Source organism: Rhipicephalus sanguineus, chromosome 10, assembly GCF_013339695.2.
Source record: "Rhipicephalus sanguineus isolate Rsan-2018 chromosome 10, BIME_Rsan_1.4, whole genome shotgun sequence".
NCBI classification, from domain to species: Eukaryota; Metazoa; Arthropoda; class Arachnida; order Ixodida; family Ixodidae; genus Rhipicephalus; species Rhipicephalus sanguineus.
The window spans coordinates 3,697,133-3,768,911 of NC_051185.1; the positions used below are offsets into that span (position 1 = coordinate 3,697,133).

The following is a 71,779-nucleotide window of genomic DNA, read 5'->3' on the forward strand; positions in this document are numbered from 1 at the left end:
TCCCCCTCTTGTATCTCCCTATTTTCGAGGTCCTTAGGTTGGCAGGTAAGCCTACAGACAGCTTTTGCTTCTCCAGCCTATAGAAGGCCGTTATCTGGAATCCTTTAAAGCTTTGTGGCACTGTCAAATCATGCCTGGAGGCCTCAGAACGGCCGTAACGAAAGCACTTGTCAAAGCATGCTGAATTGGGCTGCAGTATCTGGCTTTGAATGTCAGCATGCTTGACACATCACCAGGCAAGGGTTGCTGGCTCCCACCAATCTGTCTCAAGGAGCTTGCCGATGGAAATATCACAAATCGTTTGTACACTTTATTTTCAGGAGTGTTCAACATTGTGTTCGCTATGTACAAGCCGAGCGCACGAGTACTGCATCGATGCGCATTGTGGTATAGTATAAATAAAAGGCGTATATAACTAATTCAAAAGTCTGCGTCCAGAGTGAACACTTGGTCTTCCTTGTTGGCCATGACACCAGCCTTCTGGTATTCGCCCACCTTCTTTTCAAAGAAGTTGGTCTTGCCTTCCAGAGATATGTGCTCCATGAAGTCAAATGGGTTTTCAGAGTTGTACACCTGCGAAAGAAATCATCAATTCAGCCTGGTGCATTGCACAGAACACTTGTCAGTTGAAGTTTACTGCATTCTTTGGTAAGACAAAATGCATTGTACACTTTTAGGGATCCAACAAAATGGTTACAGGGGTCCATAACGACATTAGTACCATGAGAAACGCTGCAAACGGCAACAATGTCGAATAATGATATTTCAAAATGACGAGTACACAGATTATAAAATCACAAGCGCAGACAGATAAATATGTGATATGGTAAGACATCAAATGGTCACTGCTATATAACAATATAAAGAGATGGTGCAACAAGATTATGAAATTAATGAAGCAGTTCATCATATATATTGAAAATAACAGAAGAAATGTATAACTGTGGGCTGCAAATTATTAATGAATGACTTTATATGCAGTGAATTCTTTATATGTGCCAGGAAACACTGCACCTGGAACAGTGGCATAAATCCAGTTAAATCACAAGGGGGGGCCACACATCTTGCCATGGCAGCCATATTTTTTTTTATTTATATAAAAATTCAAATAGTGCTTTGAAATAAAATTAAAAAAAAAAAAGAAAACGAGCATGGATTCACAGCTCATGTAATTGCATTGTTCCGGTGAGTTCTCCGAAGGCAGTCAAGCGGCAGTTGCGATTTCAATAGTCTCGCACAGCTGAAGTGTATTGAACACAGGCCTACACACACTACAAAACGAACAGGCATTAACAAAAAAAGTTGACTGTACTATACTTAACTCTCAAGCAATTCAAATATATGGCGTTTGAAAGATAAATCTCAAGGGTGGACAATGCAAGGCTACCCGAAACTATAGTTCCTCCGAATTCCAATGCCTGACAACTAGGCTTGTGCGAATATTCGAGCACTTCGAATATTCGAACGAATAATACAGTATTCGAATTCGCTTCGGTTCGAATTTAAATTATTGAAAACTTCGAAGTATTCGAAAGGAACGAATAGGTGTATATTAATCCGCTTGTAACCCCCTGTAAAGGTGGTTTCACTGCAACGCAGGGGAGCTATACCGTGAATACACCTTTCAAAAAAAAAAAAAGAAAATCCGCACTGCCCGTTTGTAACCTCCTGTAAAGGTGGTTTCACTGCAGTGGACGAGTGCTATACCATGAATACACCTTTCCAGGGAAAATCCGCACTGCCGGGAAGCCCCACTTCAAGGTTAAATGAACATATTACCCTCACATCGATTCATCATTTTTTAAGTTTAAAAACTTGTTGTACCAGCTTATATGCTCCAAGTGTAGTAAATTTTAAAACGTAACATACTTTACAGGTTATCACTTGCATTCTACCAAAAGCCAAATCCTCCTACTATTCAAAGTTGCTTCCACTTCCTTTGAACCCAAAAGAATGACATTTGCACATGCCCTGTTACAATATATATATAAAAAAAAAAAAAATGTGCAGGTTGGTTGGGTCATGACAAATATGCTCGTTTTTCTTTATAATGGGTGATATATACTATTCGAATTCGATTCGAAATTATTCGACCAAAATCACTATTCGCTCCGAACCTAAAATTTACTATTTGCACAAGCCTACTGACCACTCATTAGTATCCAGACATCACTACATTTGAAATGAGTATTACAGACTAAATTGTTGTTGACTTTGTTGACATTTGAAATGAGTATTACAGACTACATTTTTGTTGACTTTGTTGACATCTACATGTAACTGCATGTACATGTAACTGCAATCTCTTGTAGCATGGATCAAACCTCAAGACCCAATGGGCTCTGTACAGTATGCACAAAGTGGCCAATCACAATAATGAAATGCATTGCAATTCAAGCTGCAAATGAAAGTGCCCATGTGACAGCACAGTTGCTTACTGGTGATAATTCCTTTCAATTGTGCTCTTGTTCAATCTAGATCAAGACAATGGCAATTGGGCTACCCCATAGCAACCTTGCCAGCTCCAGCTTAGCATGCTAGAAAACACTAAAACAAAGGTGTTACACAGCTTAAAAAAAAAAAAAAAAGCAAACGTGAAAAATATTTTCATGAGAAAGAACACCCCACCGACTGTAAAATTGAACTACACAAATAACAAACACAGATAACGAATTATCGGTTATAACGAAGCAAATGAAGAATAGTCTTGTCATAGATACAGTGTTATAAATTTTCCGATATAACAAAGTTATTTTCAACGCAGACGTGATTTTGTTATAACGAGGTTTGAGTATTACTGTATTGAAACTTCAGCATATTTTGCCAATTTATGTTTGTAACCACAACACCATCTGATTTTGTTGCAATCTACAAATAACTGCTTTGTCTCCTATCACAATCAAAAGAGACCACGTGACACAGGTAAGGAAATTCGCAGCTTTTGACAGAATAACAATATTTTCCATTTAGTTGCAGGAGGCTGTCTCCACTAAGCTCACCATGCCAGTTGAGAAATACTAGCTTAGAACACTCCAAATTTTCTAGCCGCGTTCCGCACAAGTATAACGTACCAGAGTGGCATTCACATTCTTGACACTGTGTACAGCAACGGGTGGCACATTTCACTGCAGCTCTCCACTATTGGTGTACCTCACTGCTCTACACGAAACGACTGTATTGCACTGAAGCTTATTACCGGAAGTCTATTACAAACAAGTTCAAATCCATGCTGCATGAGCTATCCTTATATGGAGATACGCACATTGCACTTCCATCCACGTAAGCATCTACCAAGAAAATGTCAATTTGTAGGCATTTCAGGTGATGTAATTGCATGCTACTTATTAGCACACTTGCAGACGGGCAACACGGCACATACTGCATGTGGCAGGGCACGATCAAGTGTCATTACAAGCAACATGCACAGCGATGTTACAGACCTTTTCGCATCCCAGCTCCACCAGCAGCCGGTCGGCCACGAACTCAATGTAGCGCTTCATGAGCTCGCAGTTCATGCCAATGAGGGCCACTGGCAGGGCTTCGGTCAGAAATTCCTGCTCAATGACGACGGCGTCGCACACGATCTGCTTCACTCTGGTGGCCGACGGTTTGTGCACCAAGTGGCTGAACATGAGGCACGCAAAGTCCGTGTGCAGCCCCTGTGGAATTGACAGCTTCAAGTCATCAATGGAGCCTGTACCAACACTGCAGAATAGGGCTACCGAACCATAATACGAAAGAACGAGGCCATTCCAATACATGGTGCCTACATATTCTGAAACGGGTGGCTATATTTTGGGAGGATTGCGAGTACACAATGGCCATGACGTCATGTGTGCCGTTGGTAGCAGGCAGCCGGGGCTTGCCTCATGCCTGCCACTTTGATCGCCGGCACACCAGTGGCGCGACGTCACCCGTTTCCTGTGCTGCGATTGGCTGTGGCTATGCGACGGTGTTCTTCAGAAACGCAGCCAGCACACCGGATTCGAGCAAACACAATGCCACTTCTAGTCCATGGAGTGGCTGCTAGGCAGGGCAGTTAGTGAAAAACACATTAAATTCGCCATTTTCCGCTAGTTTTTGCCCGATTTCAGCATCCGAGCTTTCATTTTGGCTAAAAATCTCGGCGACAAAAGCTCTGTTCAGTATCCCTTTAAGCCTTGTACTCGGTGTGCCCATGTGCTCGACTCCTGCAATCACATAATGGGGAACATGATTTTTACCAACTTATGGAGATGGCTGGGATGCACTGCTTAAACCCTCGATGACTTGGCGAGGTCGGAAAAAGCGGGACATACCTCATCCCGGCTGATGAGCTCATTGCTAAAGGTGAGACCTGGCATGAGGCCTCGCTTCTTGAGCCAGAAGATGGACGCAAACGAGCCCGAGAAGAAGATGCCCTCGACAGCAGCAAAGGCAACCACACGCTCCCCAAAGCTGGCATTCCGGTCACCAATCCACTTGAGCGCCCAGTCTGCTTTCCGCTTGATGCACGGCATCGTCTCGATTGCATTGAATAGCCGCTCTCTGCCAGAGTCGGGGAAAAAAAATAATAAAAAATGCCATTTCTTACGGCTGTCTGTGATGGCCTTTTGCTAACTCGGGCAAGAAAAAAGATATTGCACAAAATGTTGCCACTAACAAACACCAAAGAAACATGTGCAATGAACTATACCGCATTTTGTCGCATCTAGCTCACATAAAATACATATTACACGGAAAATTCGGAGAGCTAGTCAGGTTGCAGATTATTCTGTTGCACAAGTTGGCTTCATGGCATCGTTTTACAGTAATGCAAGGAAGGTGGCTTCACGCCAATACACGGGGATTTTTTAATTAATCTTTTTTCCCCACCAATTTATAGTCGAGGATTATATGCAGTGGTGGGTTATACGGGAGAAAGTACAGCACACACGTACATAACTTCTAACTTCATGCTGACAGCTAATTATCATTAAAGGGACACTAAAGGCAAATAAATGATTCAGGCCACACTGATCAATAGTCAAGAACCCCTCAAACATTATCGACATTATCGAGGGACACCACATGAGGCACCAATGGGACTTCCTAGCACTAGCCCAATGACATAGACTACCTTTGGTATAGTCCCGTCACATGTATCTATAATTAAAATATTGCAGCACATTGCAAGACTACATAAAATGCTAGCCGTGCGTTTCTTGGAGAGGACATATTTTTTCGTTGGTCAAGTTTGAGCACAGACCATACCAGCAATTATTTCCTCCCAGTAACAGCCGCAAATCTCAATGGCTATGCATTTAGGCGTACTGCAAGCGTCAAATTAAATAGCATGCGGGAGCCAGAAACAAGTCGTGGCCGTCATCTGTCCATTGGTAACAATGTGGGCAGTCAAAATGTTCCAAGTAAGAAAAGTGATCCATGCAATGGCCTCAGCTGCTCACTTTCTGGCTGCTGCTTTGGGGTTTAAGCAAGAAACCAGCCAGTAAGACGCAATGGCACATCCAACATCCACACAGCAGTTATGGGTACGCACACACTCTCTCTCTCTCCTAAGTTAAGCGTTGTCTCTTGGCAAAAAGAGAAAGGAGACCACAAACTTTCTGGAATAGTATTTTAATTAACAATGCGCACCCACTTAAGCTTTTCTTTGGTGCTCCTCTAACACAAACCAAAAGCACAGTGTCTCGGTAAATGGGATTGATGCCTAAATGGAACAAATTCCTGCAATACGATTTGTTTAATATGTGAATTCTGCACCCCTGAACAGAACAAATTATCCTAGTTCCTGCAGCTTCCGTTTAATGAGTACACATAAATTCTGAATAACAGTCATATCTTGTCCAATCAATTAGTGATCAACTGTCTATGTTTAGGAGACCGAGGGTTCAAAGAGGAGCCACCACATCAAACAAACAGTTTGGAATAGACAAATGATATTACCTCTCCGACGCGTCCTTGATGTAGGTGTCGATGAGCAGGCTGTACATTTCAGAGTGCACATTCTCGATGGCCATCTGGAAGCCATAGAAGCACCGTGCCTCGGTCACCTGCACTTCTTGGCTAAAGCGCTCCACCTGCAAACAAGGAGCACTTGACATCAGAGCAAAACATAACTGGAAGCTTGGCAAGACTACACACAGCAAGAGGAATTATTTTGCGTGAAATGCATTGGAGGCTGTGTGGCAATACCGTTCTGTAGGTATGGAAGAACCCACAGTGACACCTAAATGTTTGTATCGATGCTGTGCAGTGAAGGTCACTGCAAGAAATTCGTTCCTTCAGTTGACTTGTTATGGCAAAATCACCGCCAGTTGGCTTACTAACGCGGCACCGTAAGCTACAGGCCAACTGTACCGAGAAGAAGGTGGCGTACCAGGTTCTCGTTGACGATGCCATCGCTGGCGGCGAAGAAGGCGAGGATGTGCGAGATGAAGTGCCGCTCCTCGGGCTTGAGCGCTTCCCAGTGCGGCAGGTCTTTGGCCAGATCCACCTCCTCGACGGTCCAGAAAGAGGCCTCGGCTTTCTTGTACATGCGCCAGATGTCCTCGTACTCGATGGGGAACATCACGAACCGACGAGGGTTCTCGCGCAGCAGAGGCTCGTCTTCCACGCCGGTCGTCGACCGCCGCGCAACCGGCGCCTGCTGCAGGCCCGAGAAGTACACATCATCCACATTTGCTGGGTTGGCAGAAACTGCGCTACATCGTACCATGCACTCACCTTCTTTTCAACTTTTCCGGTGTCGTCGGGCACCTGCAGGCAAAGAAAACGAGTGTGACCGTGAAATGGCGGAAACATTAGGACGCAGCTCGCCGACTATTATTGCGTAACATTCAGGCGTCAAAACATTTCCATGGCAGGAACGTGCTGCGATGAGCCGCACTTTTCGTAGCCATTCCTTTCGCTGACGAAAGGATTGTAGGCAAGTTCAACGGAGACGGGCGATGCCGCGGCGTAAGTACAACTACGGCGATGACTTTTAAGCAAAGTTTGGGATTGGGCTAGTTGGTAATCCATCAACAACCAGCGCAGGACGGACAAATAAAGGAACAACGCTTGCCTGTTCCCTTTCTTGTTCCTTGTCCGTTCTGCGCTGGTTGTTGAAGCTGACTTTAAGTCGGTAAATTAAGAGCGCAGCCCAAAACGCGAGGTCCGAGTTGTAAAGTACAATCGAGTGCGCACCTCGGGTCTATGCAGGCACTAGGCACCCGCCTCTTTTTTTGGCGGGAGAGTGGCGGATGAACATCTGGCGCCCCGCTTCATGTGCCTCGTTCGCTCTTTAGAAATACTAGTAATACAAGTAACACGCCACCAGCAACGGGTGCGTACGTGTAGCTGAGCAAATATGCGTTCACCATTCGCCTAATAACGTTCCAAAGACGACTAGCGCAGAAAGCTCAGTGGCAGAGCACCGGACGAACGAACGAAAGGGTTGGAACTGCGATAACCTGCGAAAGGGTGGTATTCAGTGAACAATACAACTGCTACCAGAACAAACACAAGTCACACGCTTCGCGTTGGCTCATCACTTGAGAAAACGGCTCGAATAAGACTGTTGTGGCTGCACTTTCGAGGTCACACATCCATGTCACATATTGGCCCGGCGCCAATGTTGTAATCAACCTCCAAATTCGCCGTATCGCCCTAGAGAGACGCAATTGACACTCACCTGGTTTTCTTTATCCCGGATTGAGATCTTCAGGTTGTTGATCACATTCATGTCCCGCGTCGAAAGAGACATTTTCCCTGGAGCAGTCCTGCAAGCCCAACCGTACGAAAGCAGAAAACGCGCGCAACTGCGTCTTGGCGCCAAGGGAACCAGCTTTTCTCTCCACTGGAAAAACTGGCCAATCAAAAACGATGCGATGATTCCTACGTCAATTACGAAACTAGTGGCAATCAATGTTCTTGCTTTTTCCTACGCATTTATTTCCGCAGGACTGAGCACGTTATGTATCATTTGATTTAGACAAATATTCTTGCGGCCTTTGAAAGCATAAATTGTAGAAAGGAACCAAATCTACCTGCCGCCAACGAATTTTGTAGCTAAAAAGAGGTCGCGCGGAGCGCTTGCCCTCTTCCCCCCCTCCCCCCCCGAACCACAAACAACAACATCAAGATGGTAGGCGGAGCTTGCAGCGGACATGCCTTGGACATGCCATGACTTGAATGTGAGTAACGGACGGTTCATTAAAGGAAAACAAAATAAACTAGAACGGCCCTTGTCGCTTCATTTTTAGCTCGCTCTACGCGCTAGTGCACGCCCCGAAGGGCCTTGAGCCCGATTGCAGCGAGTCCTCTCTCGTGAGCACACGAGCCTGAGCGCGACAATCCACGAGCTAGCTGTTCACGCTGTCTAAAATGAGCGGCGTAGGCAATCATTTAAAATCGAGCGTGACGATGCCAAAGTGTACTAGCTTCTTCGGACTCGGATTGTTTCGTTTCCTGAAAACAATATTTTTATGCAGCTAGGCATACTTTTACTGCTTGCTGTGATAAACTGGCAAGGCGAGCCCTACTTTATCAGTAAATTGGCTGAAACGAGCCAATGCCGCTGTCGAGTTTTTCTTTGGTGGCTGCACTGCAGCTGCCAGCATTCCGCAAGGCAGTTTTCGCGCGCCGTTTTTATGCTCGGCATCCTACAGTCGTTTCAGGAAAGGGGTGCCCCCACTACACTGTACCCCCACCCCTTCGTCGAAACGTGCGAAGACGGACTCGAAAGCCATCTTTTTCCCAGCCTTCTGGAGTAAAAGGTATTCAAATAAATATTTCTTTGGCGTGCACATTTGTGTGGGTTTCTTTTTGTACGAGCTACAATAAAGGAAGCGAAAAAACAACCTAAAAAAAAGGGGGGGGGGGGCTTTTCATGGCATGACATTGGACCCAACCAGGTTCACTTTTTCCGTCGCTTATATATATATATATATATATATATATATATATATATATATATATATATATATATATATATATATATATATATATATATACACCGTACATATTGTCGCTGTTAAAAAAATGTTGCAGTGGCTTAGCTCGGCTATGCCAGGATAACGTAGCGTTAGCAAAGGTTCAGCTGATTATTCTGAGCTTTCCTGATTGTTAGGATTAGCTTGATTATCACGCTTATTTTGCCAGGCAACTACTTCGGAATCCGATGAGTCGAGCTTCTCCGCTCTTCTGCGCCGTTGAGCAGCATTTGCGCCAGTCAGAGGCGCTATCATGCGGCTCCAGCGCAGTGTCAGACGGCGACTGCACAGCGAAAGCGAATAGCTGCGCGCGCGCCGGCGCCAATACGTCTGCCACGGCTATGACGTCACTCCTCTGGAAAGCGCAGACCGGCGGCGGAGTGCGCGGGAAGTGCCGGCTCCGGTGCGTGACATCACTGATCCTCGCGCATGCGCAGCACGGCTGAGGAGGCACGCGAAATTGGCTCGGCTAGGCCCAGGGGCGTAGCCAGAAATTTTTTTCGGGGGGGGGGGGGGGGGGTTCAACCATACTTTATGTATGTTCGTGCGTGCGTTTGTATGTGCGCGTGTATATATACGCAAGCAAAACTGAAAAATTTCGGGGGGAGGTTTGAACCCCCCCAACCCCCCCCCCCTGGCTACGCCCCTGGCTAGGCCAGTGTAGCTAACGCTACAATAATGGTCTTACATCAGCATTATGACTTAAGGGGCCATAACATTCGAACAGAATCGTGTTGACGTCAGTAACAGGTAAGCTAGCAGGTCCTCCACCGATGACTCTGGCATTTGTTCCACTGGCAAAATGGAGAAAAGGCACACCATGAAGCGCCACCCAGTGACATGGGCTGACCACTGGCACTAAAAACTGTGAAGCCAAAGTACCCATTAGTAATTTTACAGCTATCAATTTTTTTCCCTTTTTCTTTTTAGATTTTACTGCGTATCGAAAATTTCCATATTTTATTTTTTTTTTTTAAATCACGTTTCCTTTTACCCTGCATAGGCCTTATTTTTCATATTTCATAGCCGGCGGTTATTTTACAATAACCGCCGGCTTCTTGGCCAATCCCCCATAGTGGGTAAGAGCCAGAACAGAGGTACAAGCAAGCAAGCAAGTAAACCAATCGCAAGTGGGGATGCCACACACTGGAAACGTCAATAAGTGACGGCTACGAGAACAGCTCTTCTAAGATTAAAGCACACTCGTCTACCAGCTTTTCTTTTTGTGAATTTTCTAGTTTAACAGCACTCTTTTCATGGAAAGGGTGGTGTTCTTGATACTGCTGAAGGGTAATATACTACCCATACTTATCAGAACGCAACAGCGTTAAAAAAGCCGTGCTGCAGAAATTCCAGTGTGAGCATTGGCATCGTTGGTTGCAAGTGAAAAATTGGCATTGTTCATGAGCGAAAAATTGCGATGGATGCAAATAATAAAAATCATGGATCTGAGCAGGAGCCGAACCCAGGTCTTTCGTGCGGGTGTCAAGTGTTATGCCACAAAGCCACACCAGTGCTTGAAACTGCTGCTGGAAAAAAAAAAGCCCACACAGGCTCCATGCAATGTGAGGAGTGCCATTAACACCTGTAATATTGCCTGGTAGAAGTGTACAATCGCACCACGTGAAGTGCACAATGCAAGGGTAGTTCACAGAGTGCTGAAACATCAGCAACAGCCTCAACAAAGCGCGCATGTTGCTTTACAGATGCGCACTTCATTAATTCGCAAAACGATTAATGATGGCTTAGCGGGCACTTTGCAACTGTACTGGTAGGCGTGCATTATAGGAGAGTTTAGAGCGGCCAATGTAACGTGCACAGACGTTCCTTTTTTGCATCATGGTTGAGGTGTCCATTGAGAAGCAAAGCTAGGTTAGTAAACGAGTAGACTGTGCAAATGGGGCACGGTCCGCGCTCTACTCCTGAAGGCAAAGCTCAAGATTTCTTCATTTTTTGTGCCCGCTGAAGCTTCTCCGACGAATAATATAACGAAGGCATGGGGGACATTATTTGTATGATGTCACTGTAGTGAAGTATTATGACATAAGTGGGAAGGAATTAAAGTGGATGACAAAATAACTTGCCATCAGTAAGGGCTCAGATAACGCATTGGATGCATTATGCGAAGGTTGTAACTTCAATACCTACCAAGAGCAAGTTGTTTTTTCATCCACTTTAATTCGTTCCCACTTATGTCATACAGTCACACCCACTTATAAGAATACTCAAGAATACAAAAATTTCATTGTTATAACCAGTAATGGCTATAAACGGGTTGCACGAAAAAAAGCAATATAGGGGAACGGCAGGCTGCTGTGAGAAAACTATAATATCGGTTGGGGTATGCCAACAGACACGAGTGATAAGGACAACAAAGCTGCCGATTTTTCGGACGTGCTTGAAAATTCGGACGCTTTTACGGGACCGCCACAAGACTCAATGTATGACAACATCTGAAGTTTCAGACGCTTAAACTCTTCCAAGCCTCAACGTTTTACTCAAATTGCATGTCCCAAAGTGCATTAACAGAAGCGACCGCCGCTTCTGTGCCGTAGCGGATTTTAGAAGTCAGCTTTACCGCAATGCCACAACGCTATATGCGGTGAAGCATACCGTAAATCCGAAGGGGGACGTTGGGGTTGTGGCCGATGGGTTCGGCAGCTTGAATTTTTCATTTTCTTTTCAAGGATTTCGCGTTCAATTACCTTTGAGAACGGTCAACTAACAGACAGAATTCATTTTTATAACCGATAATGTGGCACACAGGTATTGCTGTAAGCGGGTTATTTCACCACAAAAAACATACAAAAGTTGACAGTGCAGTAGCTTTTTCATTGTTAAAACCGGTATTGTTATAAGTTGGTTTGCCTGCACTAATGAGTCGGCTATAGTTAAAAACCACAAATAATGTCCTCTACATGCTTTCCTTGTCTGTTGGCTTCATCAGGTTATGTCCAACACAGAAACGAGCCCTTAATCCATTCCAATTTCTTTCATTCAGACAAACATTGCCATAATGAGCAAGGCGCACGACCATCGTGGAGAAGTTTTTGCTATGCCGACAGACTCGAGGGGCCCAGGTCACACAAAGTACTTCGTGTACCCTCCGCCACTTCTTTACGCTTGCCAGTTATAAACAAATTTGCTAGCCAGCTTTCCCAAATCCTGCCGAGTTTGTCTTTTATTCGGCGACCAAGAGCGACGTGAGCTTGCCCTTGAGCCCTGCCCTGGCGGCCAGTTGCAGAAGGTTGGCGTGCGTCGCCTGCTCGGGTTCCTGCTCGAGCCAGACGAGCAGTGCCTGGTAGGCCTGCTTTGCCGCGTCGCCTTCGTGCTCGGAGGCAATGTACAGAATCTCGTCTTCACCGAAGCTCAGCAACGGGGCCAGCTTCTTCCAGTCGGCACCGAGTGCCCCAGCCAGCGCCGCCAGTTCGTCCTTGTTGAGCGTATCCTTCGGCTCACTGCTGCCACAGTCTGCAGCTGCACCGGCACCCGATAATGCTGCAATGTACACATCACAGATATCTTACGAAAAATTTTTTCCCGTCATAGTCACAAAGAGAAGCTCCGAGACCACAGGTATCTTGAGCCGAGTAGTTGTGCAGCAGGTAACTGAAACATGTACTGTGCCATATGACCATGCACAACGACAACTCAACCTTCAAGGGACACTAAGGTGAAACATTAATTCAGATAAGTTATTCTTTCAGAACTATATTGTCAGTATGTTAGGCTAATTACGAGAAGGTCCAAGTTTCATTTGTTAATTTCATGCCAAAATTTCATCCTGCTAATGTCAGTGTGACACCCCAAATTTCAATGTCTTTTTGCGTGTTTGGGCTACATTGGTTTAATTAAACATTCTGAAGCTTGCCATGCTAACAGTTTGTGTCATTCCGAGCACAGCTTAAATCATTTCTTAGTGGCGAATAATTGTGTGGGCCCTCATAGACACTGTCAAAATCTATGACGCCACAGCGAGCTAGTACGGACACTTCCAAGCAGTGGCGTCACACCCTGTATTTTCCAGTCAAGAGAAATCGTTGTTCTCTTCGTGTCCCTTTAAGCTGCGTGTCCTTAAAGGGGCCCTGCAGCACTTTTCCAAGTTGTCATCGAATCTGAGTTTATTGCCTCACGAATCAACTATCACAAAAATTTTTAGTAGGCTTCTGCGAATAGTAAACTTTAGGTTCAAAGCGAATTCGAATAGTATATGTATATCACATATTATAAAGAAAGATGAGCATATTTGTCATGACCCAACTAAACTGCACAATATACTTCAGAATTGAAACAAGGCATGTGCAAATGTCGTTCTTTTTGGTTCAAAGGGAAGTGGAAGCAACTCTGAATATAGCAGGATTTTACTTTTGGTAGAATTCAAGTGATAACCTGTAAAATACGTTACCTTTTAAAATTGACTATACTTAGAGCATATAAGCCGGTATAACAAGCTTCTAAAGCTAAAAAATGATGAATTGATGTGAGGGTAATGCGTTCATTTAACCTTGAAGTCGGGCTTTGCGGCAGTGTGGATTTCCCCTGGATAGGTGTATTCACAGTATAGCACCCCTCCACTGCAGTGTGTGGTAAAGAGGACGAGGATAGCAGCGAGAAATGCGACACGTCGTGGACAAAAATGGAGCGCGTGGTGGTCGCGGCGAAGAAAAAAGAGAAGGAAGAAGCCAGGAACTGGCAGTAGTGGCCACGGAAGCACAGCGTTCGAGATGCCACGTTCGTGAGGGCTACCCGGGAAAACCGCTGGGGAGCCTCCCGACGGGTCGCGCTCCTGCGGGTGCCGATGACCAAGGTGTCCGAGTCCTGCCCGGTACCCGGCCAGTTCCTGCACCGTTTGGTTCTTGCCCAAACGTTTGTCCCACCACCACTAGCCCTGCTGCTCGTCAAGCCGTACCACTACATGCCGTCCATCTGCCGAGACGACCGACCGTCGGCCTGCTGCGCTGCAGACGCTTGCGAGAACGTGAGCAAGACGTGAAGGAACATGGGCGCATCGCTTTAGGACATTGCATGTCCATTGAACCTTTAGTTTAAAGTGTATCTTGTTAAACTCTTGTCTTGAAAGATTGTTTAAGCGTGAGAATATATGTTGTTTACCAGCCTCACCGTGCACGGCTCCTTCCTTCACCGCACCGCACACGAATAAAAATGACGGTCCCCACATCACACATTACACAGTGAAAGCACCTTTACAGGGGGTTACATGCCGTTTATATATGTCCAGTCGTTCATTTCGAATACTTTGAAATTTCAGATAATTTAAATCTGTGTCGACGCGAATTCGAATATTCGAAGTGCTCGAATATTTGCACAAGCCTAATGTTTAGCATCCGTCAAGTACGACCAGAGTTACAGGGATTTGTTGCGTACTCTGAGCGCTTTCTCTCTCCCTCCGTGCCAGCGAGTGCACTGAAGGCTGCGCAGGGGGGGGGGGGAGAAGGTACGCCATGGCCCCGAGCACTTTCTTTTTCTTTCTTTGGACACGTGGCTCGCTTTGAGTGTTATCAGAGTGTGTAATTCTAGCACAATAAAATGAACGAAAGAGGGGGGCTCATTTCTTTTGTTAGAGACCACCTAACAAAGCCAACCGACAGTGATGCTAAGGATGGTGCGGGGGACATTACTTGCACGATTCAACTGTAGCACAGTAGTTATGACAGAAATGGGAAGGAATTAAAGTGGATGAAAAATCAGCTTAGGTTTGGTCCTTACCTGTGGCCAGCTGATTTTTCATCCCTTCCCATTTATGTCACAATTACTACAGTACTACAGTTCAGAGTTCCCTACACCTTAGCTTCACCGCCTGTTGGCTTCGTCAGGTAGCACTGCAGAATGCGGTGCTGGCACATTGCCACCGTAACTATGCAATGCTAAAATCAGCCAATGGCCTTGCCCACGTGCTTATGACGCTGTCAAAATTGGGCTTATGGCATCGTCCGCCGAGGGAAGAGTGAGCGATTCCTAGCCGACTTTGAAATTTAATTGTAAATTCCATGCCCCATGCTGTGCTATAACATTTGGCTCACGTGTTCACAGATCGGCAGCATTTCCTGACCACGTTCAAAAAAGTGTTGCACGGCCCCCTTAAATATGCATATTTTGCATTTCAAATGATCGATATGTCAAACTACTTGACGATTTCCTTCGAGTTTGGTATACTTGGGACTGACTGTAGGCATTTCCCAAGGCATTTCCAAAACGGGACGATATTCACTTACTGCCAGTCTCCCTGCTTTCCTCGTGGTTTTTGAGCAGCTCGTCCTCGCTGTCTCCATAGTCGGCCATGTCCGTCTTCTCGTCAGCTGCCTGGGATGGGGCCACATTCTGGAATGCAGTTTATTTCAATGAATCAATAAAGAGGAGCACCCCAATGTCACCCAGTTAGAGATCTTGACTTTTCATAGGCACGTCCACTATACCCAGACCGTGACAGCTCAAACAAAGATGCCGAGACAGATAAGCACTGCCCGCTAGTTTAGCCAGACACATGCATAAGCAAGAAAAGCAAACTATGAGTGGCAGACATAGCCATGGTCATCATTAAGCTTGTGCAAATATTCGAGCACTTTGAACAAATATTACAGTATTTGAGTTTACTTTGACACGAATTTAAATTTTAGGAAATTTCCAAGTATTCGAAATGAACGAATAGACATATATAAACCGCATGTAACCCCATGTAAAGGTGGTTTCACTGCAGTGGAGGGGTGCTACACCGTGAATACACCTATCCAGGGGAAATCCGCACTGCCGCAAAGCCACACTTCAAGGTTAAATGAAGAGACAGTAAAACCTCGTTAATTCAAAGTCACTGGGACTACGAAAAATCTTCTAATTAAGCGGGTTTTTTAATTAACCAAACGAAAAAACCGGCATGAAGGAACTTTGAATTATTGAAAGTAATCGAAGGTAGTCGTTTGCTGTGCCTGCTAGTTTGCGGCTCCAAGGGTTATGTTTTCCAGCAATACCCAGTCCCAATTTTGCCGCTAAACCGGGGGGAATGGCGGGCCTCGCTGCTGCCAGCACAAGAAAAAAAAAAAGGAAAATGAAAACGAACTCGTGGCCAACTGAAATGCGCGCCTGCGGAAAAGAAGACGTGCTTCACTGCAACACAATGGTGACACGCAGGCAGCATGTCATCTGCTCCTCGCAGTGTCAGCACGTCATGATGCGACCATACGCTCATTCTTTCTAGTAAAATAAAGAATTTAATAATGACCAGTGTGACGGAATTCGCGATGTGTTCTGGGTGGAAAAGATTATCAAATTAAGGGTGTGCGAATATTCGAAATTTCGAATATTTTTCGAATAGTGTTTGTTATTCGATTCGATTTGCACTGGAATTTTACTATTCAAACTATTCGAACTTCCCAAAAACAAATACAATCAACGTCCAATTGAAAGTGACCCCTTCAGATTTTTAATAAGCTTCACGTCATTACACACTCGTATTGCAGCAAAGCTACCTTTCAAGCTCCATTACGGTCGAACTTTGCCAAAAGACAGTCAACGTTTGATTGGAAGTGCTCCCTAGATTTTCAATATGCTTCACCTCATCACACGCCCGTATTGCGGCAAAGCTGCCTTTCAAGCTTCGCTATGGTCGCAAATGTATTAACTCAAGAAAACGCGGGTTCCAACATGGAGATGAAAGATGTGGCAGAGGTGGGGGCTCAATTAATGCTGTTTTGGACCTGAAATTTGGGCAGGAAGTCCAAAAAATCAGACCCCGAAGCTTTTTAGCATCCAAAATTTCAGATGTTCTTAAATATCGATGTCTACGAGGCAGATTTGGAACTCCGGACTTGAAGGGAGCACACCCTTGTCCGCCACATTAGCTGGGCTTCCATAGAAGTTGAAAGAGGAGGAGAGGCTGAGGAAATGGCACCTTTGCCTATCACGTGTAAAGTGTTGTCGGCAACACTTTGGTTGCACCAAATCATGTACATAAATACAATTCGGCCTCTACATTGCCTCATTCTTGATAAGAGAACTATAAAACACCACCCTGCCAGTGCTTCACCAACCTAGCGAAAAGAAACACTTTCACGTTGCTATCTCATAAGATTATGCTTAGGAATCCTCTCTAACTTTTTTTTCTGCAATTTCACTTCGAAGTATTTGAAAAATATTCTAGAAATATTTGAGAAATATTCGAAAAATCTTCCGATTCGATTCGCACTCACACTTCAATATTCGAATTCGCTTCGCACCCAAAATTTTGCTATTCGCACAGCTCTAATTATCATTGAAGTTTTCGAACGGAGTTTTCGAAGTAGGCGTTGCAGGCAAGTACTCCGCTAACAGTGCAAGTGCGCAAATTGCCGGAAATTGGAGGTTCGCATGCGTCGTGAATTCCGCCAGACCGCCCTTTAGTAATTCCTTTATTTTCCCAGAAAGAATGGGTAAATCACGACGCCCTGTCTTGCAGTGAAGCACGCCTTTTCTGCAGGCGCACATTTCAGCTGACCATGAAACCGTTTTTTTTTTTTTCTTGCGCTGGCAGCAGCGAGGCCAGGGTGTTCAACTTGTCACTCATTAGTATCGCTACATTGTACTGCCTTGTGGCTCCTAAGGGCCATTGTTTCTGCGGATTTGCGACTAAATCGGGATCAAGAATTGGCACATGGCACTTAAAGTTTTCGAATTAACAGCGCTGGTACTGACCGCCGCTTCAAATTATCCACTCAAATTAACATCGCAGTGACTATTCTGTGGTCCAGACCACAGAATAGAATGCAGCTTTATTCTGTGGACCAGACCACAGAATAGAGTGCAGCTTTATTCTGTGGTCCACACAATAAACTTGCGCGCTATGGGCTGTGCGGAAATGTTCTGTAGCCCAAGCAGCCCACCTCTCTTGACGACGGTTTTCTGTCACAAATTGCAAGGGTTCATTCTGTGGTCTGGTCCACACAACAGGCGCTGTTAATGCCCTCAGAAGGAACTGAACCCACCCCATGAAGACTTCGATTTGCCAACGCTCGAGCTCCCTTGACGACAGCTTCTCTCGCGAATCTCAATATGTGCTCGCCGTTTTGTGAATCGCTATTGAAGACGCGTATGCGTGAAAGATTCCAATGTTTTGACATATGCCAGTATTGATATCAGCCGCAGATAAACTTGTTATTGTGAACGGAAGCAGCAAAACGAAGGCGTATAATGATAACAAATGACAACGGTTCTAAAATTTCGTGAACCTGATCTATCGCGTGCGGAACACTAAAGTCACTTTCACCACAGTACGTTTGTGTCATGTGAAAAAGTGCACAAACATTTGCACGGGAGACTCGAACTTTGAGCAATCCTTCTGAATGGGCGCGGCCATAAATCACCCGTAAAAGAACGCTAATGCCACCGCGAAAAGAAAACAAAATAACAAATGACAGCGTGTATAAAATTTTCTGGCCTTGATCCATCGAGTACGCAACGCTTAAGCCACTTTCGCCGCAGTACACCTGTGTCAAGCAAAAAAAAAAAGCGCAGCAAGATTGGCGAGAACCTACTAGTTGTCACTGGACACAGCACACTTTGTCACTTAATTAGATACACTTGCACGCGCCGTATAATTACGAGTACTTGTATGATCGTCAACGTCTGAAAACTTTACAGAAACAGCTAAAATAGCCCCTTGCCAATCTCAGTGCACTTTTTTGCACGACATTAATGCACTGCGGTGAAAGTGACTAAAGTGTGTCCTGACGCGAGAGATCAGGGCCAGACTATTTTAGTAGTGTCGCTCTTTGTCGTTATGATTCCCTTCTCGCGGTGGCGTTGACGCTGTTCTTAAGGAGATCTGTGGCTGTGTTCGCACAATCGGGGGGATCGCTCAAAATTTGAGACTCCCGTGCAGATCTTAGTGCACATTTTCTTTTTGCATGACACATATGTACTGTGGTGAAAGTGACTTAAGTGTTCCGCTCTCGATAGATCAGGTCCAGAAATTTTTAGAACCGCTGTCATTTGTTATTATACGCCTTCTTTTTGCTGCTTCAATTCACGACAAGTTTACCTGCTTTGGCATGTCAGACCAGCAAGCATGCCAAAGGTGGGCTTCGCCTTCGTATTTCGAAGCTTTCACGCATAAGCGTCTTCCATCTCGCGTACTATGCCCGGAAATGGCCTCCTTGGTCCGGACTTATTCACAAAGCTGTGAGCGAATATTGCGATTCGCGAGAGAAGCTGTCGTCAAGAGAGGAGGGCGCAGTGCTTATTCTGTGAATTAGACCACAGAATAAACCCTACCAATTTGTGAGAGAAACCCGTCGTCAAGGGAGGTGGGCTGTTTGGGCTACAGCGATGTCTGGTGCGCACGGCTCAAACAAGTCTCTTTGGTGTGGTCCACAAAATAAAGCTGCCCTTTATTTAGTGGTCTAGTTCACAGAACAAAGCTGCAGTTAATTCTAGCCACCCTACTGCAGTTTACCCCGTGGTCTGGTCCACAGAATAGATTGGGACTCTATTATGTGGTCTGGTGCGCAAAAACCATCGTCAAGAGAGGTGGGCTGCTTGGGCTACAGAACATTTCAGCACAGCGCGCAAGTTTATTGTGTGGTCCACAGAATAAAGCTGCACTCTATTCTGTGGTCTGGTCCGCAGAATAAAGCTGCACTCTATTCTGTCGTCTGGACCACAGAATAGTCACTGCGAATTAACATTGCAAAATACGGACCGCAGAAATCCATCGAATTTTACGGTATTTTGAAATAACCAAGTTAGAATTAATGAGGTTTTACTGTATTACCCTCACATTGATTCATCATTTTTAAGTTTAAAAGCTTGTTATACCAGCTTATATGCTCTACATTTAGTAAACTTTAAAACGTAACATATTTTACAGGTTATCACTTGCACTGTACCGAAAGTCAAATCCTGTTACTACTCAAAGTTGCTTCCACTTCCCTTTGAACCAAAAAGAATGACATATGCACATGCCTTCTTTCAATTTTGAAGTATATTGTGCAGGTTAGTTGGGTCGTGACAAATATGATCATTTTTCTTAATGATATGTGACATATACTACGTATAGGAACTATTCGCTTCGAACCTAAAACTTACGATTAGCACAAGCCTCGTCGTCATCTGTCTTTTTTGTCCATCTACACCGACAGTGCCAGTGGTGTTGGAAGCATTTACATTATTGGCAAATATGCAGAATAATTTTTTAATTCATTCCCAATGTGAAAAAATAAACTATGGCCTCACATTTTACAACCATTTCTAAGTTTTCTAAAGAAAAATAGTGCACAAAGAAAACGAGGACAGCAAAGAGAGGGAAGACACAGCGCTGTGTGTCTACACACCAACTAGCTCAACTCGCCATTTTCTTGAAAACTGCGCAACACCACTTGGCACGCCAACGGCCACTTCGTGGAACCTGTTAAACCCATAGCAGCGGCATCATGGCCTCCAGGATCAGGGGCTGTGGGATCCTCACCAAGTGGCTAAGCAGACCTCCACTAGAGCCACACTTCTATCGGTGCCATGTACGACATCACGGGAAGGTAAAATATGGCATTATAATTGCAAAAACTGAAGCCCTGAATTAATTCGATCCTGATGGGACCAACAGAATTAGTCAAATTATGTAAAATGGAAAGAAAAAATGCATCAAAACGAACAAGTGATTTGTTTGGCAGTGTTTGTCCACGACTTTAACATGACCCTTAATTGAACCCGCCTTTTATTGCTTCAAGATTGAAAACAAACATAAGAAAATGTCCTTTTACATGCGGAGTAGAGCTCAAGCAAAAATAGCCCACCTGGGTGGGAAATTCCTTGGCCAGGCGCATCACCATAGACTCGAGGTAGAGTGGCAGGCTCTTGATTGGCTGATTGCTGCTGGTGAAGAAGTGAGGCGACTTCTGCGACAGCAGCCGTAAGGCCCGCCAGCCTGAATTGCTCTGGTATATGCTCCTGGAACAGATTACAGCACACACTTTGCGGCAGCACTCTTTCCTCGGGTCCTTTAAGCAAGGGACAGGTTACTTCATCGTGATCCTTCCCAGCATATGCAGGACAGAGGCCTCACCCAATTAGCTCCAATCTAGCGATTCCATTTTATCCCTTCTGGATTCCATTGCTCCAGCTAACTCACTGCCGTCGTGGGCCTCTTTTCAAACCTTGCCCCGGTTGTCCGTACTACGGATTATATGGCTGGCCTAGGTCCAATTCTTTCGATAAATGATACCTAGAACATCCGTTACACCCGTCGTGTCATTCTTGTCCCTTTTGTCCTCGCCACTGTGTGCCGATTCATCTATGCGGTATGATGATCAGCTACACCTGTTTGTCGCCTGACGCATTCTACTGTCTTCTTAACTCTTAATGTAATGCCTATCATTTTCCCTTTTAGAAACTTTAGAAGCGTCGCTGGTCATGAAGAAGACGTATGTTTTTAAGATGTTTACAAAGACTGCCCACTGCACCCTTTTTTGGTTGGTCGCTGCAGAGCTCTGCCATATTTCAAGCCATTCTCTGTCAGACCAAGAGACAAAGTCCTTTGGCCGCTAGAGTGACTAAAACGGACTCTTGGACAACCTATGCAATTACATGGCTTTGCCACCATCCACGACTGACAACCAGAGAAAAACGATGACTTCTGATTTTGCTATTCAATGAATGGAAGTTGTGGGCACCACGAGATAGGAGCTCAGCAAGATCTCGGAACCACTCCTACATGTGTGTCAAAACATTTCCAAGAACTACAAACTGGATTTTCTGGCACTTGGTCTTAACCAGCCGAGTAGCATGCCGGAGTGCTCGCTAATGGCTTCACAATGACACCATTAGTTGTCTACTTAGCTGGCTCTTGGGAATGTATCCACAACTGCTATGCAAATGGACAAACAATTGCTCAGCATGCACAAAAATGACACAATCGCCTTACTTGGCTCGGCTCTTGGCCCCAGCGACGGGGTCACCTTGGTCCATTGCCATGTCAAAGAACTTTTCCAAGCTGGGAACAAAGTCCCGCTTGGGCGATGAGCACGCCTCCCAATTGTCTGGGCACAGGTTCCACAGCCGGTTCATCTCGGTGCTGTAAGTGCACAGCACATCACTTGTGGCTCTTATGAACACCAGTCCCCAACATTAATTGGCGTACCTTCCACACCCTTTCCATCTTTTGCTCAGAGTTGGTGTTAGCCCCGTAGTTGTATGCAGGCGACAACACCACTTTCTGACTGATGCAATCACTCAGCTTTGATAACACACTTTTGGGCAATTTCCCATCAGCAATTCTGTGACTGAGTGCCCTTAGGAGTGGAGATGTGTTGTTTCAGGCCTGTAGGCAATTTATATGCTGAATAATGTCATAGCATGAGTATTCCACAGGTGTGCAATACATGCGACCTCATTTTCAAGATGATTTCTCCTACTCAAAAACAACATAATGAAACTGTCAAAATGATTTCAGCACCCCTCAGTTACGTGCATCAAAGTGAGTAGTGCTGCACAAGGGCAATCTGCATTGATCCTGTGGACAGCTAGGTGGCAGTAAAAACATCCTCAGCTCAGCTGCTGTGACACGTGTCTTAATGCTGATCTCCTATCAGGGTCCATCTTCAAGCTCGATCATCTTTATGCCTCCTCTCTGCCAGCTGAAGGAACAATGACAAGAAATACACGTACTCGCCAAGGACCACTTTCTTGCTGGCCAGCGCTGCCTTCACCTCATCGCCAAGTTTCCTCTTGGGCCTGCGGAAAAGGGCCACCACACTCAACATCATCTGCAGACCCCACATTTCAATGCATGCAATAAGACGACAAATGCAGTGTACACCCGGAAATAGTCATTTAGGCAACTGCAAGAGTGGCCACACGATGTTTCAGACTCACAGACCTTGCACGCTCGCACTCAAAAGGAGAGAGGGAAGGATAACAGGCACAAGCACTTCTCACACGAAACCAACACATCGGTTCACGTGAGCGAGCTGGCTCGGGGAACTGGTTGCCTCGGCATTCGTTTTCACCATGGCCACGCAAAGTAAACAGAAACAGTTTGCAAAAAGCAGGGAATCGAATGCACCATCAACTGCAAATAGGACACCATATACTGTTCTTAATAGCAATAAAGCACTGCCCAAGCAGTGATGACAAGAGACATTAGGTGAATAAAGTTTCCCTCCGTGAAGTTCGCAGGTATGCATCTTCTTTTTGTTGCTGCAAGAAGTGCAGATTCTATTGTTTTCTTTCTAAGATATCCAGCATGCATTCAATTGCTATGTTTAGTCTCTCCGATGTCACATCAAGGTTAATTTTCGACACTGCACCCTTCAAATGTGCTTGTGCGTTCAATTCAGAGACAAGTGGGTCGTAGTACTGTCAAATGAGTTAGCAGCGTAATTTGCTGTTTTGACCCACTGGACAACTTGACCAATTTTATCGGTCCCTTTAAGGTACTAACAAAAGTCGACTGTACATAGAAACACTCTAGTCTGCCAAGTCGAGCAGAGGAATTTGCGCACATTTGTGCTCATGGGTGGAAGAGAGCTGCCCAAGGTGCCCACCTGACTTCTCGTGTCTGTTCCACAGGACGGGCCTCCTTGAAGTCTGGGCAGCCTTCATTTTTCCACGCATTCCACGACTCCTCTCTCTGAAGAATGTGCTGCACGGGGAATGCTGTCATGCTATTTTGCCCGCTGCAGATTACTATCACTCAAGTCAGCCTCAAAAGTTAGTACCTTGATGCGAGTGGCAAATCCAGCCCCATCGGGTGGCGTTTCCTCAAGCAGCTGCAAACAGGAAAAAGAAAATCCTATCCATCGCAGACAGCAAGCCCTCAAAACATAAAGGGGTTCAAAGTGAAAACCAAACTGTGCTACAACGAAACATGTTTCCATCTCATGTCATACTCGAATGAATACAACATGCACCTGAATATAACACTACACGACTTTAACGCGATGTCGTTAAAGAGTTCATTTTGCAAAAATTCCGGCGTCGGCGTTATTGACCGTGAGCGAAAAATCAGCGTTGTCTGTGAGTGAAAATTCGAAATAGATGCAAATGAATAAATAATTTTAAAAAACTTCAGTTCCAGTGGGAGTCGAACCCGGGACTTCTGCGTGGCAAACAGATGTTCTACCACAGAGCCAAGCCGGTGCTTGAAACTCCTTCAAAAAGAAACCGTATACGAATGTGATGTAATGCGAGTACACTACAAGAAAAAATTGAGTATTTCGGGAGTATTTCTGTCACACAACAATAATAGTCATCCACCTCACGTGCTTTCCTCGCATTATCACCACGGTCCCGGCACTTCTCGGTCACGAACGGTGCGCGTGTCAGTGTGACATAGCATTCTCAATAGGATAGTGACGAGAGCCGGGTTTTCAAGAAAGGAAACGCGAGCAAGCCAGATGACAGTTATTGTTGTGTGGCAGAAATACTCCCCAAAAACTAGATTTTTTCTTATAGTGTAGTCTCCTTAACGGTTGTAATGTTGCATGGCAGAAGCCTAGAATCGTGTCAGGTGCAAATATAGTATGTCAATTGCACAACGAGTGAGGGGTTTAAAGGACCACCCATTACAAAGCACCGAGACATATTTGATTTCATCAGCAGCAAAAGCATCAACAATTGAAGCAGCTGCATAGTAGGTTTGCATGTTGCCTTATGAATGCATAGTGGGCCCTTCGCTGATTCTCAAAAGGAAGAATTATGGCGTAGTGGGCACTTAACGACTGTACTTGCAGCAGGCATTCTAGGATAGTTTAAAACGGCCAATGTTGGTCGCACAGACGTTCCTTTCCTCGCAGAAGAAGTCTGCCGGGCTCACATCAGGGCTGATGCAGCCCTGACAGACTTCTCCCTGTTCTCAAGAGAAGGCCACCAGTGTTCACACAGTGTTCCCGCCATTCTCACCGAGCCTCGGAGAGAGGTCACGGCAGTTAACTTTCAGGGAGCATTAGCAGCGTGGGAATCATGCTTTACTCGGTGCATCGAAGACCAGGAAAACTACTTTGAAAAATTTAAATAATATGTACCGATTGGATCAACAAATTCTTTTTACCAGATCCAGTCTTACGGACAGACCCTGCATATCACCAATAGTGAGGACTTACCTTGTACACCTGAGTCAAGGTGTTCTTCACCCAGCTGGACTGTTCCTCAGTTAGAATGTGCGAGTCTCTGGTAGGAGTGACAAAACAATAGATGCCACATGTTAGGCTACAATGATTACTTGCACCTAAAAATGTAACAGGCAAGAAAATGGTGGCACCTCAGGTGGGCATAGGGCCACATGCATTATCTCACAACTGTGGAGCTCACCAAAGCAGGCACAGCTAAATTGGTAACAACCCGGTAGAGCAGCCTTTTTGCATAAGCATGCAATTCTTTTTCTTAATTGTTTTAGAACCTCATGCCCCTGCGATGCATCCCCAATGCCATAGCAAGATATGCATGACTTGCAATTATTAGATGTAATTTGTTATAGTCTTGTAATTGACAGATTTGATTTTTACTCAGTACGTGTCATTCAATTAGCTTTTTTTAGTAAACAAGTACATGTCACCAGTTATTTTATTGACGAGACAAGCAGCAGATGCTGCTTTGATGGCTTGAATATGGTACCACACCTATAGTTGCAATGTGTAACAGCCGTGTCAGATCCATGTACTTAACATTTGTTTCCAAATGGGCAGCTCAATAGTGATGGCCACATTGATGCTAGGTTATAGTACAGCTTTTGACCGTACCTACTAGAAGTGCCTTCTTCGAGCACCAGCATGCCACTGATCCCTCCAGCAGACACATTGAGCAACTCAAGAGTGTTGTTACTGGCACTTTGACAAAACAGGGGAAGGTAGTTTTGACAAGCGATACACACTGAAGAAGGTGAAGGCACTCTCAAAGATTTCATTCCAGTGGCTGCAATTGTGCAATACAATGGAGGTTGAGAAGAAGATACTGCAAACATAACTGGTTAGATCTCAGTGACTGCTCAGTTACTTTCCCAAGGCCATGATTGGTAATGGCAAGCAAACAGCATATCTTTGAAGGAAGTAATTGTAATAAGCTACTCTTTTCTCTGCAATTTGTCAAAGTCTGGTCTAATCAATTCTTCAATTAGCAAACACGGTAAACCTACTGACAGCAACTGCAACAGGAAGCTTGCAGAGAAATTCCTGAAAAAATAAGCGGCTACTTCATCCAAATCTTTTTGCTGCCAGAAATTGAAAAACTGAAATCAACTGCATTTTCAGACGAGGTAGCTGCAATCATGATCAAATGCTTTCTCTTTGCAACATGTGCAATCACTGGTTCAGCTAATAGGACTCCCCTCGGCACACCCGGTACACCTGCTGCGGCAAGATGTTGTCTCAGAGCCCTAGATGTAAATGTACAGCTGACCCAAGAAAGTGAGGGCATCTTCAATCCTTAGGGGGACGCTAAAGAGAAAAAAACACTTTTCTCGTATCAGTAAACTACCCTTTCGTGATACCATAAGCACCTCTCATGTCACAAAAAGACGCTTGGTAAGCACGAAAATATGCAAGAAGAAAATACAGGTGGAGGTGCCACCTTGGGGTTGCGAGGAACGCCGATGGGAATGAACAAGCATAGCAACTGCTGCAGCCGCGTGCATGCGGGGAAGTGTCACAGCGTCATTGCAGCTTCTACTGCCGGCCGAGGCACAGCCGAAAATCTCAGAAAAAAGATGTGTCACGTTCTTTTTTTTTTCAAAACAGCTGGTTGAATTTGTCGTTTAAACGCTTGTCCTCACGCAAAAGACCACCCGGAATGTTTTCATTCCCTTTAAGAACCGTGCACAGCTTTTGATGTCGGAAATGCAGGTTCACTAACAGCTTGAAGCGCACGGTGGACTGCAGGTACTGGAACAGGATCAAGAACTGCACCAGGACATAGCGACGGAAGTTGCTGTCACTCAGTTCCAACTCCAGCAGCTGCAAAAGACAGTTCAACAACACCTTCTACAGTGGCAAATCTCAAAAGGTGCAAACCTAGCCATGACGCCATAAATTCCAACACATCGTGTCTAGTTAATAGTTTAGCAACAGATAACACACACTTACTCGAGAAGGGCTAAAGAGTGAACTTCCGAGATTGCTTACTGGGCCACAACGGCAGAAGTATGGGTGAAATCCATGATGTCAAATGGCCACTAGATACAAAAATTTAGTAAGTGCTAGTCTGGCCTTTGTTTTATATCTAGCACAAAATTAATGAATACAGACATTCTGCAACTGTTCCTCAGTGTGTTTTAAGAGGGGGAGGGGGATTATGAAGTATTTACTTAAGTCTTTTTGGTGCCGATTTTAAGAGTCCAATTATTTGTTAAATACGTACACCATTAATTCCAGGAAGAATTTCTGAGCACATTCTATCGTTCTTAAAGGGGTCCTGAACCACTTTCCCAAGTAATCATCAATTGACCACAGTTTATTTCCTCCTGAATTGATCGCCACAAAAGCTATCCAAATCCACGAAGAACAAGCAGAGTGGTGTCGCAAGCTCTAAACGTTTCCTCTGGTCCCAATGAGTGCACTGGAAGCTACACAAGGGAGGATGACATCGGGAAAAGAAACAACATCATGCACGTGTCATGAAACACAATCACACCCTCCAGGTGTGATTCCAAGGCATGCTAGTGTTGCAACTATGAAATTTTAGCACACTATGAAGCATGGTGCCTGGCTGCGTGGTGGCACCCCGCGGCAAGAAGCGCATCTGATCCAAACGCTACTCTCGATTTATATCGGCTATTAGCCAATAGGTGTTGTAATCTGCTTTCCTTTCATAGCCACACTACACAGTGGAGGGATGGCCAAGGACTCGTGCGCGAACCAAAAGTTACGTCAATGCGTATCGTGGCATTTTATTTGACCGATATTGGCCGCTACTTCCGGCTTAGTCGTGCACAGCACAAGGTGGCACCCGCAGCAACTACACGACACCGCATGCATGCTGGCGTGCCGATCGTGAAATCAGCCAATACCACCTACTCCATAGGTTATGAAAACACCGATTACGACGAGGGGGAGATTTTCGATCGTTTTTGACAAGCAAGTGTAAATGCCATGTTTAGTTCACACATTCGCAAGAGCCTCGACTATTGGCAGCATTTTCTGACTACGTTCAAAAAGTGTTGAAAGGCTCATTTAATATTCAAAAGTGCACTCACCTTCTGGCTAGTCAGGTACTTAGCAAAGTAGACGGACTTCCCGGATGGACTGCTTGAGCTACCTGGTAATGCCCACTGTGCTGTCTTGATGTCATCCAGCTTGAAGCTGCCAAACACTGACAACACGTCTGTCGAGTACTGAAACACAAACACATTGCAGCATATTCACCGAAGCCTGAAAGACTAATGTCTTTAAGGTCCCTGCGCAAGGGGCAGTGCACAAGCTATCAACTGCAAATTTGCAGACACCCTTGGTAAAGAGGCAAGAAAAAGAAGTCACAGTTGTGCCACAAGGGCAAAGCAATGAATGCGATAGAAACAAACTGGGATGTCATACGAGGAAAGGCTCACTCTTTTAGCAAATGCAGCCGCCGTAGCGAGTGAAGGGACCTTTGTGCGGACCATGGCTTCAACGCAAACATTGCGACGAAGGAGATAAGGGCACGAGCACGGGCGACCACACCCCGTAGGTCAATGTACGGAACGGAAGGCGGGCAGCCCCACACCGGCAAGACGGGAGGGGTGACGCTCTGAGCATGCCCTTTGGAACTTTGTGCCACGTTACGGGTGATAGTGAACATGCCTCTGCCACGCCGAGGCACCTCCGAGATGTGTGCGTACCGCCAACGGTAAATATTGCATATAAATAGCTCGCCGTTAGTATGCTGGAGGATGTATGCATTGTGGCCGAGTGGTTAAACGCATCGTGCTGCGGAGAGAGGGGTTGCAGGTTTGAATTTCCGGTCGCGCGCTTCGAAAAATTTACTTCTGAACTATTTTTCTTGGTGGATTTTATAAAGATATACATAACTATACGTATACGGAATGGCACGGCACCGCCAATGGCAAAAACCTCCCGTGAGTGTACATATAATTGAATAAAATAATAATAACTGAAGAAATGAGAGCCTATACTTAAGCATTTTGATGACAACCTCGTGACAGAACTAATGAGCTCTGCAACAATCTGCAAGGCAGAGGAAGATTAAAAGGAAAGTGCGATGTTTCTTGAAACATTTTTCTGAAGTGTAAAGCACATTACAGCCCACACTGTACGACTTGGGTGATCAATAATGCCATGCTGATCGTGTCATATCACTGAACCAAGAATCATGCTTGGCCAAACCTTAGGACACTGCTGACTTTCAGGTGCCCCACCACTCCTTTCCCAACACAGGTCTATTCCACAATTTGCGAGATGTCTAGGCAGAAACCAACACTATGAGAGCTCCGCTGGGACGATCCCGTGTGTACCTTCACAGGACATGAACTACAGAGGCTGGGGTTTCTGGCAAGGGTCAACTTTACTCACTCGATATCCACAGACTGTTACATTGATATGCTAATAATTCAGCTGCAAATACCGTACTTACTCGATTGTAACGCGACCACGATTGTAATGCGAGGGGTGACTTTTCATTGCGTTGTCGTCTAGACTACGTAATGAAAAGTCATCTAGAATTGGGTGCATCATTGCACTTTTTAGGCTACCTGAATTTCAGTATTCGATTGTAATGCAAGGGTCGACTTCAGGTAGCAAAAATCTGGAAAAAATCTAGCATTACTTTCGAGTAAGTACGGTAAATGCCCTGTTGCTGGTTTCCATAATGGTGTCCCGAGACTGCACAAGGTAAACAAGGCAATTACTAAGAATAAAACGAAAATTTCCATAGAAACCTTTCATATCAGATATAGTAAAACAATGTAATGCTGACATTCAACAGAGAGGAGGTGATGTCTTTTAAAAAATCATCACAATGTGCCTCTGCACATTCACGATAAGCAGCAGCACTTGCCGAGGTGAACTGCCGCCAGTGGACTTTGGTGTAGCACAGAAGAGGCTGCCGGAAGTACTCCTGCAGCGACCAGAACTTGCGGTACAGATTGTAGTCAACAGGCACAGAACTGCAGCGACACAGAGAAGGCGAGTGTGCCACAAGTTGCAAATAAGCTTCACAGTGAACACAATATTCTATGCACCGAGACAAATCAGAGGCCCTCCTACCACATATGCACATTGTGAACAATACAAACATGCTGGTGTGTCCTCACAATTTTCTTCATACTGTAATGCATAGCAATGGCACTTAGCATTTAGTTCTAGGAATCAAGTCGACCAATTCACATGTTTCTCCATAAACGCGAGTGCTTACAGCCGTGCGTGGTTGCACACTTTTAGAGTAAGCTTTCGGAGGAAGCGTAAAAATAACCAGAGTCATTTCTTTTTGTCTTCTGACATCACATACAGCAGACTGTCCAGAGCTAATCCACAATCATTCCCATGGTTGGATACAGTAGCACTGCTCTGCAAGGCACATCTTCAAGTGTGTTTGCTGTTATGGTACCTATTTAAAGAAATAAATATAAGGGCTGCCCTTTTAAAAAGACAGCGTGACAAGGATGGATACAAAACAAGACATTTGAACGCATTCCTGCTCATTTATTACCATGGCTCAAAGTTCCATAAGCTGACCTTTACTCAACATAAGCAGCACAGTCAGAGGGACAAGAGACAAAACAAAAAGCACAGGCATGTTCCTCCCGCCCAAGCAGGTGAAGCAAAAAGCCTGCAACATGAGTTTTTTAATTAATGTCTACACAGGAGGAAGGAGCCAGCTCACCTTGCAGATCCTTCGTCAGACTCCTCATGGTACGAGCCCTCATCTGAAAGCCCTTTGTAGTCCTCCGAACTGAACAATGTGATGTTCTCCGCATTGAATTCACTGGCAATGTTCAAACCTGAGGACGAACAATGCAATCACAACAAAGCCACTCGGGACCGGACATGTGCAGTGCCTTCTTCTGTTTCACTTTTTTTAGTCCTCATTATGACAACAGAAGGATGACGGCATTTTTAGCACAGCCCATGAAAAGAAATGTTCACAGCTAGAACAACTTGCAACACCAATAATGTGAGGCAGCGCCCACTTAATATGTACATCTCGAAAATTCTGCCTGACAGCAGTCAAAGCCAGCTGCGAGGTATGAAGACAGATACCATTGCTAAATCGTTGGCAATGGCCACGCACCTACCCGAACGTTCTGAAAGAGGAAACAGCTTGGCCAGGAAGACGAGAATCTTTCCGCAGAACACGGTGTTCTGCGACCTCGACAGCCTTCGAAGCAAGTCTGCAAACAAAGCAGAGAAAAAGTAAAGACGTGGTAGCCACGACTGTAGACAGCTCAGCTGCTTGAATGCCACGTGCAATAGCTCACGTGGTATGCTGCTGTTGCTGCCTCTGAGCAATATTACTCTAAAACATCCGCTTATCGACACAGCACGAAAAAGGCTAGACTTGGGCAGTCCTCCAGAGAAGTGTGCAGACGTTGCAGTAGAACCCCTGCATACTTGGTTTAAATGGCCACTAAAAGTCAAATTTCTGTTTGTGACTTTAATGCTTTAATGTAAATATCTGCCTGGTAATAAAGAAACTGCATCGTAATACCTCTTAGCAAGACATACAATTAATGCTACCGTATTTACACGATTGTAGGTCGACCCATTTTATCAAAATCTGAAGTCCGACGTTGGGGGGTCGACTTACAATCGAAACTAGTTTCGATTGTAAGGTCGACTTTCTAACTTTCTAAAAATCCCCGCGTACTGCCGCAAAGCTAGCTTTTCTGCATAGCTTCGAAGCACTGCCGTGAAGCCAGCTTTGCACACCGGAATTCGAGATTGTTTTCTTCAGCGACATCGAAAATAAATTTCCTTAATTGATGTGCGATTTTAGGGGGGTCGACCTACATTCGAGTCGACTTACAATCATGTAAATATGGTAGTCTCCACGACATCTTTCCGTGACGTCTGTTGTGCCAGGGGCTTGGCTTCACGCTTTCGCAGCAACGAAGTGAGCGCACAGCTCACGCCTCGAGATGTCACATGATATTACAGTACTTATACCATTTCACGTCAACATCGCGGTGGCTGGTGTTCAAGACCATGTTCGCATGAGACATCGCCTTGAAATGACAACACAGGAGGCGTACCATTGCATGTCCTCAGCAGCTGGTTCTTGCAACACTTGAAGAACAGATCCTGTAAATGAGAAATCAGGACTGCTGAAAGCCATGCATACCCACAGGACAGCAAAATGGTGACTGCCGTGAAGTTTAATGTAGAACCATGCTCTGCCACGTCTATGCAGTAATGACCAAGCAAGATTCACTCTACATGCACCAAAATAACTGCAGAAACGTATAGGGCTACCCTGAATTAGACTTGAATATCCAAAAAATTAATGTAGGTTATTATGTACTGGCCTCATGTAATACTTGGCCTGCCACACACAGCCCAATATCGCTCTCGTATTCTTAATTTCTGTTTTAAAAAATAAACTTGCAAATGCTCTCATCTCAAATGGGAATGGTGATCAAACTTGCATTGTGTCTCAAGATGTCTGCATGCAGCTAAAAGACGCCCTCACGCGATAAAGTGTCTCAACTACATTTGCTGTTACAGTAGCTCTGCTGTGCCCCTTTCATACAGCTGCCTACTTAAAGGTCAACTCCGGCGACATTCAAGTTACGAGTTGCAGACTTTGGTGGCAGCATTGTCATATGCAGTGCAGAATGTGGCCCTTAGAGGTGCACCAGTCACATGTGCCGTTTTCCAACAACTGATGCACTTTCGATCGTGGGCACTTTGATCTTTCATCAAGCTCACTAGTCATTTGACGTGGCCACATTTCATTGTTGACTGGATAAGAACGCACGCCCTCATGTTCAGGTGCTGATGCCAACTGTGGCGTGGTCACATTTTCTTCCCAGTGTCTGCAGCTTTCGTCCTCTGCCTCTGTACTGGCTGGGCCGACATGTTTTGCACGGCTCCCAGTTTGTGCCACCCAATACGTCATACAAGGACAACACTGCTGTTGCATTTTGGTATTGTGCCTTTTTGCTTATTTAATATTGCTACAATAAGGGGGAAGAAGAGGACAATGACAAACTGTGATCTGCTCGATCCTGCAGGGTGCTGAACATCCCGTCGAGCTTTTGTACGCCATTTGTCCTCGAAATAAAATAACTTCCAGTTGATGGACACCCTTCATCATCATCATCAGCCTGTCTACGCCCACTGCAGGGCAAAGGCCTCTCCCATGTTCCGCCAATCAACCCGGTCCTGTGCTTTCTGCTGCCACGTTATACCTACAAACTTCTTAATCTCATCTCATATAACAGCTGCATCTTACCGGTACTTACCCACAGAGCAGAAACCTGGAGACTTACAAAGAGGGTTCAACTTAAATTGAGGACGACGCAGCGAGCGATGGAAAGGAAAATGATAGGTGTAACCTTAAGAGACAGGAAGAGAGCAGAGTGGGTCAAGGAACAAACGGGGGTTAAGGATATCGTAGTTTAAATAAAGAAGAAGAAATGGATATGGGCCGGGCACGTAGCACGTCGGCAGGATAACCGGTGGTCTTTAAGGGTAACTGACTGGATTCCAAGAGATGGCAAATGCGTGAGGGGGACACACCCTTCATATAAGGACAAAAAAAAAGCTTATGCATACTGAGCAATCAAATGAAGGGCACATCTCAAGCTCCAAATTTTATGTTGGTGCCCCTTTAAGTACATCGCTTTCAAATGTCATTGTTGCCTACCTCTTTCCAGATGCTGACCTTATCCTCAACAAGGCTGAAAAACTCCTCGCTCTCGTTGAGGGGCAGGCTATCGAAGACGTCGCACAGAAGCAGCACGGGCAGGCTGCCCGAACAGAGGTCAGCTGCAGGCAGATGAAACACACGAGCACCAGTGTGTGACTACACACCACTAGTACTGGAAAGTTTTTAATCCCCAAATAAGTCTCCTTCATCCTTTTTAACACGTCTTATGCCAATCACCCACGAACCTCTACCAGCCCACATGCCAATTATGCTCCTTTTTGCTTAATCACAATACCATGGTTGACATACGTCTATAAATAGCAGCATATGTATTAATAAAATAATCAGAGCCTTTCCTCTTCATATCTGCTTTTCTACTTGCAAAGGAAAAGATAATCCTGCAAATGAAGCGCTTACTTTTCTAAAATGTCTTTTGAATATTTTAGACCTTGGATACCTGAATATGCTACAAATTCATTATGCTGCGAGTTCACTCAGCCACTTAATCAAGCTAACTATGCACAAATTGGCAAGGTGGAGATTGTGGATGCATCATGGGGATAACTGGCTCTTATTTTCATCTGTATCAATGTAAAACCATCAAAACTGCCTGTATATGCGTTTTGTGCTCTATGAAAAGACCAAACTCCACATCAAGCAATTCTCCTTCGAGAAACATATGTTCCGAAGAGAGGAAGCACTTACGTTCCCTTGCCAGGGTGATGGAAAGGTCAATCAAGTGATTGGCTGTATCCTTGTTCAAGCCGATACGCTGAAATGAAAGGACAGCCATTGAAAAAAGGGAAGATGTGACATAAATATATTTATATATAAAACAAGCAAGCTTCTTCACTGCCAGAATTCACCATGTCACAAAATGACTGAATGAAATACGACACATAAACATGCCGTGAGAACTGCAAAATGTAGAAAACCTACTTGGCCTTCAGTGTGTAAAGAACAGCTTCTTGAATTACGGCAACACAAAATGCCTGAATTGCCCCCAATTCGAGCCGACCACACTGTTGCTGTACAGTGAGAGGAGACACTTGCCAGAAGTACGGAGAGAATCCTCTTCGAGGCCAAGTCAACAGCCTGCCGCCGGTTGTCTCTGCATGAAACAACAAAGGCAGCTAGTGTTGTTCCAGTATGCAACGCATAGCGAAAGGCATCATGGAGTGGAGGGTGCATTCAAACACACACGTCACAAAAGTCGAATGAAGGATCAAGCCGTGCTTGGCAGCCCAAATGCCAGCAATCTCCTCCTCCTCACAGGTGCCCACTTTTGCCACTCACCAAGACATGTACAGTGTCCATGAAAGGGAACACGCGAGGGCATAACCTTTGCTCTGTGGCAGCATGCCTTCTTTTGGCATCATCTATCGGCACCCACAGGGTTCTCTTTCATAACGGACTACCATGTACAGTTGCACTCAAGTGCCCATGTTGCTTGAACACTACGCGGTGGCGCCAATACAAGAAAAAAAATTGGTAAACTAAATATACAGTTTGGATTACCGGTATTCCGCAAAGCAATCTGATTTGGCTCGGATCACGGACACCGTCGATGTACACTTTCCAATGTAAGGAACAGAAGTCATTCAGCCAAAGCAACACTTACATCTCTTGTGTCGCGATCGAGCGTATTCCCTGTACGACATGCTCGATGGCCAACTCGCCTTCCAAGTAGCGCTTGATGAGTTTCTGAAGAAGAGAAAGAGTTTGTCACTTCGCTTGTGCTCACCGCTGTTACCGAAAGCGTGTTTCGGTTACAAGAGCACTCGTTTTCCCAAACAACAGTAGCCCGACATGACATTTCAGCCAAGACAGGCGTAAGGGACGAAGATTCGCACCGAACAAAACATTTCTCCTTTGCACGCTTGGCGATGCCCGCACATCCTCTTTGGTTTCGAATAGTCGCGGCGCATGCCCACTGTTCGCGATGCAGCGCGTGGTCAACAGAAACGGACGCAGGGAATCCGAGCTCACTCCGCGATTCTGCACTTCGTCTTCTTCGAACAACAGCAAAAGTGCAGACCAGTGCATGCCTAATGAACGGTCACGATAGTCATACTTTCGCTGGCGTCACTTATTTATATCGCGTAGTCAATGCAAGATGGCTCAAGTGACTACTTTCGAGGTTGAGTGAGATATCGGGAGTGACGTAATCTCCAATACTTGATTTTAGCAGCATCACAAAAATTAATAGACTGCGGACATTCACTTACTTCAATCTTTCGGATTATGTGCGCGAAAGGAGCCGCGTCGGATACCGAATCATCCATCGTTACGTTGCGCGGTCAGTTCGCATTTATCGGAACTGCCGATTGATGGGATGTCAGGTTTCGTATATAAATACACTAGCAACAGATTTGGCTTTGAAATGCATGCAACAGATTCAAACGCGACACCACACAACGCCGACAACGCTTCTGCATAATAAACTCGAATACTAAGTGTGGAGCCAGTGGAGCTCGCGCAACGAACCAAATGAAGGAAGGCCTTGGAGGCGACGACAGACGACAGTTATAGAGGGCGCTCTCCGCAACGAGCGTGCTATTACCGAAAGGGCAAAAATGAAATAAGGAGGGAGGCATTTTACGATAATTCAAGGGGAAGCGATTTACTGTTTGAAGCGAGATCGGGTTGCCTTAGAACGAGTAGTTATAAAGCGAGATTCAATAAAGAAGAGAACAATGCACGTGCTGCGGGGAAGATAGGGAAACGGCGGAGCATGTTCTGATTGAATGTGGAGACATCCACGAACGTTTGGGCACGAGCCTACATGACGCCTTGGGTTTTAGAGACAATGGAAAGCTGAACACACCCGTGATTGAAATAAGTAAGAGACGGTTAGAGTACTGGTGGCAGAAAATTAGAGAGAAAGGACAAAAATGGCATTCTGCCGTAAAGGGCAGAGAACAAAGCTGAAAATTTAAGAAAAAGAAAAGTAAGAGGTTTTTCTTTTTTTTTTTTTGTCGAGCCTGGTAGCACACGTACTTGTCACCACCCCGTTATAAAGGGCACGCTCATAGCATCCATCCATCCATCCATTGGGCAAAGAAGGCATTTTACGATAACTGATCAAGTAACTCAACGGGAAGCGCTTTACTGTTTGAAGCGAGGTCGGGTTGCTTTAGAACGCGTAGTTATAAAGTGAGATTCAGTAAAGAAGAACAATGCGCATGCTGTGGGGAAGGTACGAAAACGGAGCATGTTCTGATTTAATGTGGAGACACGTACGTTTGGGCAGCCTTGGGTTTTAGGGACAACAATGGAAAGATGAATACGCCCGCGACAGAGAAAGGACACCGATAAATAGTGGGGTCAGTCTGCCGTGAATTTTATGGGTTCTTTTTTAAGTTGAAGTAGACAAGACAGACCGACTTACAACATTTTTTTTTTTTTTTTTTTTGTGCTCGCTCATTAGCATCCATTCATGGAAGAAGGAATACTCCATGCATCTATCCATCTATCTGTGCCGTAAAGAAATGTGCGCGTCATTTAATTCTCTTCGTTCAAAGGAATGAAAGCTCCAACCATTATATTAAAATTTCGCAACGTTTGGAAACCTGCTTCTTCAGGGGAAGAGCGCCGCTTTGGTATTTCCAAGAAGCGGCGGCTAGTAATTTTTGCGGAGTTATGAAATTCCGCCACCGAAACCAGCGAAACCGAAACCGGCGCGTTCAAGAGCGCAACTGCCATAATTTAGCAGACGACTAGTATGACGTCACTATTTCCGACAACGGTTTCGGGAGTTTTTTTCTTTTTTTTTTTGCGTTAACCTACGTTACCGTGCGTGCTATCATGACAAGCGCAGCCGCAAATTCACGAGGCGAAGCACACATCGATGGCTGCAGTGATTAACTCTCGCTCATTAGAGACTTATCGGAAAGTATATGGCACTGCCCGTAGGCGTGCGCAGGGTTCTCAATTAGAAGGGGGCGAAGTTTCAGCACAGCGCCCCCCCCCCCCCTGTTTTCACGTCGTTGGTAAAATCCAAAGAGAGAGAGAGAAAAAAAAAGTTTTGCGATGGCTGCAAAAATGAAAGTGAAGCGATGGGGCTTCTCACAGTGGACTGCCCTCCTCGGCTTCCCGGTGCTAAATGTGAGAATTAAACGGTTCTTGGATATGCAACAACAAGGGTCCTCGACTGGCATCATCTTTAAAAGCCTGCGTGACCATACCTCTGCGTTTTATACAATGACGAAGGAGGTCCGACTGAGGAAACGTATGGGGCAGATTTGGCGCCTCTTGATTAGGGAGGCGCCTCATCCCCCCCCCCCCCTTTAATTTCACTGCCTTGCCACTGCCTTGACGAAACCAAGGCCGCTTGTGGGAACGTTGGCTCCAGCGACATTCCCCGTTCAAGTTTCAACGATCTGTCAGCCTCCATCGAATTCCAATTGGATAACGTGAATTGCGTAATTATAGCGCAACTCAAAAAGAAAGAAGTAATGCATGACAAAGAGACAGGCGCACAGTCCGTCCTTGGCGTTCCCCACAATTTAACGGGAGTGCATGCATACATAGCTCAGCGTGTTTTCTGCCGCCAATATACTTTGGAGACCCTAATAACGCGCGGGACGTACGCGTTGCAAAAAAAATATGACGGTCCGATATTGCATGTAGTTTTCTGGAGTCCCTATGCAATGTCAGCACTCCCTATTTTCCGTTACAGGAGCCATGCTCCAACGTGAAATAAAAGAGGCCACAGAAAAACTTCGAACATTTTTGTGTAAGCTGTCCAACAATATCTATCCGTGGGCCACTGGCCAAGGGGATGGGCGAGTACAACCCCCCCCCCCCCCCCCCAAAGAGTTTTCTATTTTGCGTGTATAATATACACGCACACATACAAACGCGCGCACGAACATACATAAAGTATAGTTGAATCCCCCGCCCCCTCGAAAAAAATTTCCGGCTACGCCGATGCCGTGAGCACGCGAACAGTTGTGGAAATTTAAAAAAAAAGCCTGTCATTTTGTTATCCTCGAATTTTATTCCTTCATTCTTTCTGAGTTGCGTTAATTCCGAAATCAAAAAACGACATGCACTCACCATTGAGTGCAAATGTCTTTGAAGTGCACGCTGTACTCCTTTCTGGGAACGTGCACGCTAAAGAAGGAGCGAGTAAAAAGGGTGTCTATTAGGGGCGAAGCACCTTCGGGTCTCGGCGTATCGGCGTGCATCGTCGTCTGCTGTAGGGATGGTTCATTTGCTTGAGCGCAAGAGACGACTCCAGCGCCTCAGCGCTCGCCGTGTGGTGACAGAGAGAGCGAACGGCGCGCGTTGACTATGGAAACGCTCTTTCTGCAATGAACGCCGAACTACCAGCTCGGAAGAACCGAGAACGCGCCCTCGCTCACGAGAGAGAACGCCGACGCAAACAGTGCCTGCTAGCGAGTTTCTTGATTGAACAAACCGACTGCTCGCGCTGCACAACCGTTGGATCTTGACCTGCAATGTAGTGCCGGTGGGAGACTTCTCTTGTGCGTAGTTGAACAATAAAGATTCGCAGCGTGCACGTTAACTGAAAGCGGACTGTGGGTCTCTGTGTCTAATCTCTCTTCTGTCTCTCATTGCCCATCAGCAGTGATTTTGCTGCGGAAAACACCGGCGCGCACTGCATGCTTCGCCCCTCCACAGGTTTCACGTTGGTGGAGCTGAAACACCCTTTCCTACGTGCTTCGCCCCTCCCCAAATTTTTAAAGACGATAGTCTTTCTTGGGGAACTTAAACGCAGAAATTTTGGTCTGTCTTTCTGTCTGTCTGTCTTTCTGTTTGTCGGCACGTCCCTCGATTCAGCCACTCGGCCAAAGTTGAACCACTTGCCCAAGGGCCAGCCGTCTTGATCTGGTACGGCTGTTCATACTTGTGAACGTTGTCGATCAAAAAGTAAATATCATGCATATCTGAGGTGCAACATCACTAGGTAAGTATTAGGTGGCGTGTTCCTTTAATAGAAAATGCATACATACGTAATTTTAAGGACCCTAGTTTCTTAAGCTGCGCTGAAAATGCATAAGAATGGAAGCTTGAGCGAGTTGGTATGCGTTCATCTTTGTTGAAACAGCGCTCACTAGACGACGACGAAGTAAATGAAGGCACAGGACAGGCGCTGCCTGTCCTGTGCCTTCTTTTACTTCGTCGCCGTCTAGTGAGCGCTGTTTCAACAAAGCTGAAAATGCGACTGCGCTGAAATTTGCCTTCCTCCGTGCCCTTCGCACGAGCTCATTGTTGTGTTTCGGTTTCGGTTTCTGTATTGCACTGTACGAATGCCATGGGTTGGTGTTGAAAAACTTTAGTTTTGAGAAGGCCAAGAAGGTGAAAAAAAAAACATTTAAAAAATGAAAAAGCAGCGTTGTGGGCGGCCTTCAGGCTGCCGGTTGTGGGCGTCGCTCTGGCGTTCCTGTTTTACCCAGGCGACGTGTAAATAAAAGAGTGTGTGGAGAGTACTCGTTGAGTGCGGACGTTTCTCTGCTTCAGCGCTTCGCGCCAAACCACGTTTTCGGGCTGGCTGGCGTCCCCGCCGGTCGCGTTGGTCACCGCCAGTCTTCGCCTGCTGCTGCGCCGGGACTACCAGTACGCAACACAGCACTCATGTTTCCCGACGTATTGCCAGATGGCGTCCATATCTCACACAGTGCCTCTTCTATCGTCTTTACACGACATTTGCAGCGAAGCACGCAGATACGCGGCCAATTTTTTGCTGTACATCTATCTCGCGCGCCTTTTCTTACATTATCGAAGCGTGCCCAATACTTCCGGGTCACGAACGGCATGCGTGTTATCAGCGTAACGTAGCATTCTTGATAAGAAACTGGCGAGCGCCAAATTTTCAACAAATGAAACGCAAGCAAGCCAGATGTAGTACAATTCCCAACTACTCTTTCTAGGGATACATGAGTTTAGAAAAAGTTTATTTTATCAGAGGACGCTTCTAACAGTTGGGTACAGTGTCGCAATCAAGGACAGTAACATATACAAATGTCTAAGCACTATGTACATGAAACATACTTGAACGCAGAAATTTTGTTTAGAAAAAATTTCATCAAAACACGATACGAACACTTGGAAACAGTCTCTATACAACAACATTAACATACACAAATGACTAAACACATGACACAGACACAAATATACATGAAACGTTTTAACTAAAATGTCCAAGTCCACACGGTGTCCTTAACACATGCTACTAAGGACTAACATACACACACTTTTCACAAAATACACAATGTACATGGCGATGTATATACACAATATACATGACTGTGAACATGTCAGCATATATGTAGTGCAGCAGATGATATGGTACATGTAATTTACATTAATGTACAGAGTTAGTATGAAATGTGTATATACAAGAACCCACACACCTACTGGAACATGCACACACAGAAATAATCAATACAAACAGATGATATGCATTAATAAATCATTGCTTGGTGACCTGGTTACAAGAACCAGGCCAGGTCGAAAACTAGCCGCACACGTCCATTTACTACCGACAGGAAGCGGCACGACCACTGTCGTAGAAATTCCTCTTCCCCAAGGAACAACAATTCCTCCGACAAAAAGGACAGCAGTTCGGAGTACAAACGTTCCAGAATCGGAAACAGAGCATGACGACGGTGACCCACTGCAACAGCCTCACACCTGTTACGCCACAAACAAAAAATGCTCCCACCTCCCCGAAGGGAATCGTGAGGAAATGCGAATGCATTTCTTGCACCGAGAGTACACGGCGTAGTAATTCTAATGGCGTAAAGCTGGACACATCGACGCGCTCAAGTGTCTCCCATTTGGGCGCCTCTTTCAACGAACGCTTCCTACGTGCGTTCGTAATCACCTCAGGGATGTTGCCACCGCCTTCAATGCAGCACAAACGCGTTTAGAACGCGCTGTTTTCAGGCTGTGCCAAGGCAGCACAAACGCTACAAACGCGTTTCAAACGCACTGCATTGAGGCGGTGGCGCAGGGAGGAGAGAGAGCGAACGGCGAGAGAAGGAGCGGCGAAGCACTGCACCTACCCTCTTCTACACTCTCTCCACACACGCGGGAGCTCCCGCGATGCGAGCGCCCTCACACGCCAGAGCGCGCTCCTCCTCTCCACTCACTCTCCGTCTCCGCCCGCACCACCTGCTCCGGTTGCTAGGGGCGAGGATAAGCGCGCGCGCCCGCAGCTGTTGCTATGGGAGAGGGAGTGAGAGCGGAGAGGCGTGCGGACAACGCCGGACGCCTGACATAGCCCGACTAAGAAATGCATTCGCATAAAGCCCCCGCAGCAATGAGAAGGCGTGCAAAACGACTATGCGAGCAACGACCAGATGTGACGAAACGATTAACTCCTAGGCCACGGAAACCGGTATTAACTGCTCTCCAAAATACCTTCGCAATTACACATTGCTGCAGCACATGCTGGTTGGGCTCTTGCAGCGGACAGTTCGGACAAGTAGAAGATGGGACCATGCCCCACCTCTCCATGGAGTCTGTCTCGTGTTGGGAGTACTTTCCATCCCAGACGCCACATAAAGTCACGGAGATGGCCAGGCAGAAAGGATGCCGTTGTCGTGCTCCACGAGGCACGACTCGAACGTGTTACACGTACGATCTGGAGGAACCAGAGGGAGCAGCAAGGCCACCGTTGTATCTACAACACGGTTTTCTAGAATGTCTACATCAGGACAAACCTGCTGTGCGTGGCGATAAAATGCTACTGCCGTGGAGTAAAATGTAGGCAAATTAAGTACTTGCGGCGCAGAGTTAAGCCGCGCTCCCGGTAACAAATAACGTATCTTAGTGCCTAAGAAATAGCAGGCAAGATCACGCGCGGGACACTGCTCACCGTGTCACAAACGAAGCAAGAATCGCAGAGCAAGCAGCCGCGGCAGCGTACAGACACGGACGGGAACGCGAATCCACCCCTGTTACCAGGGGCGTAGCCAGAAATTTTTTCCGGGGGAGGGTTCAACCACACTTTATGTATGTTCGTGCGTGCGTTTGTATGTGTGCGTGTATATATACGCAAGCATAACTGAAAAATTTCGGGGGGGGGGGTTGACCCCCCCCCCCTGGCTACGCCCCTGCCTGTTACGTGGTTGCCCAAGCGCACCTCGGCAAACCAGCTCAGGTCCACCTGACCATATAAACGAGCCAGTTGCAACGACCGAGTTATTCGCATGGAGGCTGTACGACATGAGAGATGTACCATGCACGGCCGCAAAATACAGTCTGTGCTAAGTACCTTCTTTCCAACAGTGGTAAATCGTATTCTTGTGCTTCCCGGACTTTTCGTTTTAAGTACTCGAGAACCAGGGGCGTAGCCAAGGGAGGGGGTTGGGGGGTTCAAACCCCCCCGAAATTTTTCAATTTTGCTTGCGTATATATACACGCACACATACAAACGCACGCACGAACATACATAAAACATGGTTGAGCCCCCCCCCCCCCCTCCGAAAAAAATTTCTGGCTACGCCCCTGTCGAGAACTGAAACTCACACGGAGGCTGATATGCCGTATAGTAGCCATAATCAAGCCCCAGAATGCGAATAGAGTCGCTTTTTGTTTAGAAAAAGGTTATTTCATCGCAGGATGCTACGAACATTTGGAAACAGTGTCCGTACAACAAAAACATTAACATACACAAATGGTCTGTCTGTCTGTCTGTCTGTCACACGATTCAGCCAATTCAGCCACCCGGCCAAAGTTTAAGCACTTGCTGAACGCCCAGCCATCTTGAACTGCTAGCTGCGTTCATACTTGTGAACATTGTCGATCAAAAAGCAAATATATTACGCATACCTGAGGCGCAACATCAATACGTAAGTATTAGGTGGTGTGCTCCTTTACTAGAAAATACATAGATACGTAATTATAAAGACCCTAGTGTTTCTTAGGCTGCGCTCAAAATGCGACGCTATGCACGAAAAAGCCCCCTGCCGACGATATGGACCTGGCAGGGGCCCTGGGAACAGTATCACGGATGGCCGCGGATGAGACCAGGACTCATGTAGTACGGCCGGCAGATGACTATCGTCTTTCGACGACATTTGCAGCGAAGCACGCAGATACGCGGCAAATTTCTTCTTAGAGTGTATTATTGTTGTGGGACAAAAAGACGCCCTTTTTTTACGAGCTGTTTTTTAGAGTGCAGTGGGTGCAGTGGCGTATATCTTGGGGGACCCCCTTTGTGTTCAGGCTGGGAGGGACGGGGGACACCCCTTGCAAGTGTGTCCCCCCTTGAGATTTATCTCTCGGATGTCATATTTGAATTCCTTGAACGTCATACTTGAATTTGAATTAAGGATAGCGCACTTTCCGTAAAACCTACTCTGAAATCTGAAACCCTTCCAATACATAGCTTGCATTGACGTCACCGTGGCCGCCATCTTGGTGAACAAACTGGTTGAGACGCAGGGTGAACTCTTGCTCGAACGCGCGGAGCAAGAAATGGTGACATCAGATTAGTTCCGGTGCCCCCTCCAATCCTTTGTGTTCCCCCTATAGGCGCAGCTGGCGAACAGAAGAAAGCGGGAAGAGCACAAAAGAACGCGCGGGGAGGGAACGACGGTGTCCTCCGCTGAAATGACGTTCTAATGAGATAAAAAAGTCACGGTGGCCGCCATGTTGTGAACAACCTGTATAAATAGAAATGTATAAACAGCCATGTATAAACAGGAATGAAGTACAAAAGTGAAAGCTGCTCGTCGGTTCATGAAGTACTGCAGAGCATGAGCTATCTAAATGCTACGGTTACTTCAGACGTGTCTCAAATGTAATTATTACGCTGAAGTTTGAAATGGATAATGAATAGGGGCGTGCGAATATCAAATTTTTCGAATACGAATCGAATACGAATATCCACCTTCGAATATCGAATCGAATATCAAAGGAAAAATGCCTCCACAGTAACAATATTTTATTTAACGTGTAGCTCTTTGAAAAAAAAAAAAAAACATTAACAGCCTGACTGGCAACAAAACATACACTACTATCTCCAGAACACAATGTCCAGGCTAGCACAATGCACATCACGGCACAAGCAAATATCACGGCACAATGAAAGTAATGACTAGATGTGATCATGAAGAAATATGAGTTGCTCCACATGATCAGGCAGCAGGCGCTCCCTTCTAACAGAGACCCCCCCCCCCCCCCCCCGTTACTGAAAAAGCACACTCGCTTGGAACAGAAGTGGCTGGTATAGGGAGGTACATGGGGCAAAGCTTTGCCAGACTGGGGTATCTGAAGGTGCCTACAGTCCGCCACCAGTCACATGGGTCACTGTCTTTCTTCAGAAGTGGTCCCGCATAGTGAACGAGTGGTAGTGCGGCACGTTACGGCCGCATAATATTGAAAATGTACGGTTACATCATCGCCAACAGCGCTGCACGTCGGAGATGCACCAGCAATTCATACGTATTGGGGCGCTCGTCGCAGGCAGATATCGTGCCTCCGTGTACTTACGGTGTGTATCGCTCCTCTCGGCAACGTTTTTAGCTATACGAACTCAGCAGAAATGTGGAAGACGAGTTATTTTATGCATGATAATCGAATCGCATATTCGAATTTTTCGAATATTCGAAGTTATCGAATATTCGAAACTTTTCGAATACACGATTTTCGAATCGAATACGAATATTTCGAATGTAATATGCGACGAATATTCGAAACTTTCGAATATTCGCACACCCCTAATAATGAAGGCTCCCCGATCATCTACCTTCATTTACGTCGACGATTTGTTGGAAGCCATTCACAATGAAGTATAAATGCGATTGCTCGACTATGATTGCGTTATTTTTATAAAAATTGCCGGTGAACATAAAATTGCTTTACAAGAAAGTTTCCTGGGGCAAATGGTGGGAGGCCTTTTCTAACAGGTTTACACGATGGGGAATGGAGAAGGGAGGAAGAAAAGCTGTGGCTTTACGCGTGATCGCCAAAAAATTGGCCGCGTATCTGCGTGCTTCGCTGCAAATGTCGTGTAAAGACGATAGAAGAGGCACTGTGTGAGATATGGACGCCATCTGGCAATACGTCGGGAAACATGAGTGCTGTGTTGCGTACTGGTAGTCCCGGCGCAGCAGCAGGCGAAGACTGGCGGTGACCAACGCGACCGGCGGGGACGCCAGCCAGCCCGAAAACGTGGTTTGGCGCGAAGCGCTGAAGCAGAGAAACGTCCGCACTCAACGAGTACTCTCCACACACTCTTTTATTTACACGTCGCCTGGGTAAAACAGGAACGCCAGAGCGACGCCCACAACCGGCAGCCTGAAGGCCGCCCACAACGCTGCTTTTTCATTTTTTAAATGTTTTTTTTTCACCTTCTTGGCCTTCTCAAAACTAAAGTTTTTCAACACCAACCCATGGCATTCGTACAGTGCAATACAGAAACCGAAACCGAAACACAACAATGAGCTCGTGCGAAGGGCACGGAGGAAGGCAAATTTCAGCGCAGTCGCATTTTCAGCTTTGTTGAAACAGCGCTCACTAGACGGCGACGAAGTAAAAGAAGGCACAGGACAGGCAGCGCCTGTCCTGTGCCTTCATTTACTTCGTCGTCGTCTAGTGAGCGCTGTTTCAACAAAGATGAACGCATACCAACTCGCTCAAGCTTCCATTCTTATGCATTTTCAGCGCAGCTTAAGAAACTAGGGTCCTTAAAATTACGTATGTATGCATTTTCTATTAAAGGAACACGCCACCTAATACTTACCTAGTGATGTTGCACCTCAGATATGCATGATATTTACTTTTTGATCGACAACGTTCACAAGTATGAACAGCCGTACCAGATCAAGACGGCTGGCCCTTGGGCAAGTGGTTCAACTTTGGCCGAGTGGCTGAATCGAGGGACGTGCCGACAAACAGAAAGACAGACAGACAGAAAGACAGACCAAAATTTCTGCGTTTAAGTTCCCCAAGAAAGACTATCGTCTTTAAAAAAGTGCTAGCATTTGACCAGCACTTTTGTTGCTAGCATTCGGTTTAAACCGAATGAAATGGCTGGAAGGGAGGAAGGAACAGGAGAGAAGTCAACCAGTCTCGGCATATGCTAGCCTACACTGGGGAAAGGGGGTTTCAAAGATAGCTTAGAAACTAACGTTTTTTTATTATTTCATTTGAAAATATGATTTTATTTTTGATATAATAAAAAGAAACCATTTTGTAAAAAAAAAGCGCCTGGCCTGCGCGGAAAGCGCAGCACAGTCACAGCGAAAGCTCGAAGAGCGACATTTCTAGAGCCCGTTATAAACTCTCTTGTGGCTACTAATACAACGACACTAGCAACGTACCCACTACGCCACAAATCATGATTTTTGTGAAGTTGGTAAGCACCCACCACGACATTACTCGTCATTCTGCGGAGAAGCGAGGTACCACCTTTGAGGCATTATGTGCAGTTTCTTGATGGCCGCCATCGCACGAGGTATGTAATTTTTCTGGATTTACGCCACTGAGTGGGTGCATAATTTGCGTTGCTTCTGCGAAACGGGTTAAGATGAGGCACCTTTTCTTAGAAGTGTCATGTTTACACCTTTACTGGAGCAAATTCCTTTACCGCAAGCGTTGCAGCCTTCTCAGTTTCGGGAAAACCCAGCCTGAGCGCAGCTTAATTATTGGCCGCCTCATTTGTTGTTTCTCTTTCTACTCAATTTTATCTCTCTTTTTTTTTGTATATCTCTCTACTTCTTACACATTTCTTTCCCTTTCTTCCTCTCCCTTTCTCTCTCTGTCTATGTTTTTCTGTCTGTCTTATCTTGTTATGTCTTTATCCCCTTTGTTTCTCTCTATTTTCTCTTTCTTATTATCACTTTCTCGCTCTTTCCTTCTTTCTTTCTTCTGTTTTCTCTTTTCTTCTTTCCTTCTTTCTTCCTTTCCCGCTTCATGAGTTGTTGGCTTTTCACAGGCGTACGTGTTTCTAATAGAGCACCTCAAGATCAACACGTCCGGTGCCTCCTTGACGGTGTTGATGCCTTGTCAAGGACTGTACACAAGAAAGACCAGCGCCGGGCATCGACAGATCATGTCGTGAGGCATTTTAGGGACAATGACCTCCGACTGCTTCAAGCCGATAAAGAGGGTGGGTTTGTGGTTTCAAACGCAGGAACTTTCAATGAGAAGGCTAGGAAGGCCATCGCTAAGAATTTCGATGAGGCCAATAGTAGAGCTGTTCGCGTGAAGACAAAAGCAGCTAATTTGTGAGAAGATTTTCAGCTTGATAAGTTGGCCAGAGGCATTAGTTCCTGTAAAGGTAATTCACTCAGTGTTTTCTTCACTGCGAAAACGCACAAGCCGGCCAGACAATAATAATGTGATAAGGGATCTTGGCAGCACCTATAGTAAAAGCAAATTCTTGCTCAAGAAACTAATGGGGTTAACGGTCAATAACGATCCCTTTGATACCACGAGTTCAGACGGTGTTGTGCGATTTCTGCAGGAGAATGCTATTGAGTATATGTTTTCTGTGGATGTTGACGATTTATTTTATTCAGTTCCTCGTGAGCAGTTATTTGTTTTTCTGTACGTGAATGCATCGAAGCTGGTGGGGCCATCGATTTTCACAATTCTGCTGTCGGTCAATGATTTCGTGACTTGAATTTTACCTTCGCTCCACATTTGTTGCCTTCGAGAATGGGTTTTATCTGCAGCGACAATGGATTTGCACTGGGTCCTGTGTGGCGCCTGCATGCTTTCTGCAACATATTTTTAGCGGACATGGATTGTTAAGCATCGCAGAGAGAACCAATAGTTTTTAGAGACAATTTTTTAATACTTTTAAAGAAACCCACTCTCTAGACAAGTCTACGATTTTATTCTTGTCGCGTTTCAGCAAAGGGCTTGACCTTCACCCATGAAATCCCTTCTAATGACTCGCTAACATGCAGTTTTTAGCTTTACAACTTTGTTTAAGCGATCACGTCTGTTGGTCATACAGGCCCCGGGCGCAGAAGCTGCCATATCACTCTGTGCAGGCAAATCTAGTTAAGCGAAAGATTGTGAAACTTTGTTTGGGTTCTGCCGCGCTCAGGAAGTCGTGCCCACATGCTATGCACTTTAATGATCAGGTACGACGAGTGTTGGAAGCCCTTGCACGTTTGTTACGGCAATCGCAGAGGTTCTCCGGCGAGAGAAACCCCGTTCCGGTGAGACACCCGGGCCCTCAATCTATAGGAGCCGCCCTGAAGTGTTGCCCTACATGCACTGCACTTCTCACAATCTGAAGATGGTTGCGGGCAGGCACGATACTGGTTTTTTTCTGCCCCGCGCAAGCTGGCAAGGCTCCGCCCGAAAATATCGTCTGCTAAAAAGAAACGTGGATGATGCGGAAAAAAGCACGAGCTGTAACCTGCGCGGTTGTCTCTTGTTATGATCGGCCTGCCTGGCTTGGCGCCGCTTTGACGCACGAGACGTTGCGGCTAAGACGTACTACCCTGATTTCTTCCGGGTCAGCTGTTCCAGAGATGCCCCAAGAGCGGCGACAACACGAAGGTCGTTCGTCTATTATTCTCAGGTTGTCTGCGCCCCTCGTAGAACCCTTTGGGCACGCCTGACCGACTGACAGATTAGGAAGAGTTGTTGGCCGTCGAGGCGGCTGGCTTTGTCGTCAAGGTGCCCCGGACAAAGGACCCAGCGTCTGGGAACCGTCTGCGGATGCTTTTCCCATGTTCTCCGTGGCGCCTTGTTGCCGCTGTTTCCACAATTCGTGGTCTGCCTCGCGCATACCCATCATTGCAACAGACTACGAAATTGACTTCCACGTAAGGCTCAACGTTTTCGTGCTGTGCCGTGTGTGCGCGGTGGGCAGTGTTTTTCCCTCGCCATGGGACGAACTGGACGTGCCTCTTTCTCCTTTCGTGGGTTGGGAAGGAGGCGGCGTTTCACCTTCCCCTTTTGGGGGCGGAGGTGAAGATGGAAATTTTCATTGGACTATCCTGGCCTCCATTGTTTTTTCCTACAGGGAACCCTGGGAAGGCCAGAACATAAAATGCGAGCGCCGATGCGCTCCCGACGAGCTCTCACAAGTTCTCTCAAGCTCTCACGAGCTCCGAGAGCTTCCATGATGCTAACCCCATCATGTAGCAACACGCTACCTGTAAATAATGTAATAAACGTCAACTGTTAACAGCTCCGGGCTCCTCTCCTCGAGATCTCCCCGGGACTCTGGCTGGCTCCGGTCCTCTGGGCAGAACCCCGATTACATCAACTGGATGGCAGCGGTGTGATGCTGCTGACAACTGGAACACATCAACTGGCCAGCAGCAACGGGATGACCCATGCTTGACTCGGGCCTCAACGATATGGTGAGTGCTTGACTTTCTTTGAGTTTTGCCAGGTTTTAGCTTTTGAAGTTTTCTAAATCTGTGTGTAATCTTCTGTGCGTATAGGCTTCGTTGTACCGCCCCAGGCAGCACGCCGCCATTGGACCGATCTTGGCCCAACGTCGGCAAAAGGCGGTAGCAATATTGGCCCCACGTCGGGAAATCACGCTCGCGCTACTTTCACCCGCATCGGCCCGACGTCGGCTAGCCGCCGTTGGGCCGAGGCGGGCTTGCCTGCTTCGGGCCGACGTGGGCTAGCCAGCGTCGGTCCGAGACGGGCCTGCCGTTATTCAGCCGATGATGGCAAGCCGTCATTGGGCCTATGTATGCTAGCCGATGGTGGCGTGGTGTCGGCCCCGCCGACGTCGGGTAGCCGCCGGCGTGACCGTTTACACCCGTTATTATGTTTTAGCAGTGGTGGCTTACCGTGCGTTAAGTACGGTAGTACTGTACCGTCGTGGTCTGCACGTAGCTAGTTTATATGGAGACACCAGCGGTAGTTGCTCGATGCGTAAAGTAACTTGATCAGGCAGGCTGATACACGTGTTATAAAGTAAAATGGCTGCGTGCCGACCACGGCAGTTCGGTATTACTGTGGTTACTGTACCGTAAGCCAGCAGCGCTAAAATAGACTATTCGCGGCCCAACGGCATTCATCGACTGCCATTGGTGCCATGTTCGAAAAATGCTTCCTAATTAGAACGACTGCTCCCCTGATGTCTTAGTGTGCGATTAAGACCCACAATTCTGTCGAACCGTGCAAGCCCGAGAACGAAAGTCAATATTGTCTCTAAGACAACTAAATTAATGAAAGGCCTGCTGCACCAACTATGCATGCGTCTGAGAAATTAAGGAGCAACACATTTGCAAGGTGATAAACACAAATTTATTCACAGATATGAACACACGCCAGCAGTTCCGGAATAATTATGCCATAATGGAATATCTAAACATTTATAGATACCGCAGCCAACATCTAAAACAAACCCACAGCCACCGTATTCCTCAAAAAAAAGCAGGACAATCCTAATCGAGAATGGGGTCAGGCGCAAAATCATAGGCGTAAGCAGGGTTCCCCTTCAGAGGGGAGGCGGGGGGCTAAGGTTCATCGCGGCGCCCCCCGCTCCCTATTAAGTCAACGTGTTTGGAAAACCTTGCGCCCACCTCTTCTTAGGTGACTACGGGGGCCGGCCACCCCCCTGCCCCACTGTGCACACACCTATGGGAAGTGTTACAATCTCTTCAAGGTTATGCGCGGCACATTCACTATAAATATTGAAAGAACTAGAACGGGCAAAAATAAGAATAACGATTAACGAAGAATATCTTAGCTGCTTGCGTTTTGTGGACGATATCGCGCTTTTCAGTAACGACGGTGCCGAACCACGAAAAAAATTCTGGAGATGTAAACGATAATATAATAATAATAATAATATCTGGGGTTTAACGTCCCAAAACCACGCTATGATTGTGAGAGACGCCGTAGTGGAGGGCTCCGGAAATTTTGACCACCTGGGGTTCTTTAACGTGCACCTAAATCTAAGTACACGGGCCTCAAACATTTTCGCCTCCATCGAAAATGCAGCCGCCGCGGCCGGGATTCGATCCCGCGACCTTCGGGTCAGCAGTCGAGCGCCATAACAACTAGACCACCGTGGCGGGGCGAGATGTAAACGAAGGCAGCATTACAGTAGGATTAAAGACGGACCCGAAGAAAAGAAAGATAATGTTAGGCGGCTTTCCGAAAAAGCGAGATTAAGAGTGGCAACTACACTAGAAGATTGTGTATATGCGTGAGCTAATTACGAGCAGAGGAGCACCCCCCCTCCCCCCACGTTCATTAAGTTCACCAAGCAACGGTAGGCATTCGCGACACATGACTGGCAATTAAACTAGCGTTATCCTTTAAGCGGAAATTGCAATTTTTTCAGTGATAATTTAAGGGCCAAAAAGGTGGATAAACTGCTGCACGCGACGCGAAAAACATTGCGAGCGGTACCACAAAATCCCATGAACTCTATATCTAAACAAGGTAGACACGCGCGCATTCCTAATCTAAAGGTAGGATTGTAACAGAAAGGAATTGTGCATAAAAATCACTCACGTGTGCCCGCTGGATCGCTAAAAACACGAGCGAATCAAAAATGCAAGCGCACCATATCAGAATACACAAAACACGATGGTCAATGGAAAATACGCGATAAGAAGAGAACAAAAATCTGATGACACGTAACAGTAGTGAACACGTGGCCTTATATGAGGTGAGCGAGTTCAACATGGAAGCAAGGGGGCCACTGGTTTCTCGCTGCGGTGATCTCTGCCGAAAACAGTGCCGGAATCCTGCCGCGTATCCGTCTCGTGCACGACTTTGACTTTCCACCAGACATGTCCGCACACCGCACTTCTTGAAGAATTCTGCTGGTCGGAGTGAAAAAATACCTGCTCCCGCAGCTACGATTGCCCCTCCGTCGGGACGGCAACCCTACCCTGCCTGGTCAAGCGAGTTTCGCGACAATGACGCTGAACGAGGGGAAGGCAGGGAGGGGGGGGTAGAGGTTGAAGAAGAAAAAAAAAACGAATTCTCCCTTCTTGAAAGCAAGGCTCAGCCTACCACAATGGTGTGCGTTCCCCCCAGCATTTCAATGGGCATGCCGTTTGAGAAAGGCGTTCGTGGAATTTTCAATGCATCGCTTGTTGCCACATGTCGCTACATGAAAACTTTGCGTACACCACGTTGGAGCCCCATTTTTCATCGTATTTCGCGTGCCATAATAATAATTTTATGCGATTATTTCTGAAAGCACGTGGGAAGCAATCGTTGAGCGAGATTTTTACTTGAAAAAGATATGTATGTCACAAAATGGACGGCAGCGAAGCGCAAATGCGAACTGAAAAACACGTGGCAAACACGTGTTTGTCAGTTCGTTAAAGATGGTCAGCGGGCTAGTTGATTTGTAAACATTCAAACTACAAAACGTGTCTTCACTTCGCCCGGTCTTTTTTGCACCATACCTATTTTTCTCAAGTAATGAACCAACTAGCTCAGCAACACGCCTTGCTGAGCTTTTTACTATTTTCATAAAGTAAAATTATGTGATATCACTGAAGCAAATGCGCTTGTTACGCTTGACCCAAACACGCGCGTGAGTAAATATGTGTAAACACAGAGATCGGAAACTGTCCGTGTAGTATATGAGCGCCAGCGTCACACATTGAGCGGCTGAAAGGATATAGCGCTATAAATATGATGACAGGCTCGATTTATGCACAGAATGAGTATTCACATAAAACTTCTTCCGCTAAAAGCATTCGTGCGGGAATGTTTGGGTGAATTTTGATGCTGGATACATTAGTGAAGTCGGCCGACCAGTGGCAAAAACATTTACGAAACAGAAGTACTTCGAATTTGGCCCATGAAGTTAATGGGATGTGTTATAACGTTTCAACATTTTTTGATAGCGCTGAACAACTGGTCAACGAAGTGGCTATCTAATTTGAGTCAGTTATTCTTCTAAAGACCATATCTTTATCGTTGAAAAGTGACTGTGCTAGTGGTAGTTGTTAGTCATTGTCATAGCAGAAAGTAATAAGAGAATGCAAGCTATTCAGTCGGCGATACTTCGCGCTCCGAGTCGTACGTGCGGCATTAGGACGGTACAATATTTGAACTTTGTTATTTGTGCTAGTACAGCAATCCATGTAGCGGTATTCTGCAGCTTAAGCTACAAATATTCAAGCGCCTAATGCTCTATTGCATTACGATTATATCCTAGGCGGGCGAGCTGCCGGGCGCTTCTTCGGCGGGCTAAAGGTAGAGCGCAACGTCGAGGTTATTCTCGTCACTGACGGCCGGCAACACGGCGTGCAGCGTCGTTGAGGGGCTTCCGTGAACTATAGTTTGAACAGAGTCATATGTGCGCCGTTTCTTACACTGCCGTGTTAACTTCAGGTTATGTGCCGAAGATATTATGGCGTCCCATGTCATGTGTTCGACGTACACTACATTGCCAGCATGTCGGCGAGGGTTTCATTTAGCCGCTCGGTGAGGCCATTCGCCTGCGGGTGATGTCCGTCGGTGACTTGTGTGGCTCTATTTCAAGATGGTTTGCGTTAGCTCTGCCGTAAAAGCTGCACCTCTGTCGGTGACGAGGACTTTTGGAGCGCCGCGACGCAGGAGGACGTTCTCAACAGGGCATGTATAACTGCCTGAAGGGAGACAAGTTCCAACATCGTCGATAAGCCATCGGCTCCACCTATGTCAGCTGAAGCACGGCAGAATGACGGCATGCTCGGCCCAATGTTGCCGGTGAAAACCATCGGCTCGGCCGATGTCGGCGGAAGTAAGGCAAAACGGCGGCTAACTCGGCCCAATGTTGCCGGTGAAAGCCATCGGCTGAGCCGATATCGGCGGAAGAACAGCAAACCGCCGGCAAACTCGGCCCATTGTTGCCGGTAAAAGAAATCGGCTAAGCCGATATCGGCGGAAAGACGGCGGAACGCCGGAAATCTCGGCCCAATGTTGCCGGTGAAAGCCCAACACCGGATGGAAGGCGGTAAAATCGGCCCAATTTTGCCGGCGAAAGACAACGGCTCCGCCGATAACGGCGCCAGGCTGGCAATGCTGGCCCGATGTGGGGCCGCGCACAGCCGCCGCGAAACCAATATCGGCCCGACGTTGTGTGCTGCCTGGGGCTACCATACGTCACAGCTATTCACCATTTTAGCTTTCATGTTCTAAAACTGGCAGTGTTTTACCGTGCGTCTAGGCTTCGCTTGTTCGCTACCTAACGTCACGGCGGGTAGAAAGTCCTCACTCGGGAAGACCATGGAGTTGGTAAAGAAGCTAGAGAGACCAGACCTCTTACTACTGTGTGAAGAGCTGGGAATTAAGGTTGGGAGAGAAGAGAGAGAGTCACAGCTGATTAAGGCTATTCAGGAATGCGGGGCGGAGGATGATGAAATTGAGGAGTGCTGGGAGGAAGTTGAGAAGAACAAAAGATGGGCTGAAGAAGACAGGATAAATGAAAAAAGGCGATTGGCTTTAGCACTTTATCAGGCATCAAGTAACCCGAATAACGAGATAGCACCCTCAGATAAGAAAAAGAAAGGCAGTCCTGCTAAGTCCACGTCTACAGTGAGCCACTCAGAAGATCGAAAGAAAGAAAAGGCGTTTAAGGCTAGGAAGCCGGTTGTATGCCACCGTTGCAAAGAGCTAGGTCACATCGCAATCGGCTGCCGCAAGCCTAGGAATGTTCTCTGTTTTCGGGACAGCAGCGACAATGATCTGGAACAACTGAAACCCCCCATTCAGGAATTAGTTAAGGAAAACGTACCGCGGGACTATGCCGCAACGTTTGATAGTGTACATCCGTACTCTTTGACAAATGAGGTGACCACAGGGGAACTCCCGTGTGCATGGCAAGTAGTTGAAAATGAAAGTGTGTGTTTGCCATTAGCCCGCGTTGAGAGTGAGGGACCGTTCAGACTGCTCGCCCCGGAAACTTTGGTGTCCCAAAACCTGCCCGAGCATTATCCCTCTCAGAATGATGTGGATATGCTTTCGAAAGGCCTTTGTTTTGGTGACGAATCGGCGGCAGCTATGACGGATCCGATGGCCTGTGAGTCTGCTCATGAGGTTCCGAAAGCAGAAAGCGCTAATGAAGCAGACTGTAAAAGTTCAGATGATGAGGCGCTTAGCTTACCACGAGAGGAAGAGGCGCTCAACATAGCGCGAGGTGATGAAGCGCTTAGATTAGCGCGAGGTGATGACTCTCATCAAGGAGAGACATCTGATGGCGAGCCGGCTGGTTTAGCAAGTGTCGATTGTGGCGTTGTTTCTGAAGAGCAGACAGCTAGAAATAACGCCGAGGATAAGCCAGTTGAGCCGCCTGGAGTTTTGAGCAATGTACTTCCGAGTATTATTGCCGAGTCGGGGAGCGTTCCGTGCCGCCCTGAAAGAAAAAGGCGCCAGCGAAAACTTCGGGGAAAGGGGAATGGTCCAAGTTGCCTCGAGCGGAGGCTGGAAACCCCGAAAAAGTTCTCTAAAAGTCAAAAGTTGCGGGTCTCGCACAAATCGAGATTAGGCATAAAACGTGTCGCGAGGGCCAGGAAAAAGAGGACGCCGAAGTGGTCGCCTGGTTTCTTCATCTTTGGTGAAGGCTAAACGGTGGAGCAAAGCGAGGTGGTGCGTACGCGACTGTAACGACAAAGGTCCTCCCCCAGGTTTGCGAGAGGGTGACCGCTGCTCTGGAAGGCTCACAATGAGGAAGCTTAGGCGTCCGGGTGCGTCTTTGTCGGAGTTCGGGGCCCGCGGAACAAAGGTCACCGCCACTGTGTGCTTCGGACAGGTTGGCTTTTTGTCCCTCCGTCGCGATCTGGCCCATCGGCAACTGTGGTATGCGCGTCCCCCCAGAGCACGTCTGAAAGGGTGCCGCATTAAATTACGCAGTGTCACGAAGGATACTAAGAATTTGTCTTGTATCCAGTTTTATTATTGTTTTGTTTAGCTGTCTAACGTTTGCATGTCTGCCGATGAGCAAGGACGGTGTCGATTTTTGAAAGTTTTATTTTCCTCCTCATCTTAACTGCAGACATTGAGATATTTGTTAAACTGCTTGTTTGCTTACATTTTGCAAAAGCTAGCACCCGAGTAGAGGGTTTTGCGCTAATTTTAACAGAGAAGTAGGCTGAGGGTAAAAGCCTCTGTATAAACCTTGTGTAAATTGCAGCACACTTGTTAGTATGCGCATCAGTGTAGTGTAGGTTTTTTGTTTCTCCGTTTGTTTTATTTTCATACGCGCAAGTTTGATTTTGAGTTTTACTTATACTGTGAGAGGCGTAATTCATTAACTACCTCCTTTCGTTTTGTTTCGCCCGTAGCACCTGCGTGCCTTGAACGCTGTGAATCTCTCTGGGAAGTGATACAAAACGTTAGGCTGTTGATTTGCTTCGCACGTAGTAGGTCTGAGTTTGTTATGGCTTCGTTATCTGATTCTTGATTTTCACGAGTGAGCGCACCAATTGTAAATTTCTAGGGAGTTTTACCATAACTGTAACCTGGCATTTCTCGAGGTCAGTTGAGTGCTCTATGTTTGTTGTGCCTCGGGTCTTGCGTGGTTCGTTTCTGGCGTTTGCTGGCCATGGCTCAGGTCCAGAGATTGGTGCAGCCTGCGTCAACGTCTACAAGGGAGCAGATCTACGGTCTCTGCGGAGTGCTTTGGTGCTGCAACCCCTTCGAGACCTCCTGTGACGGTGGACGGGCTGTTATGATCGGCCTGCCTGGCTTGGCGCCGCTTTGACGCACGAGACGTTGCGGCTAAGACTACCCTGATTTCTTCCGGGTCAGCTGTTCCAGAGATGCCCCAAGAGCGGCGACAACACGAAGGTCGTTCGTCTATTATTCTCAGGTTGTCTGCGCCCCTCGTAGAACCCTTTGGGCACGCCTGACCGACTGACAGATTAGGAAGAGTTGTTGGCCGTCGAGGCGGCTGGCTTTGTCGTCAAGGTGCCCCGGACAAAGGACCCAGCGTCTGGGAACCGTCTGCGGATGCTTTTCCCATGTTCTCCGTGGCGCCTTGTTGCCGCTGTTTCCACAATTCGTGGTCTGCCTCGCGCATACCCATCATTGCAACAGACTACGAAATTGACTTCCACGTAAGGCTCAACGTTTTCGTGCTGTGCCGTGTGTGCGCGGTGGGCAGTGTTTTTCCCTCGCCATGGGACGAACTGGACGTGCCTCTTTCTCCTTTCGTGGGTTGGGAAGGAGGCGGCGTTTCACCTTCCCCTTTTGGGGGCGGAGGTGAAGATGGAAATTTTCATTGGACTATCCTGGCCTCCATTGTTTTTTCCTACAGGGAACCCTGGGAAGGCCAGAACATAAAATGCGAGCGCCGATGCGCTCCCGACGAGCTCTCACAAGTTCTCTCAAGCTCTCACGAGCTCCGAGAGCTTCCATGATGCTAACCCCATCATGTAGCAACACGCTACCTGTAAATAATGTAATAAACGTCAACTGTTAACAGCTCCGGGCTCCTCTCCTCGAGATCTCCCCGGGACTCTGGCTGGCTCCGGTCCTCTGGGCAGAACCCCGATTACATCACTCTGAGCTTAATTCCGCTTCCGTGTGGAAAGTCTTATGCCGGGCAAAACGGATGGTGCATCAATTAAGGTTCGTGCGAGGGAGCATGAATTATCGATAATCAATAAAGAGAATGCGCATTTGCCTGCGCATCCGGCCTTGAATGTGTGCTTCGAATTTCCGAGGAATCACAATTTTGGGCAAAAGCCATGATAGCATTGCCCGGGAAGGGATGGAAGCCTTTCATATATCGACAAAAGGGAACGCCTGTGTTAGCCGAACTTGGATTTCTTTGTTGGATCGTGAAATGCTCGAGGTTCTTGCGTGGCCTGTATACTTATTGTAATCTGCTGAGCGTGACAATACGATTACCGCTGTCACCACGTGAGTGAATGAGCATATATTGGCTGCGACGACGAAAAATAAAGTTCGTTGAAAGTTTGCGCTCGTCCGTGTCTTCTGCGTCCTTGTCTATAGTTCGCGCGCAACCATTCTATCCTGACAGGGACGTCGGCGCGAAATTTAAAAATTACGCTTTGACTTTTCTTTTATCTTTCGATAATGAACTTCTAATCACGGAATTAATGCCAGAAAGTGCTCAAAAAATCAGCTTAAAGTAATTTATTGTTTCTCTCTAGTGTCCCTCTAAATGCGTAGCAAGCTTAATCAAAGTCGGTAACACCGTGAAGTCGGTAAAGCGGTGGCCGAGAAAATCGAGTTTTCCGACTTTCAGTACATAATTGGTGACATTACTCATATGTATATTACGATATATAGTACAGTGGCCGTACAAATGCTTTATAATTATATACATCCAGCATAACCGTTTCCTGCGATAGTTGATGCATCACTCACGCGGTTCGCCTCGGTGGTTTCGGTGCTCGGCTGCTGAAGTCGCGGGTTCGATCCCGGCCGCGTCGGTCCCATTTCGATGGAGGCGAAATGCTAGAGGTCTGGTCATTGTCAGCGCAAGTTCAAGAACGCCAGATGGTCGCAGTTTCCGGAGCCATTTACTACAGCGCGCCTCCTAATCACATCATGGATTTGGCACCCCAGTCATTATTGCATTACAACCCTTGCTTGGACAAAGTGAAGAGCGTAAGTTGTAATTATACGAGAAGCTCACTGAGAAATGAAAATCGGATGGTCGTTGACACTAAGAAAACGGAGAAAAAAGAAAAAGGTTTTATCAATTCTCTCGGCCGCGGTCAGGTGAAAGCTGGAGAATATATGTTGCCATAGCTATAGAGTCAAGCGTAAACTTCGAATGACTGCTACATCCTGATGCCATCAGCTATAAAAATAGCACGCATTCAAGGAAGTGAAAACCAACAACAGAACGCGATACAAAAACTAGAGCTATATGTTTTTAATTTCTCTTCTATATTTTTCTAAACAATAATGTCACGCGCTTGTAAGCAGAGCACAAGCCATTGAACTGTTCATTGGGCGAACCTGTGCTCAGCAAAAGAAGTAGCGCTCACAGTGCAACGATCGATAGCGGCGAAGACTATCGTCGGTCGTCGATAAACTGATCGCGTCTATGAAACGCGTCGGCTTTTACACACGCCTGATATAACCTTGCTGATCGCTGGTCCTCGCGTTAGCTCCAGAATAACCTCGACTACAAATAGCTTAACATTAACAGTCCGAAAGTTTCTCAAAGACTGCGGCGCGCCCACGTCGAGCTAGTGCTAACAGCTTTTGTGGATCAATCCCGATCGCATAAACATAAAGAAATAATCGCGCGCACAGTAAAGAAAACTGATTTCGCTGAAGCTACTCTAGTGCTACATAAATATAACCCATGCATATTTGATGATGTCATGCATACTTGGAAGTGCGAATAAAAAGACATGTTCACAAGAGGGCCCTCTTTTGTGAACGTATTCGCACACCTTTCAAGAATTTATCAAGCTAGTTCATGCAAGAACGACTAAATATTACATTTTTTAGAGAAATGTTTCGCAAACACAGCTAGACCTTTAGGCAATCGTGTAGTACAAAGTTGCCAGCACACAGAAAGAAAAATGAAAGTTCCCATGCCGAGACTCCACATTCCTGCGGTCGATCGCACTCGATCGAACCATGGCAGGAGGAAAGGTAAGGTTCCATGATTATTGCGGATAAACAGGGTTTCCCGCGGCTTATTATAGCAAAAGTTGAAACGTACGCGCGGCAGTGATGACGTAAGCGTCTACGGGCGTCGCTCTCGCGATAATCAGCGATGTGTGCCTCTCCCACCATGGCGCGACTCGTGAAGGAAGTCGCGTGTTCTGCTCTTCACGAGGAGAGCGCGACGCTCTCTACGCGTGGGCATTCGTCGGCAGCCATGGTGACGTACAAAAGGGGCTTCCCTTCGTATCAGAAGAAACTTTCCTTCGCCCGCGAGGGCGTTGGCGCGTTTCTCTTCTGTTGTGTGCAAGGTTTGTCCTCATTGCTTTGGAGATGTCCGCGCTCCTCTTGACGTCACGAAACGAGCAAAAAATACAACTGGACAAGTTTTTCCGTGATGGGGAATGTCTGGTTCCTCTGCGCGTGTAGCTGCGTTATTTAGCCGCTATGTGGAAAAAAAAAAAAGCACCTTTCTATACACGGACAAATAATTTACAGCCAGGCACGCTCAGCGTTGGATTGAACCGAGCAGAAGAAAAATGTTTTTCGAGATATCCAGGTGCAGTGTCCACATATATGCGTTTTTGCCAGCGGACCAAGACGATGTATGTACGTTGCGCGTAACATGAATTCAATTCAACCTGCTGTACTGCAATATATTCGACGGGTCCTTCGACGTGTCGTGTTCCAAGAGCAACAGCATAATTTTTCTTTGCTCGAAATGAATACAACTAATAAAAAATCGCGCTTGCATTCCGAGCCTAAGATTTGATTCTTCTTGTGGAAGATGACTGACCGCAGATTAAATATATCTTTAATTACATGCTAATTGCGATTAATTACTGAAACTTGACAAAACAACACATCTTACTTACCTTTTTTGGAAATACAATATCTAGTGCCTTCAAATAATGTTGCGTAAATTTAGCACGTTTCCAGACACACCATATCGCGCGTGGTCGAACCCACGACCTCGGTCCTAACAGAATTCACAGTGCGTCTTCTGCCACTAAGAAAAAGAAAAGAAAGAAGCCCATATATGTGCGAACGCAAGTTCGCGGGTCGAGTGTCGAGCGTATAATTAAACAAATGAAACAAAAATCGAGGATTTGCCACATCACATCATTACTGAAAGAAGAAACATGCATGAGCGAGGCCGAGAAAGTTTTCTTTTCCGCAAACTTCAGTTGAATTGTGCAAATACTTCATTACTGAACTGTACTGAACATTCGTATCTTTTTTTAACCGTACACATTAATTTTAATCATTTTTTACCCCATCGTTGTTCTTGCTGTAAATACGCGGTGAGATAAACCTGTTGCAATGTCTAAGCGTGCAAGTATCGATTCTCTCGGCTGCTGACCCGATCGAAAGACGCAGGTTATTCGATTTTGATTCGTTCGTAAAACCCCAGAAATTATAATTACCAATATATTTAAATCCATGTCATCAATGTTTATAGACTAAATTATTTTCGTTTAATGTATTCCCATGCGTATAATTAATGTTAATCAGCATCACTTTTATACGTGCTGCCTAGGCACTTTCAAGCTGCACTTGGCCAGCTGGGGTGACGGCCCCGACTATTATGTTGGAAATAAACTTTTGAACTACGTTAACCGCGCTGCAGTGTAGTTATGGCATCCGGATAGAGACCCTTTCCATTGGCGGCATTCGACCGCGTCGACGTACGTTAATTATGAACAGCACTGGCGTAGCCAGGGGGTAAGTTCAACTCCCACCCTCCGAAGTTTTTGCATGTGCATATATACACGCACGCACAAACATACATATGGTGTCGTTAACCCCCCCACGAATATATAGAATGCCGGCTACGCTACTGGTGAGCAGTGTTTGAGAAGAGGAAGGATGTCCCACGGCTCGAGCTTCGTCGGGGAGAGTGAAAGAAGGAGAGGAGAGATTAATTTCTCCCCTTGAGAAAAACCGGAGCGTTCGAACCGCACGCTCTCCTAACCACCGCCCTCTCCCTGTTCTCCTCTCCTTCCACGCTGGACAGTGCGGTCATTACATTTCCTTCTTGCACATGTACTTTGCCAAATAATAATTAAACAGTTAAGTACCCCTATTTCAGCCACGACGGGCATCCGAAGCAAAAGCGTGTCATGCCGTACACGCATGCGCATGGTGAACGAGCTACACACACACACACACACACACACACTCACACACATACATACATACATACATACATATATATATATATATATATATATATATATATATATATATATATATATATATATATATATATATATATATATAGTGGATAACGAGAACAATTCTTCTGGCTACTGTAATAAAAATTGTGAAAGACTTCGTACTACAATATAGGAAACAAATATTTATTTTACCCTGACAGTTTCGGCTGGAGGACCGGCCTTCTTCAAAGGATGTAAGTGATATATATATATATATATATATATATATATATATATATATATATATATATATATATATATATATATATATATATATATATATATATCGCAAAGCTCGTCCATCACTGTAGCTCAACTGCAAGCGAAGAAAGAAGAGCAGGAAAGTGGGAGATTCTTCGGATTCCACACTTGACGGGGATATTGCGCGAAGAGAGGGACAGCACGAATTATAAGCGTGCTTTAATATATGGACGGCCGGTATAACGCAGTGTATTGACCGCTGCTTTCACGGTGAGCTGACAAAAATTGAACGAATAAAAAGAAAAATGCTATATAATATCTGAAGATGAGTGCGGATCGAAGGGGGGGAAAAAAAGGTGAATATAATAAAAGCGAAATGCTTTCGCCGCCCGAATTTAATTAAAACGTCCCATTCGTACGGTACGTTCGACCAACTGCAGGATTATAGAGATGAAGAAGAAGGCTTGCTACCCTGCGCAGGAAAGGGTGCAGAGAGGGAGGAGGAAAAAAGGTAATTAGAACGATCTTAGAAATGAAATATATATGTTATTGCGTAATCAGTTAATATGTGCAGAAATTTTCCGACATAATTTACTTGAACTTGGAGATTTTTAGCACATGCGTAAATAAATTACTTAATGCACAGAAAGAAAGAGAGGAAAATCAATGAGGTCAACGCAATTTCGGCTTGCTACATTTGCTGGGGAAGGGTACGTGATACGCGACGAGGAGGATCGAGGATCGAATGAACGTTTGTACACGCGTATTGGCGAGTATAAGTGTTTTTTTCTTCGCCTGAGGTGTGCTTCAAGGGACGGCCCTGCCATTTCTCAATCCTTTTATGATCGAGCGAGAAAGCCAACTCCCAATTTTCATTGACGACAGGCTCAGCCGAGTTTATTCCATTGACGCACGGAATTACAAGCAGTCGCAGCGCCAGCTGGGAAAACCGAAATCGCGAAAGTCGTTTGCACTTTCTGTACTTGTGCCAACCGTGGCTCTTTGCTAAAAACTTCTACACTACGCTGTAAGCCCTCCAATAAAGTTACCTATGCAAGCGGTACCTCTGATCACTTTAAAATACGGTTATTTATTTAGAGAGCCTAAGGAATGAATCAAAATAACTTATATCCTGTTCATAGATGGCGTTAAAAAAAGTTTACTGTAAATTTTTTTAAGTTGTATGTGTTCATAGATGCGTTGTGAAGTTGTTTGTTCTAATCCCAAAGCAATTGGGCACTCAGGCCATATGCAAAACATAAATTGTACTTGCATACCGAGCTCAAATGGTGCGTTGCGATAGAAATCGTATTTTTTCTGTCGAGTGGCTTGTCAAATATGCCGCGAGGGGTCGCTACGGCGCCGTAAAGAAAACTGCCGCGCCGCGGAGGGCTGCAGTTTTCGGCTGGTGCAGTGGCGTGTGTCGTACGTCGTCGACGGTGCAGCTACGGTCGACGCGATGACGAACGAGACGACGACGACCAACGGCACGGCGACGTCGGAGGTGTACCCTCCGCCGGCGCGAGTGCGAGACAGAGCGTACGTGCGAAGCATGGCCGAGTACGAAGAGATGTACCAGAGGTCTCTGCGGGATCCGGAAGGTTTCTGGAAAGCCATAGCGCAGGACTTTTACTGGAAGCACCCGCCCAAGCCGGGCAAATTCGTCGACTACAACATCGATGTGCGCAAGGGCCCCGTGCACATCCGCTGGATGGAAGGCGCCAAGACCAACATCTCCTACAACTTGCTCGACCGAAATGTGGAGCGAGGTCTGGGCGCCACCGTCGCCTACTACTGGTATTATGCTCCTTTGGATTACGCGACGGATAATCGGGCCGCTCGGTTTTAATCCTTTCGCTGCTTGTCTTCGTTCAACGTAGAGAAAACTAGTTGACGCACGACTAGCTTTCGTCGATGCTTCTTTGACATTGAAATACAGGACAGAACAAGTATGGTTTCATCGCGCTTGGAAAATACAACGCACACGATTCGGAAATCGCGCTCTGACAGCACCGTCTTTTCTTTCGAGCTCTTTCGGCGTCGTCGTGCTTCTGTAGTAGCTACGGGTAGCAACTCGCTGCACGTGCTGTCGTCGCTTCTCTTGCGAAACAATCGTTGTCGCGCGTCGCGTTTTGACACCACTCGTGATGGGATCGATTTCCTTCACCCTTCTGGCGTGGATGCGCGAAATGAATAATGCAGTTTCCTTCGAGATCAACCATTGCTTCTTTCATTATACGCATTTTAGGAACGATCGAGCAATGCTACTTGCGCAGTGAGGTACTAAATTACGTATTGAATGCAGTGTCGTAGAAGTATGCGCGGACTCGGTTACCTGGGCCTTATCCCGTTGGAAAAGCATCGCGAGAACAACAGAACACTGGGCGTAGATACGCTTTGATGACTGAGTGCACATCTATCGATTTTTTTTTCTTGATGGTCGACGTCAGGATCATTAGGTCACCCCAAGCATTAAAAGAAAAGGTAAAGAAAAGGCTGTGGTTGTGTGCCGGTTTCCTCGATCGCGGACTCCATCGAGCACTATGCCCGCATCTCGTTAACTTGCAACGTAGTTGCGTACGTATGCATCATAATGGACCGTCTTAAAAAGGCTGCAGCGTACACAGACGGGGGAAGAAGAAACTGGACTCGGCGCGGTGTCCTGTCCCCGTCTGTGTGCGCTGTAACGCTTTTAACACGCATTGCCACCAAGCCATCCCCCGTGAACTGCTTGCACGAGAGCCCGAGCGGCGTGCTGCACGTTGTGTGTGTATGTATACACCCTATGAACGTTGGCACAATGTGATCGTCGAGTTTCGACCACGTGTACGTGCTTGTAAAGAACCCATAAAAAAATGAAAGAGGCCTTCGACTGGAGCGCTTCCTGTCACCTGTGTGCAGTAACGTAGTACGTGTCCCCCACGACCGACAACGGTTTGTCAGTCGCAGCTGTCGCTCACTGGAGCTAAAGTGCGCTCGCGCCGTTACTGTAAACTTATTTTGCTTTCCTTGTGTTTTATTGCGTATCTGCCAGCGCACTAAGCGGTCGACGGCACGCGGGCGTTGAAATGTAACGCAGTCGAAACTTAGTTACCATCTCGAAAGCGTGCTTCACCGCCAGCAAGGTGATTGTGCCGTGAAGCCTTCTTGTCGGTCGTAGCGGAAGTCACGCAATTGACAAGTTTGGCTAGTGGCAACATTCGCGCTCTTTTCTCTCCTGTGTTTCCTTCTTGAAGTGCTGGACACTAAACGCATCGATCGGTTTGTCTTGATTGCTTCCGACCACGCTCCAGAAACGAGTGCCGAAACACCGCAGTGTGCCGATTCCGCCCACCTTCTGCGTTATCACTGTACTCCAGAAAGGAAACCGAAACTGGCTGTAGAAAGGCCGGCAATTATTCACGGCGCTCGCGTGCACTACTTCCTGTTATAATTTTGAGATTCCGGACTTTCATTGAACGCTGAAAATGAATAGATGAAAAAACGTGCCAGTACAGTTTACTAGCTGCAACTCGTGAAAATATTCAAACACATCGTTTGTTCTCCTGCAGCACATTCATAATGTTTTTCTTTGCCACCACATACATCTCGAGTTCACTGGAGGAACAAAATACTTTTTATTATTATTAGTAGTAGTAGTATTAGCAGTTGTTATTGCTGCAGTAAGAGTGTTATATTTGACCTTCCGTGATGGCTGATTGGCAGCTATATATGGTGCTGCACTAGTGAGCACAGGTTCGACTTCTCTGCATTTTGATGGAGGCAAAGAGCGCCCGTGTACTTTTAGCTTTAGATGCATGCTAAAAATGGTCAAAACCAACTGTGTATCATCCACTGTGGCTAAGGCATGCTTTAGTTCAGGGCTGTGGGTTCAGTTCCCGCCTGCATCTCGATGGGAGCAGGACACCCGTGTAATTAGATTTAGGTCCATGTTTAAAAACCTCACCATGACCACGTAATCATGTCATGGTTCCAGCACGTAATAACCAAGAATACATTGTAATGATGTCAAGCGTGGTTTCGCGCCCCATAATTAAATTAATAAAAAGAATTTAGCTTTACTTTTTTCTTTTAAATGTTCCAAATGTAGTGTAGTGTTCAGTCTGGGCAACTGAAGGAAAAAGGATTCCCACATTTACCCGTTAAAGTAAGTGCCAGTTATTGGTGCGTGCCATACTCTGAAGCATCGGTGAATATTAACATGTTGTGGTGGATGTTTACTCTGTTGCATCTAGGCAGGATACATTGGCACAGTTTGTTGGCCGCAACAATATTGTTCTGTATTGAATTAGAAACGAATGCAGCTGAGGGATTATTCAAATTGTTCTGGTGACAATGGCAATAACCCACCAGACGAATTAATGAAGTTCGAACACACAATGGGATTAACGAGCAACTTTCTGCATTTTAAGGTTCCTTCATATGACCTGTGCTTGATGTAAGAATGTGATGCAGTGCTTAAACTTTTATGTAAATATCAACTACGTTGTCTTATAAAGGAACCTCATACTCGACTTGGGAAACTCAGATGGGAACTTTTTCTTCACTAAAAAGGCTGATATAGATGGAAGTAACTTGAAATCGATGATGTCACACTGACTTGTAGTTTAACTTGTATGTTCTTACTAATCGGCCCAACCAGGGAAGGCAATGACCCGGAGGACTGCAGCTCCGTCACCTACCAACAGCTGCTAGATGGCGTCTGCCAGTTCGCCAATGTGCTCAAGAGTCGAGGTGAGGGCATTTTCATCCCCGTGGCATGGTTCACGCCTCTATTATTTGTTATAGTGAACGGTCTCCCTGTATTCCGCAGCTAGTTGTGGTAAGTTCATACCGGCCTCGTGCCGACGGTGCTCAGCCTTAATTTGCTGTGCGCGAGCATGCGTTGAGAGGGGGCACCACAGGCATAAAATTGGTTGCAAGAAGTGCTGGATGCCAAATGCCGAATAATTAAGGGAAAGCTGTAGGAAAGGAACTTCTGGCTTCGACTCGCTCAGACTTTTGCACAGAATAGTTTAATGCCATGTTTGGCTGCAGTAGTGGCATTTAGAGTAAATCAGAGTGTAATATAAATCAGGGGCATAGTCAGGTGGGGGTAGCTAGACCCTCTCACACGCCCTGACAAATTGGGGGGGATCAACTCTGGCTACACCTTGACTATGTTATATGCCTTGTCTCTGGCTGTGTTATAAATATCTGACAGTGTTCTACATCCAAACATGGTGTTGATGGAATCCGACTGCAGACGAGCCTAGTTGTTTAGCAGGAGGAGCTATTTATGCTCTTGCATGGCACTGTGTAGTGCCCATGGCTTTTTTATGCAGTGTGACCACATGTGAGCCCATGCAAGTGCAGCATGTCAGCGACTGTAACCGTGTGGAAATGCAACTTCCTTTACAAATTAAGAGGAGTAATTGTAGCTGCTAATGGGGAGGCAAGATGGAATATTGCTGTGGTGTAGACACTGCATGACTGTGCCCAAGAAAGGTGTGGACACTAGAAAGTGCGAATTAAGGAGAATGATCTTGGCCAGTGTAGTTCTAAAGAAAGCTGTGTGGCTGTGGCGCAGCACTCGGACAGTGGCCGGCACACCTGCTTCTTCTAGTCGTTGTTCAGTTGAGAATGTGTCCTCGTTAATGCTGCTAAGGGAACCGAACGAGTTTTCGCTTTCTTCCTCCTGTGCTTCAAATTACTTCGTGCATGCCCTACCATCTGTTGGCTCTAACACTTGGCTCACTTGCCTAAAATGGCTGTCCTGGAAAGGCAGTGCTTTGATATCTGCACCAAAATTAATCTTGCTTCAAGTTTCCTTCTGAGGAAATTAGCTGCAGTTTTGTTCTGCGTTTAGGTAAGTTTCTTAGGTAGACCCTTTCATCATTTCGTAAAACTTCCCTCCTTGCAGATTTCCATTTGCCTATTTTTCTAATTAGAAAAAAAAATTATTTGCTCCTCTAGGCAAGGGCACTACAGTGGGGGATGGGAACAGAATAAACACACACGCACACACACACACACACACACACACACACACACACACACACACACACACACACACACACACACACGGCAAGACAAATACAGTAATAATAACAATAAGCTATTACTCTTCTATTAGTTCTATGCAGTAGACTGTCTAAGCTAAATACAAATGGAAGTTGGAAATATTTGCCTTAAAGGGGTACCGACACAATATTTCGTGGGCAGAGATAGCCTGCGGAATCGATTCCAGTGAATATGCTTATATCATCTGCAAAATACCAAGAGCGAATATAGCTTAGAAGTTATTTTAAATGAATTTTGAAGTTTGCATGAGCGATTGACATCCTCACGCTACTGACACCCTCAAAGGGGACCCTCGGGGACCCCCTGCTTCCCTCACGTGACCACACTGCAACAAGTTATGACGACGTCATAGCCACCATGTATTTTTGCCGCGTTTGCTCCAGCAGCCTAGTTCTCGGCGGCTGCTCGCGAACTGTGCGGAAGTGCGTCACATTTCTGTGTGCTGACGTGATCGAGCGCTGCACCCGCTGGGTGGTGATAGTTGCACCCGGAGGCTTGTCGTTTTTGAAACCAAAACTGACACTGGTCAGTAATGAGGAGCCTGTAATTAATTATCTGTCGTGCACTACAGCAAACGATGTGCCGTGTTATGAATAACAGGCCCCCAGCAACACATTGCAGCAAAAAAATGCGAGGCCAAAATTTTTGTGTCAGTACCCCTTTAATACAAGTCTAGGTCTGTGTGGAACCAGGATTATGTGTCTCGTCTTTTGACAATTCATATTAGCAAGATAGATATTTGTATACTGCATTTTTCTTAGTATTCTCCAGTTATACTACTTGCTAGCAGTAGTACTAAAATTTTGTGGATCTTTTTTTAACTGCACAAAAGCTTTTTCTTTAGTATAGCATGCAAATTATGGCTGTGTGTAGTCGTTGCTCCATGAGCAGTGTGGCAGGCATAGTGGCTTTACAGCATGAACCTTGCTATTGGTTGTGACTTGTTGTTGTGTGCATACGTCGCAGGCCTCAAGAAAGAAGACACAGTTGCCCTGTACATGCCCATGATCCCAGAGTTGGTCATTGCCATGCTGGCCTGTGCACGAATTGGAGCTATTCATTCTGTTGTGGTACGTACACCCGTTGTGACTTCACCGGTGTTTCCTCCATTTGCACAATGTAGACTACGATTTTGAAGGCCACAAGTTGTGCATAAATAGCCGACACATTAGGTTCACCGAATCAGATCTTCAATGACTGTGCCCGTTGCTATCATCTTAGTGCAGGTGCTCTCTGCTTTGCTGGGCACAAGCTGGCCCTGTAGAAAGTTTAATCCTCACCAGTATGGCTGCCAGATTTTTCACCACCATGAGGGAATACATGGAGTTACCATAAAAAAATACTTGGATAAACTTCAGTTTTAAATAACTCAAGCACATGAGTGAATACAACGTAGTTTAAACTACTTAATAAAGAACACACTAGGCAAGCAGTAGAGCGCAAGTTTGGTGTCTATTAAGTGTCACTTGGTGTTAAAATAGACGCGTAAAAGAGAACAATTGTCATTAGTAAAGGTTTTGCTGAAGGAAGCTGTCGAATAATATGGCCTTGCACCACCAGTTGCATGGTTAGCTCACACGGTGGAGTGACCCCTTTTGAAAGTCAGTTTATTTTGTTATTCTTGGCAGTTGTCTGGATTACACATACTCTTCATGAAAGCTCTACTTTTGATGAGGCTGTCAAACATTTCATTCCCATTACATTTTCTTCGTGTGATCATTGCTGTAATGACGGCTGCATTTACAATGCCACGACTGCAGAAATATTTCTAGTTTGCAGGTTTCTCATCCGAATCTCTGGCTGAAAGGCTCAAGGATGCCAAGTGCAAAGTTGTCATCACAGCCGGTCAGTAAATGGGTCACTATAAGCTTCAACCGATAGAGTGCTAATGTGTAGCACTGATGCTTAGAATTTATACACAGCAATTAACTGTATTATATAAAAGTAACAGATTGCACAAAACTGCAACTTTCTCTATTGGACTGGTCACAAGCCATTTAGGCTATCAGTTAGATTATTAATGTCAGAAATTTTTTAAATTGTGTAATAAAATTACCTTTTTTTGAAAGATTGATTGATCGATTGATTAACTCCACAGTGTTACTGTACTAGCTGGAATGCACAGGATTGTGATGGCCTTTGTGGAGATGACATTGGATTTACCTTTATTGCTACTAACACCTTATTCCAAGCGACAAGAGAGCTTGCTGGATAGCACTTTATTCTTTTTACTGCTCTTAAAGGCACATTTCCCGTGGGGCCCAATGATTTGGTGACTTGTCCCCATTATCCTAAATGTAATTATTTGTAACTGGAGTACCACATTAGTGGATGTATATCTGCGAAGGAGTAGGACAATTTTTGTCCAGGAATTGCATGTTGCCAGTGCAAATGATCACTCACCTTTGTTCTTTATGTCTTGATGCAACTTCTTGCTATTCTTCTAATGATTTAGAACTTTGAGGCTTTTACCAGCAAGTGTGAATGCGGAACAAGGGTTCCTTCCCGCATACACAGCGTTACGATGAAGGCAGCGTACTGCATTTGCATTTTGCCTTCCAGACGGTGTCTGGCGCGGGCCAAAGCTCATCAACCTCAAGGAGATTGTGGACCATGCTGTCGGCAAGGCCAAGGAACAGTAAGCGTCCTTAATGAATACGTTTTGCTGTTGGTAAAAAATATTCTGTGGAAAAGCGGTCATTTACCCTAGTATAGAAGCGTTTTCGAAAACTCGCACCGTGCTAAAAGATAGGGTGGCAATGATAGTGCCCTCCAGTGAATGTAAAACACGTGAACCGAGATATCTGGCAGCGCTTCCTGTAACACTTGAAGGCAAAATCCTGCTGCACTCTGTTATGCATTAAGTTACGCAATTTGTGACCACAGACTTCCTGCAAGACGTAACGAGCTGCAGTGCGAGAGGCATGCATTAAATTACATTCTCGGTCGACTGTATCGTTCCTCCCTCTTCCCACCTTGAAGCCTTCTGCTCATCACATGGTGTGGCACTACCTCTGGGATCGGTCCACCTTTGAACATATGGCA

At 46.1% G+C, this 71,779-nt stretch overlaps 3 protein-coding genes across 4 annotated transcripts in view; 1 reads left to right on the forward strand and 2 right to left on the reverse strand.

Moving 5' to 3' along the window:
* Positions 1–288: 288 nt before the first annotated feature.
* Positions 289–7,880, reverse strand: LOC119406836 (ribonucleoside-diphosphate reductase subunit M2). The gene is made up of 7 exons (XM_037673573.2): positions 7,655–7,880; positions 6,706–6,738; positions 6,359–6,628; positions 5,926–6,059; positions 4,299–4,527; positions 3,441–3,659; positions 289–573 (listed from the first exon to the last, which is right to left on the reverse strand). Exons 1-7 carry the CDS (start codon positions 7,724–7,726, stop codon positions 421–423), a joined length of 1,110 nt encoding a protein of 369 aa, XP_037529501.1. The 5' UTR covers positions 7,727–7,880; the 3' UTR covers positions 289–420.
* A 4,237-nt stretch (positions 7,881–12,117) lies between these two features.
* Positions 12,118–36,197, reverse strand: LOC119406834 (THO complex subunit 1). Of its 2 annotated transcripts, none has more exons than XM_049419978.1 (19): positions 35,957–36,197; positions 35,350–35,432; positions 34,782–34,839; positions 34,434–34,500; positions 33,726–33,847; positions 32,110–32,158; positions 31,153–31,248; positions 30,741–30,858; positions 29,916–30,024; positions 28,120–28,257; positions 26,781–26,881; positions 25,037–25,103; positions 23,654–23,704; positions 23,480–23,577; positions 22,602–22,667; positions 21,859–22,008; positions 20,732–20,885; positions 15,188–15,293; positions 12,118–12,431 (listed from the first exon to the last, which is right to left on the reverse strand). In XM_049419978.1, exons 1-19 carry the CDS (start codon positions 36,011–36,013, stop codon positions 12,136–12,138), a joined length of 1,986 nt encoding a protein of 661 aa, XP_049275935.1. In that variant the 5' UTR covers positions 36,014–36,197; the 3' UTR covers positions 12,118–12,135. The 2 variants fall into 2 exon arrangements, with proteins under 2 accessions (XP_049275935.1, XP_049275934.1); XM_049419977.1 differs by having other exon boundaries at positions 12,118–12,452.
* Positions 36,198–64,071: 27,874 nt separating this feature from the next.
* Positions 64,072–71,779, forward strand: part of LOC119406837 (acetyl-coenzyme A synthetase, cytoplasmic) — an 18,093-nt gene continuing 10,385 nt past the window's right edge. The window contains exons 1-5 of the mRNA XM_037673574.2: positions 64,072–64,468; positions 67,314–67,405; positions 69,701–69,804; positions 70,507–70,579; positions 71,297–71,372. Of these exons, the coding sequence (XP_037529502.1) occupies positions 64,131–64,468; positions 67,314–67,405; positions 69,701–69,804; positions 70,507–70,579; positions 71,297–71,372 (683 nt within the window). The 5' untranslated portion in view covers positions 64,072–64,130. The remainder of the gene's footprint in view (positions 64,469–67,313; positions 67,406–69,700; positions 69,805–70,506; positions 70,580–71,296; positions 71,373–71,779) is intronic.

Bases quoted from the DNA above. Each gene is read 5' to 3' on its own strand.
- LOC119406834 (XM_049419977.1), bottom strand. From the start codon at position 36,013: ATGGATGATTCGGTATCCGACGCGGCTCCTTTCGCGCACATAATCCGA. The intron at 34,840-35,349 runs GTAAGTGTTGCT...TGTTTCATGCAG, and splicing joins TCGATCGCGACACAAGAGAT to AGACAACCGGCGGCAGGCTG. The intron at 23,705-25,036 runs GTAAGTCCTCAC...TCCTGTTTGCAG, and splicing joins CCTTGACTCAGGTGTACAAG to CTGCTTGAGGAAACGCCACC.
- LOC119406836 (XM_037673573.2), bottom strand. From the start codon at position 7,726: ATGTCTCTTTCGACGCGGGACATGAATGTGATCAACAACCTGAAGATC. The intron at 6,629-6,705 runs GTGAGTGCATGG...TCGGGCCTGCAG, and splicing joins CCGGAAAAGTTGAAAAGAAG to CAGGCGCCGGTTGCGCGGCG. The intron at 3,660-4,298 runs GTATGTCCCGCT...TCAATTCCACAG, and splicing joins AGCTCATCAGCCGGGATGAG to GGGCTGCACACGGACTTTGC.